This window comes from Hibiscus syriacus, unplaced genomic scaffold (assembly GCF_006381635.1).
Source record: "Hibiscus syriacus cultivar Baekdansim isolate YM2019G1 unplaced genomic scaffold, ASM638163v2 tig00110462_pilon, whole genome shotgun sequence".
Lineage (NCBI taxonomy): Eukaryota > Viridiplantae > Streptophyta > Magnoliopsida > Malvales > Malvaceae > Hibiscus > Hibiscus syriacus.
Window position 1 is genome coordinate 3181764 of NW_024062747.1, and position 72089 is coordinate 3253852.

At 33.9% G+C, this 72089-nt stretch overlaps 3 protein-coding genes and 1 long non-coding RNA gene across 8 annotated transcripts; 1 reads left to right on the forward strand and 3 right to left on the reverse strand.

Moving 5' to 3' along the window:
* The first annotated feature begins 4419 nt into the window (after positions 1–4419).
* Positions 4420–7082, forward strand: LOC120127176. 2 transcript variants are annotated; one of them, XM_039145162.1, is made up of 3 exons: positions 4420–4712; positions 5234–5671; positions 6037–7082. In XM_039145162.1, exons 2-3 carry the CDS (start codon positions 5264–5266, stop codon positions 6835–6837), a joined length of 1209 nt encoding a protein of 402 aa, XP_039001093.1. In that variant the 5' UTR covers positions 4420–4712; positions 5234–5263; the 3' UTR covers positions 6838–7082. The 2 variants fall into 2 exon arrangements, with proteins under 2 accessions (XP_039001093.1, XP_039001092.1); XM_039145161.1 differs by having other exon boundaries at positions 4422–4666.
* A 159-nt stretch (positions 7083–7241) lies between these two features.
* LOC120127143 (peptidyl-prolyl cis-trans isomerase CYP63-like) lies at positions 7242–13687 on the reverse strand. Of its 4 annotated transcripts, XM_039145136.1 has the most exons (16): positions 13535–13687; positions 12897–12985; positions 12724–12778; positions 12193–12281; positions 11475–11499; positions 11345–11383; positions 11143–11260; positions 10476–10636; positions 10064–10394; positions 9815–9939; positions 9213–9360; positions 8739–9089; positions 8556–8636; positions 7624–7803; positions 7432–7590; positions 7246–7398 (listed from the first exon to the last, which is right to left on the reverse strand). In XM_039145136.1, exons 2-15 carry the CDS (start codon positions 12972–12974, stop codon positions 7443–7445), a joined length of 1929 nt encoding a protein of 642 aa, XP_039001067.1. In that variant the 5' UTR covers positions 12975–12985; positions 13535–13687; the 3' UTR covers positions 7246–7398; positions 7432–7442. The 4 variants fall into 4 exon arrangements, with proteins under 4 accessions (XP_039001065.1, XP_039001066.1, XP_039001067.1 ...); XM_039145134.1 differs by having other exon boundaries at positions 7242–7398; positions 7432–7803; positions 12897–12986; positions 13537–13685; XM_039145135.1 differs by having other exon boundaries at positions 7242–7398; positions 7432–7803; positions 13510–13684.
* Positions 13688–25379: 11692 nt separating this feature from the next.
* Positions 25380–27506, reverse strand: LOC120126918. The gene is made up of 3 exons (XR_005516487.1): positions 27442–27506; positions 27138–27366; positions 25380–25679 (listed from the first exon to the last, which is right to left on the reverse strand). It is a non-coding gene; the product is annotated as an uncharacterized LOC120126918 (long non-coding RNA).
* Positions 27507–27652: 146 nt separating this feature from the next.
* Positions 27653–40302, reverse strand: LOC120126892 (protein TIFY 4B-like). Its single transcript, XM_039144940.1, has 8 exons — positions 40070–40302; positions 39796–39941; positions 39468–39637; positions 38025–38118; positions 37775–37937; positions 37476–37541; positions 27891–27948; positions 27653–27815 (listed from the first exon to the last, which is right to left on the reverse strand). Exons 1-8 carry the CDS (start codon positions 40185–40187, stop codon positions 27653–27655), a joined length of 978 nt encoding a protein of 325 aa, XP_039000871.1. The 5' UTR covers positions 40188–40302.
* Between the last annotated feature and the right edge of the window lie 31787 nt (positions 40303–72089).

The window sequence follows — 72089 nt, forward strand, 5'->3', positions numbered from 1 at the left end:
AGCTCATAGAATTTAGGGATTGCAATTTTGAAAGGAAGTGAAAGATAATGAAGTCATAGAACACACATGAAACGCTGGAGAATTCTGTCACTTTAATCCAGGCTCCAGTCTCCATCATGCATAATTGAAGCTAATGTAAACATGATTCACGACACTTGTTTGAATATCCAGTCATCAGTCAAGAAAAATCCATCATTTTTGCACGTTTTCTCATACTCTTTTACCTGCGCACATGACCCGTCTTTGTCCCTGCAAAACTAAAAACAAATGAAATTGTGGGTTCTGAAATGGAAGCCATACCAAACTCCCGAAGCTCGCACATGGAACCACTACTTCTGTGTTCATATGTCAGTGCTTTCTCCTGCTACGTCCTTCACTCTCATTTTAATTATACAACATATTTCTCCAATACGATAGGCAGCATGCAATGTCATTTCTATGTGTTTTCCTTCCATCCTTGGCCTATTGGTATGAAAATTTCAAAAGATATTGGTTAAATTATCGGTCCGCCTCCTTTAATATGTTCAAATCTTATATATAATCCTTATACTTTAGTTTTGATATAGCTTATTCTTTCTATTTTAATTATTATAGCAGTTGATCCAAATAGTTAAACTGATGCGTTGTCGAAAATTATTCGTTAAACCAAATAACTTTATTTTTAATAATTGAGATAGCGACTACGATTTGTACCCTGGATAAGAACGTCAATATAATTCAACCATTGAAACTGTAGATAAGAATGTTAATATAACTTGATAATAGTTAATTTTATTGAATAAAAAGGAAATGTGAGAAGAATTTAGAACTATATTATTTAATCATTTTCATAAAATTATTAGAGTGCACAAACTATTTATTATAAAATAAAATAAGACTACACAAATAAATGATACAAAATTAATCAAACAGCTCATAAAATAATAAATATAAATAAACACTACCATCAATAGTGAAATATAAACACTATCGATATTCATGTAATAAGTGATGATACGTTGATAAACTGACTTTATCATAATTTATTCGTGAAATAGATATATATAAATAATATGACGTAAAAGCTAAGTTAAAAAAAATTATACAAGAGTAATAATAGAAACATCAAACATTTTTATTATAAAAGTGGAAAATTTATCAAAACAAAAATAACACAAATTCAAACATACAGCATAAAAAATTAATTTAAAAGAAAACAAGAAGAACTATAATAAATTATATATTAACGTATTTAATTACTATTTTTAGGTAAAATTAGGGTCAATAATGTGGCCTCCACTTTGCTTGGGAAGTGCATTAACTTATCGAAAAATGTCCGATTTCACATGGACTTGCCTCTTTCAAAAGTGCATGCAAGCGGGGTGAATTTGCATCGTTGAAGTAAGTAAACAATCACAAAATTAACAATACTAATAATAGTTATAACCCCTACCCTCTAATACGATTTTTATTTTATCAACGACCGTTTAGACTTCCCATGAAATTGAAGACCATATATTATAAAAGTTCTTCACATGTCTATGCAAAATGCAACTCACCCACTTCTAATGAATAATTGAATATTAGAGATGACGCAATAGGTTTAGTTTTGGGATCACAAACATTTAATTATTAATTAAAGAGGGGATTAGTGATAATACTAATTAAATTATTGAATAAAAATGGGTAGGGTTTAGATCTCATAATGCTCTTTGTCTCCAGTGGAATAAGTAGGGGAATTTATGATCATACGCATTGCATAGGCCAGCCTGTGCTATGTTTACCATTCTGTATCCTAGTTTAGTCTGATTGACTTATTCGGTTGGATTTGAAATAATAGTATTATAAATTATATTTTTGTATTTGTTTAAATTTAATAATTTTTTTATATAAATATCAGGATAAAGAACATAAATGACCAACTGATTATAAGATATTGTTTTGTTAAGTATATTGATTATTAAATGTTACAAAATGATGTTTTAACTAAAGAATGTTGTTTTATTGAGTCAGTCAACTATTAAAAATTACAAAACTGATCATACGACTATTCATATGTTTTAAAATTGTCATTTTTCGTTAAAAAATATCGATCGTGTGCGCTTGACGTTAATCTATTAATTGAGATATGATAAAATTTGATCCCAAAACCGTTTGAGTTGTATTTTGTGGATCGACTATTTATTTACATTATATCATCAAATCAATGCTTGAAACATTACGTCGTCGAGCCAATGTTTGAAAGTAACGGCAATGCTAGTAGACATTATTAAAAAAATGATTTTATCATATCACAATCAATATGTTAACGTTCAACTCAGACGATTATCAATGACGAGTTTTAAACATATGATCATCGAATGACCATTTTATAACTTTTAAAAGTCGAGAGACTTAATAAAACAGAATCCCATAATTGAAAAATTATTCTATAACTTTTAATAATCGAGAGACTCAATAAAATAGCAGTTTATAATCGAGAGACTATTTATATACTTCACCCTAAATATTATTATTTCAATGGTTTGTGGGAGGAGCATGTGTAGAAAAGTAATTAACAATACTCTATTAATATTGGTCTTAGTCATTAGGGATAGATTTTGGACCAACCGCTCCTTCCCTCCACCAGCCAAGAACTTTTCTAAATTAATCATCCATGTGCTGGAAGCGGTCCAGAATTAATTTACTCTACTTTCGTTTCTCCCCTTCGTTTATTACTGATATTCCCGCTTTTCATTTTTCACTCCCGCCTTTTTCTTTCACTTATTTGTTTATTTTTAGATTAATCATCTAAGATTAGTAACACTCCAATATCAATATATACATGTTTGTATGGAATGAGTCAATGAGACCTAAAAAGGCACCAACTTGATCAAATATAATTATATTGCTGTCAATAAATTTTGAAAAATATCACTTTGATAATGTCGTTTCAGCTTAATCGTTTCACGATACAGCTTCAAACTTATCACTCTATAGATAACTACTTTTAGATCATGTCAAATGACTATTGTAATATTAATTTAGCTCGAAGAATTCTATCTTAAATTATTTTTATATCATATGATTTAATAGATAATAAGAAAAATTATTAATATTTATCCCTTCATCTGATAGAAAGTATAGATTAAAAATAAATCTAAATCCTTAAGCAAGAACTTAGAGTGATCTATTTTGTCTAATGTTATAGAGTTGGTAAAGGTTGAGACTCTACATTATTGGGTACTAAAGTTCAAGTCCTATCACATATATGTAATTTCAATTCAGATTTAATATAGTTTGAATTTTACAGTGTAATTATTTTGGTTATTAACCCATTCGTTTGTGTGTTACAATAACTAATTACAATTATAGTTGTACTGATGCAAGAATTGTATTTTTTTAATATATACAAGAATTTATTTGCAATTGTAATTTTAAATGTTAAAATAATCATTTTTTTGGGTTGTGTCGCGGCTTCTATCCTTGGATCAGGGCTTGCTTTTGTTGTCTGGTTAATAGAAACATAGGCCCAAATTCAGCCGGGCGGGGCTGTCCTCTTGTCAATGGGTTTCCCAATATATATAAAGCTAGCGCATTTGAGAATGAACATTTAATATGAATCTGACAAGTTTGACTTGATTTATAGAATTTTTAAATTTGGATTTAATTATATATGGGTTAAATGTTTTTATGTGTAATGTCGAAATGAATTCAAATTTATGACGAAAAACAATTGAACTAACCAAGAAATAATAGCATAATTAATATTTATATATTTTAGGGATAATTTTTATAATATTTCTCTTTATATATATTCTTCAATTAAGTCTTTATTTTACCTAATAAAACATAAATATTATGTATATATTTGTTCATGTTTGTGTTGGGCGGGGTGTGAATTTTTAATTAAAAATTAGATTGAATTTTGGATCAAATAAAATTTTCAAAATCTAGATCAAATGACAGGTAAAAAAATTGTTATACTTGGATCGAATTTTTTGACCCGACCCATAATGATCCCCATTGTGCAAATCGATAACCTTTCAATAAAAATCATCTATTCAAGCGAAAAGTACATGAAAACTCCTGCCATGAAAACCAGATGAGCATGGGGGGAAGTAGATCTTTATATGCATTCTATGCTATGCATAAACATACAAGATTGAAGCTTTACAAACCCTTGTTGATTTCACAGTACAATTTAGCATTTGTTTTTCTTATTGATAGAATTTAATGAGGAAATGGAATGTATCGAAAGGCATTGAAAAAGGTGGAGACAGCGACAAATGACTTGCGGCATTGCCATTGCATTCATAATAATAATAATAAGCTGTGGATGAAGATGGGTTTAAAGATAAGGTTTGGAGGTCACAATCCCAATTCACACAAATACAAAAACAGCCGTCATTCTCCTTAATCCTTATGCTTCTCGCTTACAACACAATAAATAAATAAATAAATAAAGGTTAGTGTCTTAAGATTGATGGAGGTAAATGCAATAACATTTGTAAGTAGAGGTTTTGAATAAACGAATGGCCCCCATAATTACTGGATTAGTACCAAATATTTTTGAAAAACAGGTTTAGTTGAGTACTTACAAAGAAACCACGGAGAGCAAATCGAACCAATTTTGCGTAAATATGCGGTCATGATCTCAACTAAACTGCGTCCTGTTCGTTTTTCATTTACTCTCTTTTAATCTCAGGTCAGAAATCATCTAATTTGATCAACTGTTTTGATTGAAATAAGAGGTCTGCGTTGATTGTAATCTCTATGTGGGATCTGTCTAATTTTGTTTAATAGTTTGTGTAGTTCATAATTACACGAATTCAAACTCTGGGTAGTGTACTTTTTTGAATATATAATATAGTTTCCTCTTTCTCTTTTTTTTTTTTGGGGATGATACATGGGTTGGTTGTTGTTTTGAGTGGTTTTGAGCCTTCTTCTTCTTTGCTGTTTGACCAAACTGAGTAAAGAAATACTGGTTTTCATGGGTTAGTTCATCTCAGTTTGTGAAGAATGTCCTTCCTGAAGCATCAATCTTATTTTGTAAGTCCCAAAAATGACTTTATATATTCAAGGGTAGGAATTTTTTTAATGAATCTATGTATATTTGATTATATCTATGTTTCCAGTTTGATTTCTCTATTCATGAGTGACTCCTAGATCTTCTAGTATCCATTGATCCTTGTGTTAACACCTTCGAATATTGTTGAAGAATCAAGTAGTATTAATTTTGTTTTCCCTTCTTTTTAAAACTTTTGTTACCCAGGGTTAAAGCATTTTTTGGAGTTTGAATATCATGAATTTCAGAAAAGGGAACATGGTGGAGGTTTTAAGAAGAGAAGACGATGATGATCCATGTGGCTCTTGGTTTACTGGTAAAATCGTTTCAGCCAGTGGCGAAAACCATGTTGTTAGGTACAAACTTCTTATGGACCACAAAGAAAAACAAGTGGTGGAGAAGGTGCAAAGGAAGGATGTTAGACCCTTACCTCCAAGTGTAAATGGGAAGAGTTGGGCAGTCGGCGATGTGGCCGAAGTGTTTGATATCAGGTGTTGGAAGGCCGGAAAGGTCGCAAAGGTGTTGAAGAACAACCATCGATTCATTGTGAAGTTGTTCGGGTCAATCCAACTTAAGGAATTTCATGCATCGAGTTTAAGGATTAGGCAGTCTTGGGATGGCAAGAAGTGGATGGCGATTGGGAAGGTCTTTATTTCATCTTGCTTTTCCCCTAATTCCCCTAGATTTTTATCTTTGGAGTTTAGCATCAAAAAGGCATATTTTTCTTCAAGTTTAGTAGAGTCAATCTAAGATAAAAATGACCGGTTTTCTCCTAATATATTTCTTGCTCAGTGACCTGTGACATGAACATCTGCTATCATTAGCCTGTGAGAGGTCACTGGCATGGTTGGCTTATTCTGAGAACTGGCTCGGATAACTCGATCCTTACTGCTATTCTTATAATAACCATTGTAGTTTGTACGTCTGATATTGCGAGAGGACCTATAACAAGTCCTCAATGATATGTTGAACCTAGCAATTTATCTAAACCAGACTTCATGTGATTGCAGGTTGCTAAGTGTAAAGACTTGACCAGGAATCGTACACTGAAATTTCCATACCGTTCTGGTGGCTTTCTTTTCAGGACATCATTGCATTTAAGCGAAACCCCTCGATACAGAGAGGGGATGCATAAGGATGAGGCTGATAATTTGACCGTGTGTATGTCCATGAGAGCCACAAGTAAAGGCCACGACCGTCAATCTAAAGGAATCAAATTAAACCCGATCATCGGAGGAAGCCTCAGGAAAAGGAAATCCCCACATTGGTCTAGAGGCTGGATTGATAAAACTCTGAGGAGAACATGTCCTCTGTTTAACCAGGTAGATGATATTTCTTTCCCACATGTAGGGGTTGATGAAAAAGACATTAAGCGATCAATTAACAGGAATAACAGAATGGAAAACGCACCTAGTTTCTGTTCATATGATTCTTGGAGACCTGTTTTGTCTGCTGAAGATAGTGACCAATGCTCGGTTGCTAGCTGTAGTTCTAACCACGTTGCTGACTATGCCAGCCAAATTTCACGAAGAACATTAGAAAACACACCTGATAATTCTGAGGCTGAGTCATCATTCCCTTATTCGTGCGACAAAAGGGACCAACCCTCGTCCTCGGTTTCTGATAAAGTTTTCGATATCCATGGACTTGAGCTCCGTGCTTACAAGTCGACAGTCAAGGCTTTGTATGCTTCGGGTCCTTTAACTTGGGGACAAGAGTTCCTGTTAACAAATCTCCGCCTCTCCCTTAACATTTCCGACGAGGAACACCTACTCCAGCTGAGGAACCTTTTGTCTGATCAAGTTCTGTGATTTCGGTATGTCTGCTATCGTTTGAGGCCAACCGCTCGGAAAATGACAGTTTTGAGTTGAGATCTGTGGGGCAATTGCAGCAAAATCTCCTGCAGGCGCCACCTTATGACCTTAACCTTCCTAGACGTGTAAATTATTTCCAGGAATTGAGTTTTACTTCTTGATGCTTAGAACCCAATAACAGGAATTCATGTCTCATAAAATGATTTGACTGAATAAATTTCAGTAGATTTTTATTTTTGTGATATCCACGTCTTATGCTTTCTTAACATTCCTGTGAGTAGAAAAAAGGTTTCGGTACCAAACCATATCTCTTACGCAATCATGATGCAAAAGTTAATGTTTTAAAAGTTGTTAGCAGCATGCATTGCTAAGTATATGTCCCTTGCAGTCTGGCTGTTCCACATAAGTTCTCAATGTCTTTCTAAGGTTGCTGGCCAAAGAAAAACTACAACTATTTTGCAACTCTAAATCCACAATCTTAAAATTTGTAATAGCATATAAAATGTCATGCCCAACCAAAATCTCTTCCCTCTTGTGTTGCAAACCAAGCACAGTAGATATAATTACGAAAGCCTTTTCTCTCCCGCCCAAGGGGCATGGATTTAGTCTGCATAAGAGACCAATCCCCTCTGTCCGGATGGGGAGCTTGATTTGGACTTGTCAGGGGATGCAGACCTTCTGTTGCGATCTCTTGGTGGTGAGATATCAGGAGCTCTAGAACGCGAGGACCCACTACTCCTTGACCTAGAGGACCTTGACCCCGATTTGTCTTTGTATGGGGAGCGGTGATCATCGATTCGAGGACCAAGACGAGATTTCAACCCCTTGCTTATGGCAGGTCGTTTGTCTCTAGGACTAGGACTTCGAATAGTACTCTGGCTCTGACTTCGATCTCTGTATTGACCCCGATAACCAACTGGGCTGCGAGAAACACTCCTACTCCTACTTCTTCTGCGCCCATATCTACGAATGAACATAAATTATTTTCCAGTTTCCTACAACGTACTAGAATAAAGGGAAAAAAAGACTTATCAATTGCATATATGAAATATTCAAACTTAGATTAACGTAAATGAGCAAATGGACGGTCCATCATTTCAACTACTTAGCTCATAAATAAATAATAAAAACATTTTCTTCTTTGGCCTTGGTTATATATATATATATATTCATTCTTATAAATAAAATCAAAGATGCAGTTAACTAACAATGTAACATTTTTCTTGGATTTTTAATTTTTTTTTGAGATGGTGATCCTCATCTAACTTTTACATCGTGTAAAAAAAAGTTGGTTCTTAAATTAAGAATTCTTTTCCACATCGTATCGAAGGGCCAATTGGCACAGAAATTAACAGAATAGAGGTTGTTCACAATGATTTGTCCTTTAGAATTTTTATTTTTACTAAAAAAACACAAACATATATTAGAGAACTTTTGATGGAAAAACAATACATTGTAACATATTTTAGAAGAGCTGAAAACTAACTCGTCTAAATTAAATAGATATTATAGTTTTGAAAGTATCTGAGTAACTAAAGCCTATACGAAAAGTGCTAGAGCCTAGAAATACTATATATACTGAATCAGGTAAGCAAGAATAAAGCTGAAGTGATGAAAACAGATTTCATCAATGTATAGAATAATGACTACTTGCTAACAACGAATTCCATCTCAGAACGAATCAATATGTTCACCAGAGAAAGTTAAGAAAGAACCTGGGTGGACTATGGCCTCTTGCCGGGCTTGTACAGCGTCTGCGGGTTGATTGATCTGAATTATTTCTGTACCTAGAATATCTTCACCCAGAAAAAAAGAAAACAAAACAAAAAGTTATCGAGTTCATGAAAAGGGAAAACAACAGCATCCTTCGAGTCAGTCAAATTATAGTCCAGGATTACCTATCATTGTTTCTTTCTGGAATATTTCTTCCACCATAATGGTAGGCTCTTGGTGGGGAATGCTCGGGAGAAGGTGTACGGTATCGGCGTGCAAAGGAATAGCGGTCAGTGAAGCCACGACCTTTTCTTACACGCTTTGGTTTGCCACCTGGAGACGGACTTCTTGAGGAAATACGACCTTGGTTAGATGTAGGGGCTTTCCTTGAAGGACTACTCAATGTGCTATGGGTAGTCCTTCCCTGGTTCTGCTCGTGAGATATCTGAGGAGGGCTTTTATCATCATCCTTGGGAGGAGTCATGCTCTGGCTGCGACTTCTGTTTGGCCTCCGTTTTGTGGTTGGGCTCACACTTCTGTGAAGCACATGGTAGAAGAAACATTGGTAATAAAATCACAAAGTAGATTTCACCGAACATGGATCTAAATGCTAGAAGCAACCCAAAAAAATACAAAAGGAATTATGTAAGAATGAAAACCTTGATCTGTCTGAGCCATCTATATGGGTATGTTGTTTAGCAGCTTTGTTTCCGTTACCGTTGTTGGGAAGCTCATCACTTTTTGGGGACAATTCACCTTCTTCGTGCGAGTTTTCCTTGGTGACCTTCAACTTATTCCTTTCTAGCCCTGCATTAGAATCTTAGTTAGAAAATTGGCCTGGCACATTTTTTCTCTACATTTGTAGCATCATAATTTACCATTAGCTTGTACCAAAGGATCAACATTAAGATGCCTATAGGATCTTTTCACAATCTCCTCCCATAAAAGCATGGCTTTTGTTCCCTGTCACCTATACTAATAAATAATGCCAGGGGAAGACTTGCTAATTTAATGTTACATGATTTTCAGAAATGAGTAGAGGGATTTATATAAGAATCTAACATCTACATGATTGGTGGAAATGAGTAGAGGAATTTGTATGAAAGTGCAACATCTCTACTTAAAGAATTTTACGATTTACTGAAGTCAATTCCAGAATCAACTGCCAATAGCCTTGTACACGAGTATAAAGGGAGCTAGAGTGAAGAATGAGAAAATAACGGGCTAAAACAGTTGAGGATAGAAATACCAAAAGATTCACCTTCAGCAGGTTTGGGGATACAATTGGCATGAGCAGAAACACGGCGAGAACCAGCTTTCTCAACATCGCTGCCACTGCTGGAGCTTGTACTCTCACTTTCACTGTCAGTTGAACTATCTGAACTCCTGAAATAAAACAAGTACCAACAAGTATAACAAAACAAAACAAAACAAAAATGTTCACCACTATTAATAAGCAGAAGGAACAAAATTTCAAGGATTGTCCTTGAAACCAGGTTTTAACCAATACCATTTGCGTTTTGATCTTCTTTCTTGACGGCCTTTTTTCCTATCTCTTCGCCCACCCTTCCTCTTCTTCCCACGTTTACACTTGTCTCTTTTTGTCAACCTCCTCCTCCTATGTCTTCTTCCATCGCTAGAGGAACTTGATTCAGATGCAGAGTCATCCAATTCTGAATCTGAAGAATAGGAATCGGAGTCAGAGTCAGAGCTGTAGAAATCAGATGAAGAGTATCTTCTTTTTCTTTTATTCCTTCTATCCTTCAAAGACTTTCTGCTTCTCTTCACTTGCTTGTCAGAACTGTCAGAAGAAGCAACTTTTTTTGATTTCTTCCCTTTCCCTGAAAACGAAAAACCATGTAGCGAAAAGTTGGCAACTGGTCCAAAAATCATGAATTGCTGTTTAAAACTCACAGCATTACCTTCAGTTTTCCCAATAGCATCCTGAAGTATACTTTCAGAGTATTCACCGCAGTCTGATATTTTGACAGGTTGAGAAAGCTTTCCATCACCTGTTCCAACTTGCTCCATTTTCTTCAAAACATCCATTCCCTTAATTACCTTGCCAAAAACAACATGCTTCCTGCCAACCAATCAATAAATGAGAAATCCATTGCTAAGTAGTGAATACAAAAACCAGACTGCCCAAATGGTCCAACTGATTGAACCGGAAACTAGAGGTCAATGCAATCTAAAGCGGTATGTATAACCGGGTTTTGGCACTTGAAAAAAATCCTGGTAACCTGGTAAAAAAGATGGTTTTAGGGTTTATTTTACTATCTTATTATTAAAAACACTTTTAAACAGGCAGCACTTGAACCCTTAACCTCTTAGTTCTATGTTGAAATCAAACCCTAAGCTGCACACATTTTTTTGTTAAGGATTTACTATATCTAATATCATAATCATGGACTCAATATTGTAATCATTTCAGTTGGACAGGCTAGTTAAAGTAATGGGACCAGAAAACAGAGCTTCCACTATTCAACTTGGTGAGTAGATTTTTATTCATTGTTGCTTAAGCAGTATAAGAAAGTTTCATCTTTCAAGTTGTAATTCATAAATAAGTAATAAGCAAATATTAAATACCCATCAAGATGGGGTTGTCGCTTGAAGGTTATAAAGAATTGAGACCCATTTGTGCTTGGACCACTGTTTGCCATAGAGAGAACCCCAGGACCATCATGAGCTAGTTTAAAGTTCTCATCTGCAAGGAAACATAAAATTTGATGATTAAGTTCTAAATCAATCTATCAGAAGACAATTTAAGAGCCCACATGCAAAGTCCTACCTGCAAACTTCCCTCCATAAATACTTTCTCCACCAGTGCCTGCAACCAATTAAAGGTCTTTCCTTACAAGTCTGGGCATAATTTAGATGTCAAATAAAACGTTTCCATGGATTGGAATGTGCAAGCATACCATTTCCCATTGAAAAGTCACCACCCTATAAAACCAACATAAAACAGAAAATGAATTAATAACCTGTCAGGTACATACTTTTGCAGGTGAAACCATATTTATAAGAATATCCATCTTTTTTTTTAATATTTTCATGTTAACTTACAATATGTATATTGTATAATGGTAAAACAATATGATTTTTCATTTTCCTTTCTCTCATTTCTCAATCATATAAAGCAATGGATGTAAGCAAAATTATTCGTTCTTTTTTTGTTATAAGAATTAACTTTTCAATCTTTCCTACCAAGCACATTATAGAAAGAAAATAAATACATGTTTTCCCCCTTTTTTTTCTTTTCCCTTCCAATTTTCTTTCTTTTCTCTACAGCATTTTCTAATGATTAGCGGGAAGCTAACTTTAAGTCCTAACTTTATTGCCTCAGGAAAAAGGTCATTTAAAATGCTTATATAAGATTAGAGCAAACGAACATTTTAGCAAACAGCAGGGATGAGAAAGCAGCATACTATCAGCAGAAATAGATATTAAGACAGAATAGTAAATATAAGCCAACTAAAAGTACAATTCTCTATTAAAACAAAAATTGCATCACTAGTAAGAGAACACTGCAAAAAAAAAGGAACTTTGACAATATACTACAAAAAGTTATGAGACAATCCTCATGGTAAACATTCTTCCATTTATTAATATGACTAAGGGAAGGAACAAATAACATACCTGAGCCATGAATCCTTTGATTATTCGATGGAAAAAAGTTCCTTTATAGTGCAAGGGTTTCCCGGTAGATTTGCCAATGCCCTTTTCACCTACAGTTTGACACAGTTCAGAATAATCAAACCGAACATACTTGTTTGCGAGGAAAATTCAAGAAGTATGTGAAGTTAATTCATCTGGCAGATAATACAGGCAAATAGTTTATCAGATGTAAATTGTGAAGCAAGGCTTCATGCGATTTGTCCTACTCAAAGAGAATATTAATGAGATTACCAAATCTTGTATCCATAGACTACAAAGTCTACAGTACTAGAAACATTATAAGGAACCTATAAAGACCTTAAAAATAATTGACAAAAACTGTAAAAAGATGACAACTATTGTAAGAACAACCAATTGAACTACACCATGAGTTAGTAAATATTGTATCCATAGACTACAAAGTCTACAGTACTAGAAACATTAATGACAACTATTGTAAGAACAACCGTAAATACAACATGAGTTAGTAAATATTGAAACTTTTAGAGATACCTGTACAGAGTGCCAGGAAATTCTCAGCTGTCTTGGGAACGACATCTGCAAATAGCTGTCAAAGTGGGGGAAAAGAACTTTATCCTTCCTTCGAAGTGTTAGTCTCAGGTGAGTTCTAAATTTCATCCCATATAAAAACACAGTTAAAGTCGAGCAGCTGGCTTTTAGCTTACCTCAATAACAACTTTTTCCACTGGATCTCCACCAATTGAAACATCTAAGAATACCAAAGGATTCTTTTTCTTACTCATCTCTCCTCCAACTAAAAAATGGGAAAATAATACCTCAAAGTTGGTACATAAATAATCCAACGCATAACAAATAATATATATATATATATAATATATATATATATATATAATATATAATAATATATATATCCACTTTATGATGTAAGTATCAAATAAAATTTGACTCAATTCTAATGTATCAATGTTCACAAGCTTCAAGAACAATTCTTTATAAAATTTGTCCTCTAACAATGCCCATAAGTTTCAAAGGAGCCTTCATCAAATTTTCAGTGCCAACAACAAAATAATTTCTCAATTAGTCAATTCTGCTTCCAACTTCTTTGTTTTTCTTTTATAAAAGCAACATAAATTAAAAATAAACGATGTAACGTTTAAGAATTTATTGACAACAAAAGTATGGAAAACACGAACCCTAATTTTACATTCAGGAGGGGGAAAAAGCTTGATGTTTAGCTAAAACGCTTAAACTTGCAACAACAACAGAAAAAATAACTATTTTTACCAATCACGAAGCAAATACTGGAAGAAAAATTACAGATAAATGAAGAAAGGCAACAGACCGGGGCGAATCGCAATGCAAGCTGAAAGAACTCGAGCTACAACTCGAAGACGGCGGCGATCATTACCAGTTAACGTGAGAGAGCGTTAGCAACCCTAGCTGCTTGCTTATGCTTAGCTCCTTTGTATTGAAAATCCATTGCCCAGAGTAATTTCTATTTTCCCAAACCAAAAAATATAGGTAAACTACTCATTTAATACCTAGATTATAAATATTGGTACATTTTAATACTTAAACTTTTATTTTTTTTAAAATCATACATAACGTTTAATTTTTGTTTATTTTAGTACCTTCAGTTAAAAATTTAACGAACAAGCTCGTTGATCGTCGCGCCAACTCATCAATCGTCGTATATGTTGGCCGATGAAGTCCAAACTTTTCATTTCATACATTTTTGACTCCCTGAATTCGATTCTGACCTCCGTTTCATCTAAAAACTCCTCAATCTCCCCTAATAACATAACACAATGGAGGCTAGTGCCACGAACCTCCAAAATTTGAAAAATTATAATTTTAACTTTAAAAATTTTCAAAATGTTTAATTTGACCCTCACAAAATTTTTAGAAATCCGTATTAATCTATACATTTTTTGAATATTCTTAATTAAACTCCTCTCATAATTTTTAAAAACTCTCATTAAGCCTCTTAAATTTTCAAAAATTTTAGTTAATCCATATTATCACCAAGTTCTGCCACTGATCTCCCCAAATCGATGAATGAACTCTTCAATTTCTTCATCCTCCGATCTCTTTGGTCCACCGTCCAATGGGCTTGAAAACTTGACTATGTTGGTTGACTTGTCATTCGCTCATGATCCACCGTTCGGATTAGTAACAACGGGGTACTAAAATAAAATAAAAATTAAACGCTAGACATGATTTAAAAAAATGAACGTTTATAAACTAAAATAGATCAAAACTGATAGTTTATATATTAAATGTATAGTTTACCCATATATATATATATATATTCCTTTTTCGGTTATACAGTTTCGTTATAATTTAATTATTTTTCTTACAATTATAGAAGTACATAAACTAGTTAAGTAAAATAGTATAAAAATATTTCTCAAATCAAAGAACATATATGTATGAAGCTGACAAGAAATAAAAAGATTTCTAATCTTAATTCTTTATTAGCTACTGAATGGGAGCTCTTTTTAATGTTGTGTTTGTTTTATGTTTTTATTTTATAGTTGTTTATTGGTTTTATTATTTATTTGTCTTTGAGGTTCTTCTGAATCAATAAACAATATTTATATAAAAAATATAATAAAAGGAGTATTGAAATTTCAACCCTTATGAAAGCTCGGATACATCACAAAAATAAATAGCTTATGAAACCCTAAGCCGATATTTGTTATATTATCTATTTCTATACACTTTTCTTATATTTCTTTATATTTTGTATTATTATTTTAATTTATAATAAGATATCAATACAATTTGTTTAGAAATAATAATTTGTTTATATCCAAAAATAAAATTATTACTCATGATTCTTCACCCGATGTTTAGATGATATAATACGGAACGAATTTTTTATTTATTTAATATTTCACAACTAATTAATTTTTAATTAATTAAAATAATTTTAATTAATTGGATAATTTTAATGGTTAATAAAGATATTATTTTCTTTTAAAATTTATAAGGTACGTCCGTTGTCCAAATTCAAAGGAGTACAATCACAAACGATATGGTATATTTCCCATAAATGACATGCATGTAGTGTGTATGCACAAAGCCTAAAATATGGCATGCGATTCTCGACCGAATGAAGCACAAGCCCAGGTGTCGACTGTCAGTTTCTCTTGCATCTCATCAGCCCATAGAAGAACCGAAGAATCAAAAGATTTTTAATTTTTTTTAATCATTGGTATCTAAGTCATTAACATATTAATTTAAATTAAATATTATAAAAATAATCTTTTCAACATATTTTTTTATTCACAACATCATAATTTGAACTCTAAATTATATTTAAAATACTCGTATTGCTACATCAAATGATAATCAATAATTTTTATACTTAAAAACAGAGATGGAGCTCTGTTGGGCCTAAAGGAGCCCCGACTCCTGTAAAAAAATTATATATTCGATAGATCTTGGGTTAATAATATTTTGGTTCATATAAAAATAAGTATTCAAATTTTTAAAAAAAATACAATAATTTATTTAATATTTAATTAAGTGGGGGACCAAACTAAAGAATAATAATCATATGTTCTCAAATTTTTTGGTCTAATAACAATTTAGGTCATTGTAAGTTTAAATATTAGACAAATTAGACATTGTCTTCTGAATTTTAAGTTTAAATACCTAACAAGTCATTATATTTTTCTTAAAAAATTTAACATTTCGACATCTTCCAATATTTAATCATCGTTGCTTAAAAGAAATCCACCTTACAAAAAAAAACCTGCTTTTTTATACATATCAATGCCATTCATGTGAATAAACAAAAATATCCTTGAACCATGTTAATGAGAAAGAATGTATAAAGAAATTTAATTAATAACACAATGGTTCATATTAGATTTAAGTTTTTTCCCTTTTTCATTAGTTTTATATTCCCATCAATGATGTGTTGTGAAGCCAGAAATTATAATTTATCAAATCCTATATACCGACGACTCATAAAATAATGGTAAAGAAACCAATGAAAATACTAGAGAAAACCACAGTAAAAAATAAAATGAAGAGGCTCTATTCTGTGCGTGAAGGGATAAGATGGGATCTCAAAAGCAGTAAAAAGACGGAATTTATCATTGAAAACTTTTTGAGAATCGGGAGATTCCTTCGTAAAAATTCATATATATTTAAATAAAGTCTCGAATTTAAATTCGATAGATAAAATATATTCGACCTTGAGAATATATGTTGTGCCGGGTTATAAATAATTTGGTCCCGTCACATGGATCGAAACAATGATGGCCATCTCATTTCTCATTTTCCCCCTGTTTTTTGCTTGCTGTACGAGTACTTAATCCCTGTAGAATATGTGTCACTTATAATGAGCGTAAAAAGAGGTAGTCAAAAGGAAAACCATGGGAAAAGTAATAACAAGGAGAATGGATTACATCAGGGATTGAAGAAGATCATCATTTCACCTATATATGGGAGAAAAATGAACCGAAAATCTGAGTATCTTAAAAAAAACGCAGCTGAGGGGCTTGTTTCGGTTCGTGACCCCAACATCAGGTGAAGCTACCACATGATCTGAACCATCCTTAGACGGCGAAGGAAGTTTAGATCATGCTGGCAGCTTCAACTAGTAGCGGGTGCACGTGAATCAAGCTGATGAATATTATGATGAGAGATTTGAATTCTGAATGATGGAATTATGAGGATAGGTTGAGAAGAGGAGATTAAGGATATATATAAAGAGGGCATTTGAGTGGTTTAGGTGATTTGCTTTGGCTTTGATGATTAAGACTTGAGAGTTGTTGGATTCTGATAAAAGAAATAGCAATGGATTGGGTGGGCAATGGGGAGTGGTCCAAAGTGAGACAAAATGAATATGGCAACTCCAATACCATTCAGCTTACGACAAGTTCTAAAATTACTCGCTATGAGGGCGAGGGGAGGCCTTTATCAATTTTACATGGGTATCTCCTTTGAAAGTTTCAACCTAAAAATATATATGATTATACCATATTATGATAATACATTGATTATTGTTATATCTCTTGTATAAATTCGTTGGAGAATACCGATATTCTTTAATAAAGTCATCTAGAATATCAAGTGAACTATTAACCGTTTCAGGTTATTAAAAAAACAATAATATTCACGGAAAAAAAACTTTTAAATTTTTTTCAAAAATATCATGTCACTTTCGGAGTTACCCTAATAAAATGATCACTCGGAACTATTATCCATTAATGAGACTTTGACAATAAAATCTGATGGTTGACAGTCACATCTATACAAATAATTGATAGCATAATGACAGACATAATGACATTAGATCTGACACCAATCACCTTATGATCGGGATATTTATACCACAAAAAAAACTAAAAGGAGGTTTTCTCCTCCTACTTTGAATGCTTATCGACACCTGTCATTCTCTTTTCTTCTTTCATTATTTTCTAATAAAAAAGTATCGATCAACAAATGTTTACTTATCAATCGTAGTTCTATATCAAAATCGAAAAAGGTGAATCAACTACTTCCGACAAATTATATTTATTCTCATCAACAATTATGATAATATAGGCAGAAACCCTAAACAATATCAATATCACGAGACTCTCTTTCTCTTTCTCACTCGATGGAATCTTCAGTGACTACTTTAGCGAGTACCTTCCTTCATTTCAAGCATCTAATCCTTTATATACATATATAAAAAAAATGAGATGCCATTTGTCAGAAAACTCGATCCTGTTTCGCATCTAATTGGTGTCGATTAGTTATAAGAAGGAATTCACAAAAGGGGAGGTTTGACAGACGTAAAACTTTGATTAAGCATAAATCATTGATTTAAAAGAACCCTAATCATAATGATTACAAATGTACATGATTTTGATACTCAGTTTTGATCCTTTCGGTAGGTTTATGCAGAACGGACCAACAAAGGCGTGCCAGAATTGATTCCCTATCCGAATTCCGGTACAGATTATAATATTCCATTGGAAAAATTCCTTAGAACTTGGCTGCAATGGGGTCTGAACAAATAATCAATCACAGTGAACAACTTTCATATTTTTTAATAGTACGTGGTGAGGAACAACAACACTTCACAATTTTTGTTTCTTTATTTCCATCTCTGTGAAAGAAAATCATAAAGAAAGGGGTACCTTATTGCTTATACGTGTCTTTAATTGTACTATGCACCTTGAAATTATTGGATTGAAAAATTAGATACATGACATGGTGATGTTATTGGTGCAATTGATAAAAATAAGCTAATTTTGAGGAATTTTTGTTTATTATATTTTCACTCTTTATTTATAATTTTATTTCGTTCTTAAGTCCACAATTAGAAAATTATTTATTAATTATTAAATAATTTTTTATAAACATTTTACTGGTCCACTTTTCACATGGTCCAATAAGCAAGAGCATCTTATTTAGCCAAGAAATTAGACAGAATTCTCATTAATCCTCAATGGTTGCTTGATTTTCCAGACTCCTATGCAGAATTCAAAGCTCCTGGAGTTTCAGATCACTGCCCTGGGTTTCTTTGGTCACAGAAAGCAGCTCAGATTCATAGGCCAAAACCATTTAAGTTCTTCAACTGCTGGACTGCGCATGATAAATTTTTGAGATGTGTGAAAGACTCTTGGCTTGTACATTGTGATGGTAATGCTATGCAGGTGCATTTTAATAAGATGAAAAGATTGAAGCCACTCTTGAAAGAGTTAAACGAAATTACTATTCTGATATTACTGCTAGGGTTATTGCTAAGAGAGCTGAATTAGAAGCTATACAACTCTCTAACCTAGCTGGCATTAGTCAAATTGGGATTGAGGAGGAAAAGAAAGCCCAGGCAGATTTAGTGGATCTTGAAATGGCTGAACTAGAATTTTACAGCCAGAAAGCAAAGATCCACTGGTTGCAAGAAGGGGATTTAAGTACAAAATTCTTTCATCAAAAGGTTGAGTCAAAAAAGAAGAAAAATACTATAAGAGTTATTAAGAATGAAAGTGGGCAGTCCTTTGAGACATTTGATGGCATGGCTGATGAATTGCTAGATTTCTACAACAAGCTTATTGGTACTGCTGACCCTAAAGTTGTGAGCTGCTCTTCTGAATGGCTTAAGGATCTCTTGGGTTATTCCCTGCCTGCTGATGCAGAGAGGATTCTTGAGGGAGAGGTTTCAGACAGAGAAATTAAGGAAGCCTTGTTCAGGCAAGGAAAGACAAAAGTCCTGGGCCAGATGGCTACACCTCCTGGTTCTTTAGGGTTGCTTGGGGATGTTGTGCACAAAGACTTCCTCAGTGCAGTGAGGTATTTTTTCCAGACCTCCTACCTTTTTCCTGCATTCAATGCTACCACTTTAGTCTTAGTGCCCAAGTCTTTAAATGCTAGTATGGCCAAAGAATTTAGACCTATTTCCTGTTGTTATGTTGTTTACAAGACTATAACTAGGATTTTGGTCACTAGGCTAGCCCATTTCTTTCCCAAGATGATTTCTGCTAGCCAATTCGCTTTTGTTAAGGGCAGAAGCATCACTGATAACACTTTACTAGCACAGGAAATTGTTAGGGGTTACTCTAGAAAGAACCTCTCTCCTAGATGTGCAATTAAAGTGGATCTGCAGAAAGCTTTTGATTTAGTTAACTGGGATTTTTTGTTAAGTGTTTTGGATGCTATGGGGCTGCCTGCTAGGTTCTGTAATTGGATCAAAATTTGTGTTACCACCCCCAGATATTCAATTGCTCTTAATGGAAGCCTTGTTGGGTTTTTTAGAGGTACTAGGGGGGTTAGAAAAGGGGACCCTCTGTCCCCTTATCTGTTTGTGATAGTCATGAATGTACTATCTAAATTGCTTGATGCTGCAACCAAAAATGGAATATTCAGATTTCATCCTAGATGTAAAAGAATCTCTCTTACACATCTCTGTTTTGCTGATGATTTGCTGTTGTTTTGCCATGGATCCATGGATTCGGTGCTGGGAGTGACAAGTATCTTAGATGTGTTTTATGAATTATCTGGGCTCAAACTCAATGTTATGAAGACTGAGCTTTTTTACTTGTGGAATTAATGGGGATGACCTGGTTCATATTCAAAGGACAACTGGATTTAAGGTTGGTTAGCTCCCTGTTAGGTACTTGGGAGTGCCCCCAGTGACCCGGAAACTCTCTAAGAAAGATTGTGCAGCTTTGCTCGGAATGATCAAGGACAAGCTTAGGCAGTGGTCTAATAGAAAGCTAAGCTTCGGTGGTAGGCTGCAGCTCATAAAAGCAGTTTTGTTCAGCATTTTTAATTACTGGAGCAGGCAACTCATTTTGCCTAAGGGAATCATTCAGGATATAGAAAAGACTTGTATGAGATTCTTTTGGAAGGGTTGTGACTCCTCTGCTCGAGGTGCAAGGGTTTGTTGGAGCCAGATTTGCACTACTAAGTCTGAGGGTGGCTTGGGAGTGAAGAGCCTAGTTGGGTGGAATAAAACTTGATGCCTGATGCTAATTAAAAACATTCTAGCAGATGCTGGATCTCTTTGGATTCCTGGATTAAGGCATATTGTCTTAAGGGTGAGGATTACTAGAACATTGACATCAGACCTCACTTCAGTTGGACTCTCAGAACTAATCAAGTTGCGTGAGGAGGCGAGAGGGTTATTTACTGCTTCAGTTTGTTGGTCACAAGTAAATGAGAGCTGGATTTGGGACAAGATCAGGGAAAAGAGAAGCAAAGTGGCCTGGCACCGTATCATCTGGCTCCCTGCCCATATTCCAAGTTCTCGTTGATTACGCGGATGTCAATTCTTGATAGGTTGCCTACTAAGGAGAGGCTGAGCAGATTTGGCATGGTGACTGATGTTAACTGTGTATTTTGTGGTGCTGAGCAGGAATCCAACACATATTTTCTTGGACTGCTCCTACTCGAAGGAGGTCTGGAACACTATTATGCAGCTTTGTGGACTGCAAAAATGATGGCTGAACTGGGATGATTTGCTTTGCTGGTTGGTACGAAATTTAAAAGGTAGATCCCTACTTGTTCAGATTCTCAAACTAGCTTGGACTGTTTCATTTACTACATATGGGAGGAGCGTAATCGCAGAATTTTTAGAAGTGTGATGCGTTCGGCTGATTCTATTGTCAATATTATTAAAGAGGCTGTCATAATTAAAGCGTATAGATATAGTATGAATAGACAAGACAATGTAAATAGGCAGTTGTACATTGATTGGGGCATGCTATAACTGTTTCATGATTTTTCTGTAGCAGCTTGCTGCTTCTTTGGATGAATATAAATTGATTATCCAAAAAAAAAATTATAACATATATTTTATGTAACTTATTTTTTGTACATACACTCTATTGACACAATTGTTTAAATTTAGGACATATAAAAAGAACAATACTCTTTTAATCTTTAAAGTCCTTAATAAATTCTTAATTAAAATATAATTCACAAAATTCTTATTTATAATCTAAAATGTCTTTTAGTGTAATTTTTTTTTTATAATCATTTAAATGAAATTTTTTTATAAACAAACCATACTATAAAAAGAGCTTACACATTCAAAATAAATTTATAAATTATAAGTGAAAGACAAAATAGTAAAAGGGTCCCCAACATTCTTTTTCAATTGTGTTATCTTTAAGATTTAACATGTCACGTAAATAAAAATTGATCATTAATTAATCATCAATTAACTATTCAAAAAAATTTATTCAAAAAAAAATATTTATATTTTTTATTAGTTTAAAGTAAATATAAAATAGTATATACTCTAAAAACTCTTGTCCATCTATTATAATCGTCATGCTCAAATTAAAAGTTCAAGGGATAACAATAATGCCACAATTTAAAAATATAAACGTTGAATAAAAATCAATAAATTTTAGAATAATAATAAATGTACAGTAGATAATAATAAATTATTAGTAATAGATAACTTGTTAGGTTAGAAAGCAAATTCCAAGGGATTAATTGGAGAGACTATTAGACTAGATTGCAGTCGAGAATAGTTTAAGATTCCATGGTTGATTTAGAGAGAGGAACCATCTGACATAGGCCACCTGGCTTGTATGTTTCATTTTGCTTAGTTTCCTGTAATAACACGTATAAAATTTATCATAACCTTATTTATTCCTGTAATCAAAGGATCTCAGTTAAAAACAAGCTTTATCTACAATTGACGTGCTTATTATCTTCTTCGACAAACCGACCCATGCACATAGATAACAACACACCACAAAAACTTCATTAGGTTATGAGTAAAAGATGTAAAGAACTCATACAACATTATATCTAAGTTCAATAATTCCCACATGGTAGTGTAAACCTCCCTCGCAGATACGTGAATACAAAAGCTGCTAGTAAAACACGGTCATCAGCTGGTTATGTGTAAAAAAATATTAAGGAAAGTTGTTAGGTAACGCATGCTTGAACCTTGACATAATAAAAAACAAAGACAGAAACATAAGGAATATACTTGCATACGTTTGTATTTTAAACTTACCATTTGCTTGTTTATTTTTTGGGGGAGGGGGTGACCCTGTGGGGTTGATATTTGAATGAGGTTCTTTTATGGAATCTTAGGGTCACAAATAGGAAGGAGTAAGGCTGTCGGAGCATGACCTAACTAGGGTTAGTAATAATAGCATTGGCATCCAACTAACCGAAGATAGATCATGCTGGAAGCTTCACTTTTTCCCTTGTAGACTTCTCCTTCCAGACTTGCATTATCACCGATGATCAACTGAGTATTTTAAAATATTTTAAATGCATGAACTAAGAATATATAGAAAATTTTGCAGGATATTCTTCAATCTTTATGATTACTAAAAGGGTTGAAATTTAGAATAGAGTTGGAAAACAACATGAACCAAGATCATATGTACATAGCAGACTGCTAGCAGAGATGGAAGACGTATTTCAAAAATCTTCAAAGCTTATTGATATGACAATGTAGGATTCATGAAATGATCCATAACAGCGTATTGAAAAACAAAGCTTATTTGGATGAGATGCCGAAGAATACCCAGCAGGCAGAAATGGGAGATAACTAAGTTAAGGGGGAAAAGGGAGCAACCCATTCTTTCTTATGGAGAAAGTAAGCAAAAAAGCCTAAAGAAAGATGATGATGCAGCTGCAGATTATGCAATTATTTATAAGAGTTGAAGACTGGGGGGGATTTTGACGCTAACAAAAAAAATAGATAGATCTCGAACCACTTAGAGGTTCATGAAGACAGCTAATAGATAGAGGGAGTAAAGAGAGAAAAGCTAACCAGAAGGGCTATGGACATAGATGTATCATAAGAGGCTAACGGGTGGTAATATAGGGGCAGAAGTGGACTGCAAAATGCAATTACTGAGATCATTTCAAAAACTAAATACTATTATTAACTCATCTCTCCTTTTAGAATTTCAATGTGTTAACAACGTAATGGTTGGGCTGTTGGTTTTTGCTTCTCTTGCTCTGACTTCTTCAGTGCATGCTCAATCTTTGGAGTATTCATTCAAGGCTTCCCTAAGTTCTACCAAGACCTACACCCTATTCAGTGTACCATTGAGTTGCTAGATTTTTATTTCCTTCTTGCAGTGACCAAAATTGTTACTATTATATAAATTAGTAGAATATGTTATATACTCTAACTAAAATTAAAATCAAATTAATATAAAATAACAAGGATCAAAAGTGTTATTATAAAAATTTGGTTAACTATCATGTCAACAATTCAATTAACTTAATTAAATTAAAAATTGAATGACTTGATTAATAAAATTTCTAGTTTAATGATCAAAATAGAATATAAAATTTGTTTAATGACCTATTTTAATGATGATTTAAATGTTTATCTTTAGAACTCCACATTGGTACTTTCTGTATTTTCCTTTGTCCCTATTATAAAACACCCAAACCCTAAAAGGAGGGTTGTTTTGGATGGAATGATAATGTTAAAAGTTTGTATATATTGCTTTGCTTACCACAACAAAGATGATCGCTTAGAAGAATGATAAGCTTATTTTTTTTTAAAATGCTTTGGGGAGTGGTAAAGGCAAGGGGCTAGTTTGTTATATATAGCCTTTATGCTCTTAAGTCTCTCAACCTTTTTTCTAATACCCCACAACTAATATGATTGATCAATTGACTATTTGATTAACCAACTCTCACAAGCTTGTGAAAAACCAGGCATTTTAGAAAGTTTGTTTGAATGATCGTCTAAAAGCAAACTCATGTACTAATGCACTATATGTACATGTGCGTTTCTCTTTTTTAAAAATACATAAATAAATAAACCTTCAAAACCCTTAGTTTTAAGTAATCGTCTAGTTCTAATTATATGTAAAATCGAATTATGTACAAAGTTCTTCCAACGTTATTATTTTTGTCTCCAAGAGTCGAATATGAGGTCTTATTTAAGGGCATCAAACTCCTTATCATCCACTCTAACAAGAATCTGTTGTTCGTATGTATTGTTTTTTACTTGTTTAACAATCTTCATACGTTCGGCTTAGATTAAGCATCATGTGAAGTTCTGAATATGATTAATTAAAGGTATTTTTTGTTGCACAATGGCCATTGATATGCCGATTGAAAATCTTGGATTGGGTGTTCGGAGGCAAACCCCCCAGGGGGAATTTGGAAGGTCACTCTTATTTGCATTTTGCACACGCATCATGATGAGAATCGTATAATTCCACTCAATTAAATTTTAGTTATTTTGATAATATTATTTGAATTTAGAATACCCTGTAAACACTGACGATTCTATATTGAAGGATACATACTATAATAATTTTGCACATGTTAATCACTCTATTTCATAATGTTAATAATAGATTGAGATTGATAAGAATGCTAATTTAAGTTCTTAGTTATATATATATATATATATATAGGGCTAGGATCCAATTTCTTAGTGTAAAACTTTTTAGTTTTATACTTTTTTTTAAGATCGTTGGATTTGAAAAATTAAAAGCTAAAATTAATAGTAAAAAATGAAAAAAATACACCGGGAAAAACAAGAATTGATCTTAACCTTTAATTTTCTCTCTTCCAACGATCTTAATATATATATATATATATATATATGGAAACATGATATAAATCTATAATTAGTCAAACATGATTACTTAAAAGTAATCATGTGTGCCAAGATGCATAATAAAAGTAGTGAAATAATTAGACCTGATATTAGTGCAGGTGACACATAATAATGAACATAAAACGGCTCGTTTGTTTCCAATTTCGTAAGGAGGATTGTTAAACGACTTGAAAACCCCGGATATGCTTTAAAATGACCGTGGGACACCTACTTGTTTCTCTTTCAGCTACCACATGATCATAAAAGCAGACAGCAACACTGACTAAACTAGATTCCTCATTTAGCTAAGTAATAATAATGGCCGCAACCGATCAAACAAGTTAACTATAATGTTACAAACTCTTACGTCTCCATGCCTAGCCCTTTACCCGCCAATTCATGGCTCTGATCAAACCTCATATTTTGAATGCATCTGCACCGAGGCAATCACACTTCAGTTATATCATAGTAATATGAAAATTTGAAATTATCATTAGATGAAATGCAATGAGATACTAGCTAGCCTAGAAACAGCAGTGTATTATTGTGCCAGCTATCACGACCTGGCCTTGTCGGACGCCCTTGTTCTTCTGCATAATCTAGAATTATTCTCTTTAAATATATCCCAAAGTCCGTCTATGTTTTGCCACTCTTAGATATGCCTCCACATATTCAAACCCACGTCCTCGCACACAAAAGAGTACACTCTATAGATCAGGATTTTAAATAGCGTTCGCGGTCACGTTTTCGGTCGCATCGCTTTTATCACGGTTGCAGATACTAGGATTGTAAATGAGACAAGACATATCGCAAGCTACTCGAGATCGACTCGGTCAAGGCTCGATAAATACTCAGATCGAATGGACTCGACTCGAATTCTTAACGAGCTGAAACGAGCTACTTAATACTCGACTCGAAAATCTCGTAAGCAACTCGAAAATATAATATATTAAAAATTTATTTTTTAAAAAATAAATTATTAATAATATTAATATTTATGTGTTGATTTTTTTTTTAAATACAATAAGATTTTCATGTATTTAAGATTCAGGTTCGAGTTTGATGATTCAATCTTGTTAAGCTTAAAAATTTTAAGCTCGCGAGTTTTCGAGTCGAGTCGAGCTTCATTTTAGAGTTTTCGAGTCTAGTCGAGCTCAGCAATACTCGAGCTCGACTCGGCTCGTTTACACCCCTAGCAGATACAACTGATGTTATTGTGATCATTGCGATATCGCGATCGTGAATTTTTTCGAAGGAGCTGAATTTTTTAATAAAAAAACTTTTTAAAAAAAATTAAAATAGAGGAATAATAGCGGAATAGCGGTCCGTTATTGCTGCGATTGGCCGTGATCCGCCGCGATCGGTGTGATCCCGCCACACCGTTATTTTCTGCGATAGCGGTTTCGGACACCGCGACCGCGATATAACGACCACGACACCGCTATTCAGCTGCTATTTGAAACCCTACTATAGATCAGTCGGTATCATTCTACAAAGTGCACTCCTTTGTGTATGGAGCCGTGACCTCAAATATGAGAAAGTGCACCAAAGGTTGCAAAACCTTGAGGGATCTTTGGGTACCTACATGCTAAGTTTGATTCGTACCCTGACAAGGGCACCAGCTGACAGATCTATATTTGAAACCTTTGGTGCATAATGCAAAACAGTTCAGGCCAGTTTAAATCTTTGGTGCACTGAGGGATCTTCGACTGTTTAAATCGATACATTTCAGCATATCATCAGTTCAGGCCATTTGAAATATGTTTAATCAGCGGGGAAGTTCACATATCACTGAACTAGTGTAACTGGTTTAAGACATGAGTATCAAATTTGTCCTGGTTTTCCTAGGTTCAAACCCTATTATTATTGCATAAAGGCAAGAAAAACGTACATGAGATAATTCACCGTCACCTTTTCCATCAGGAGTAAGAAGTCCAGCAACCTTTGCAACATTTTCAATGGAGCCGCACTCAAGAGGAGTGTGAGGTGCTTCCGCATGGGGAGAAAAGCATGGTTCACTTTGTTTCAACTGCTCACTTGAAAACTGATCTCCCAATTGATTTAAGTAGATGTCAAAGGTAGGAGATGAAGAAGTTGCCAACTTTCTCTTGTTCTTAAACCTTCAACTAACAGGGTAATGAGAAACATACACGAAAGCAAACTAGATTGTATGACATATTTGGCATGGAAGCTACCTGTCTTTCTTCTTCTCAAGATATCTTTGCACCAATGCTTTTTCTGCTAGTAGGTCCTCTGAAGCAAGTTAAAATAATATTTAGAACAAATAAAGGGAGAAAGAAGTCGATATCATCATAGCATAACACCATCTTGCATATTGCGCAAAACCATAATCTATTACTGGTTTCTTTCACTCATTGATAATTACATCATCAATTACCTTAATAATTAGTAACAAAATATCCCTTTTATTCCTACCATTTCCGCATGGGGAGAAAAGCATGGTTCACTTTGTTTCAACTGCTCACTTGAAAACTGATCTCCCAATTGATTTAAGTAGATGTCAAAGGTAGGAGATGAAGAAGTTGCCAACTTTCTCTTGTTCTTAAACCTTCAACTAACAGGGTAATGAGAAACGTACACGAAAGCAAACTAAATTGTATGACATATTTGGCATGGAAGCTACCTGTCTTTCTTCTTCTCAAGATATCTTTGCACCAATGCTTTTCTGCTAGTAGGTCCTTCTGGAAGCAAGTTAAAATAATATTTAGAACAAATAAAGGGAGAAAGAAAGTCGATATCATCATAGCATAAAAGACACCATCTTGCATATTGCGCAAAAACCATAATCTATTACTGGTTTCTTTTCACTCATTGATAATTACATCAATCAATTACCTTAATAATTAGTAACAAAATATCCTTTTATTCCTACCATGAAAGTATATCAGTTTTATCACACTATTGTTTACACACAACAATTTAATCAACATCCAAAAACTTGAAAAATCCAATAACTTCTTGAATGAAAAATGGTCCTGACATGAGCCGGAAAAACTATTCCCAGATTAGAAAAACAGCACAAGAAAGTAAAACTCTGCTTCTGCTGTTTGCCTAACTTAAATTACAATGTGATATCAGCAGCTGAATATGTGATAAGGAATATGGAGAGGAGGGGGTTGAAGCACCTAAAGGCTGGCTCTACTGTATTAAAATCAATCGAAGATGATAAGTAAAGGCAAAACAGTGCTGATAAGCATAAAAATACAAAAACAAGGGCAAGTAAGTTCTTCAAGAATGCATTGCACTCTTCTCGAGGAAACTGACAGTTTTTCTGCTAAATTTACTGGAAAGAAAATGAACGTGGCATGCTAATAATCAGTATAGAACTATCATGCTATATAAGCACTGTATCATACCAGTTTTTTAAACAAGCTAGTACATTTACCCTTTATAGATTCTACTGACATATACCAAGGTACATTTGCCCTTTACAGCTCTGGTCACAAACTACATATGACTTAGAAGAAATGAGCAAAGTTAAAGGCACCTAAACCAACCCAAAAGCCTACCTGTTTGCTGAAGGCAATATAACCATCGGCGAGCATGGGCTTGTTTTGACACTTGCAGCCTGCGAATGGCAAGGAATGGACCATGGTGTGGTCCGCTGATCAGCTAGAATTTCATGCGGAAGTGACACTGGGCTAGCTGCAAGTTGCAAGATTGCTTCAGCCTGCAAAACAATTGTATGATAGACTTATAGCGAGATACCATAAATATCTGAACGTGAAGAGAGTGGAAGATATGACCTTACAACTACTATCATCATAGACATTCACTTTCCCACAGTAAAGATGGTCATCTGTCCTGCTGACTCTTTTGCTGCTGCACCTGCAGTTCTGGACAGTTGGAAAATTCACCCTTAGAACTTCAATTGGCACCATCAACCAAGGCAAACCAGTAATATGATATTCCTTAAAAGAATGCTCAAGATAAGTCTATGTCAAGGCCCAGAAATTCAATCAAAACAAGTCGCTCTAAAATCTTTCAGGACTGTCCTGCTTACTGCACTATGACCTCAGTATTTTAAAATAAAAAATAATCTGCACCAAACCATAAGATATATATTTTAATTAAAAATCTACATGCATTAGGCTGGTTATAGAAGTAAGAAGTCATGGAGTTACCCGTAAAGCAATAAGTGCAATCCACTCAAATATTTCACTACAGAAGTCAGAAGTGACAGAACATTGACAGACACCACCTTCTGTGAGATCCGTAATCTAAACCCATTCGATCAAGTGGTATCTTGATACTTGGGAAGAGGTAATGATTCTTAGAAAAACTTTATGAAGTCAGATATGTGACCACAAAATCAGCAATACCGGCAAATCTATTAACTGCATATCTAGGAGATAGAGCTTTGATCAAGTATATAGTCCTACAAGCCAAATTCATGAAAGCAAAGACGGGTAAGCACATTTCAGCTGCCTTTTGCCCCTTTCATATAACAAATCTGAAACCAGAAGCCATGCTAATTATAAAAGGACTAAAAAAGGGCAGAAATGTGACTACAGCTGTACAAGACTTAACTATTGGATATTCCTGAAGAAGTATTTAGTACCTCTACATTGGTATCCATCAAGAAAACCATCAACAAGTAACACCACATTACTCCAACTAACCAAATGTTCAACTAACGTTTAGATAGTTTTAACTAGCATAAGTAGGAGTTGACTCTAAAGGACCCTCCAGATCACAAGTCTAATAGTGGAAGGAAAAAAGGAAAATAAAAACTTATAATTAGCATGCCGTCATCGTTGACTAGAAGATCTGGTCTTAATTGCAAGCACAAATTCGACCTTGGAAATTATGGAGTGCCACACAGACACCCGGGAACATGTGCGAAATTCACATTCCGTTCACACTGAAACGCTAATTTAACCATTGGGCATCGACTCTAGCAACCGTCAATCACGAACAAGCTTGACCAACATTATGTTGGATCAAACTTCCTAAAGAATAGGCGAATTAAATGACCTCAACCTCATTGAAGTACGGTAATTCAGAAATAAAGCAATCAAGAAGAGAACCTTGGAGAAACGGAATCATTTCTGGCGGCGACAGTTCGACCGGAGTTATCACCGGAAAATTCAGATTTCGAGGGATTTGGACGGGAACAAGAAATGGATTGGTTGGCTGGAGCCAAGATCACGTTGTGCGGTGTCATTTCGTTCGGTAGAACGGTTGAATCAGAAACGACCTGCGAAAATTTTATTTAATTAGATTAGTTTGACCAAGAGAGAAAAGTTTCTAAACTATGTCTACTAACCAAGTAAAATTACCCGTGCCTTGGAATTTGAAATAAATAACATAAAACAAGACTAATTTATTAGGGGGGGAAAAGAAATGCACGCACGCGAGGCGGGTACTCGGGGCAGGTAGTGTAAAGTTTCTTCCGAGCATCATCGGTGGCGTCGGAATCTGACGTCGTTTCGAGAAGATTTTTCAGCGAGATCACCTGCTGAATCGCCTGCGATTTGTTCCACGACGGTCTCCGCATTCCTACAAGCACAACAAGCCAAAATAACAAAATTTAAATCAAAACATGCAAACACTTTTACACTAAAAACACAAAACATACACAAATAAAAGGGAGAAAAAAAGATGCAGAGAGAGAGAGTTAAACCTTTCTCTTTGAGGTAACGGCGGCAATCTTCGCGAGTGACCTGAGAAATGTCATCCTCGGTAAGCTGGTTGAGAGGCTTATCTAGAGGTGACCGGGAAACCGTTTCTCCCGGTGACATGGCGTCCAATTTCCGGTTATCAGGAACCAGCAGCCGTCGGAGCTCTAATTTCTTCGCAGCAAGATCATCAACGAAAGAAAAGGGGCTGAGGGAAGGGATTTTTTTGTACTCTCTCCACTGATTTCAGTTACTAATATCGTAAATTGGGAAGTGCTCCAGGGTCTTTTTGACTTTTCATTATGAAGCCTAAGAGAAAGTATGAATTTGAGACAAGCTTAGGTCTCCGCTCTGATGTCCTCTCAGCTCCACCTTTTTCTCTATAAATTATTATATGCTTTCTTTTCTATTTTCATTTATTTATATCATGATTTATAAAATTGTTATTGCCACCCCGGGACGCCACGTAACCTCTCAGTTTTATCCAGATTATCATAACAACTTCAATTTGTTTAAATATATATTGAATTTAAGATTTAATGTATACAAACTTTTTTTATTGAAATATTCATTTAATAAAAATATTCGTGAGATACAAATTGATCTAAATTAATTAAGATAAAATTTAAGAAACTGAGAAGGTAACATAAATATATATATATACACATGACTGTTGGTAAACAAAAGTCAACACTATTTCTCCTAAAATTTCAATCAATAATCACAAAATTTCCAATTAGTGAATTTGGATTATTAACAAAGAATTTGACGTTTATTAATGAAATTGCGAGTTTAATTTTTTTATGAAAATTAATAATGAAATAATTTTATTTCTTATTTAAGAGTTTAATTTAAAGATAATAATTGAGCTATATGAAAACAGCTATGGTGAAATTTAATAAAAATTGTCCGGAGTCAAGTTGGATTAGTTTAATAAGATTTTTAATTGATCTAACTTTAATTTGAGTATAACATTTTTTTTATTTTGTAATTCGATCTGATTCAAATTTAAGAAAATTTTATTCAACTTGAAATTTGATTTGACTTTCAAGGTTAAAATTGTATATCATCCTATATAATATACATGCATATATAAAATTTTCTTTTTTTATTAGATAAAATAGGGATCTAATTGAAAATATATAAATAGAAGGATGTTATAATATTTTTAAAAATATTTAATGATCAATTATACTAATATTTTTGCATCGATTTGGGTTGGATGTTTTCACTCTAAACCCGAGTCAATCTTATCTTTAAAAAAACTTGATCTGACTCAATCCAAACTCAATTTAAAAAAAACAATTGACTCTATAAAATTAAGCTAAAACGTTTTAAATTCACATCAAATACTCATCTCATACCCATCCCTATAATTGTTGTTGTTCATTGAGATATGGATTCAAGCACCATAAATATACGAGTTGTGAGTGTTTAATGTTAAATAATTAGAAGTTATATTTGAACAGATAATGCCTTATACTTAACCTAATTTAATAAAAAAACATATAAATGTGTTGTCTTAAAAATCATCGCTATCTTTATAAATGTTAAATCCCTGGTTCTAATTAGTTTTATGTTAATTATTTTTAATATTATAATTGCAACCCACAAGTATAGTTATTTATAAATTATTTAAATATAACAAAAAAATTATAATTAACTAATCATAAAAGAATTTAGGATTTTTATGGTCTATTTTTACTTTTTTACTTTTTTCATAATTATGTTTATATAATAAGAGTTAATTGCATTGGAGGTATTCAAATTATGACTAACATTTTAAGTTGGTCATTAAGCTTTAAAATATTTTATATTGGTCCCTATATTATAAAATTTTATTCTAAATTGTTTCCTTAGCTTTAAACATTTCATATCAGTTTTCAAACTATCAATATCATTTTCCTTTAATCATCTAATTAACGTGTTGTTAATTATACTAATTTTAGAAGATCATGAAAATTGAAATCATGACCTAAAAAATTAATATGTTTAGAATGTTTTGAAAAATAAAATATCAATGGTTCGATTTATATGACCATAAAAAATAGATCAAAATTTGTAATTAATAGAGTCAATGGTGCGTTAATAAAAAATTAAAAAATATTATTAATATAAAAATATTTTGAAATTTAAAGATTATATTTTAATAATATATATATAATTATCTCGTACAATAATGAAATTGTAATTGTTGCATAATGAACAAGTAAGATTAAGATAAGCAATTAGCACAATCAATTTATATTTATTATTAAAAAAATACCTTAATCTAAATTCACTTTTAACAGAATAGAATGCAAAATAAGAATAAAAAAAAGTTGAGGGGCGGGGAGTGGAATCACGTGATGGGGATGCCAAAAAAATGTGGTACGGATAATAAAGTGTGAGGAGCCAAAGGAGGGCACGATATAAGCGAGGATGATGTGCCAACCCTGTACCACCACCTGTCAAACGACCCACGTGTCCAGTTACCCAAAGCAGAGGACCACGTCCTTTGTGTGCAAACCCCACTTTCACTATTTAATCCCCCCCGCCAACTACCACTGCCCGCTACAGCCCTATCCCTGCAAGGGCCACTGGCCCACTTATCCGCTGTGTGAGACGACCACGTTTCATCTTCTTTTTCAATCATTTATATTTGGATCGTTTGTCTATTTTGAAAGTTGTTTATGTTTAATTTGCTTTTATATTTGTTTTTTCTAAAAATGTTTATTTAACGTTTTAGAACATATCTAATACATATTCGTTTATATCTGTATAAACTAGTGAAAATTAACAATGATAAAATTGTGTTACTAGTCCTTAAGCTCCTAAAGCTTCACAGATTTAACTCTAAAATTTACTTTGTATTCAATTTAGTGCGTAACTTCGTCACTATTTAGAATAATAGGTAAAAGATAAGAAAAAAAAAGAAGAACCGAGTAAATAAATTTATAAACGAGTCAATAAATAAATTTATTAGTGAAAATAAATAAACGGAACACATATATATGTTTATTCGTTTATTAAATGAATATAAAAATATTCATTCTCGTTGATTTAATTTAATAAACAAACATAAATTAATATTATATAAATGATTTGCAAATAATTTATTAAAAAAAATATTTATTTACACACTTACTCCACCCCGTCCCTGAATCCTGGTCCCGCTTTTGCCCACAGCGTCCTAGACAACCTCATCTTATTCCTGCCTTTGATCAAATGCGCGCCTGCAGTGCTTCATTTCAATATCTACTGTCTGCATTTTCCCCCACCATTATCGTGTTTTGGTCCATTTTAATGAACCTTTTAAATGTACTAGACGTGATAATAAGATTAGTAATTTTGAAAAATTGGGATCAAAACGAACCTTTTAAAAGAAAAGCAAAAACAGGACAAACCGTTAAACCAACAGCATCATTATCAACAAGAAAACAAGTTATATAAATATATCAGTCCAGTCCCTATCTCAAAACTAGTGGGTCACTAGGAACATGTTCAACCGATAATGGAAAAGAAAAGAGAAAAAAAGGAAAAAGTAGGAAACTACTCTATGGCATATTGCTCAAGGTAAAGCAGAAACTGTACTAATAAGGAAAAAGGGCTGGGCAAAGTCGCCAAGCGCACAACATATTACATCTTATTTTTCGAAACAAAGAAAAGACATGCGTAGAGGGAGACGGCGGAACACAATTTTGGACTGGAAACCGCCTTGCACGGTGGTTGTTTAACAAAGGCAACGGTTGCGATCAATGCAGCTACATCGGAGCATGAATTAAGATCAATGCAGATGATTTTTAAGTACGCTCAGTGCTGTTCCCTGTGTTGATAATGCTCAGTTTGTAACTATCTTTTAAAGATTTTTAATTTTATGTTTAATAGAATTGGAAGTGACTATTTTGCCCTCACTATTTAGCCTATAAATAGTGTGCAATTTCATTCACTTAAACATCCCAAGCAAATATTTGCTCTAAAACACTCTTCCTCTTTTGAGTGTTTGTTTGAGTTGAGAGAAGAGCAGTATCATCCAAGGTCACTCCAGTTTTTGGGTGTACGAATTTTTAGAGAGCCGTGCTAACCTCAGGGGTTGTTCGTCCATTGTAGCGATTACACACATCGGGGTGAATTTACTTCTAAGGCAGTGAATTACCACGACATGGTTATTATTGTGATTATTTATTTTATTTAATATTTTTCAGGAAATGTTAACGTCTCGTTTTGCAGTAGTATATTTTTCTAACAATTTAGAAATAAATTCGAATTGTTGCATGATATTTGTAAAAGGAACGATGATGTTGGATTCGAGTTTGTGTGTAATTGTGAATTCAAATGTCGGTTCAACCTTGCATCAAAGTGATACGTAATATTTTGATACAAATTATTATTATCGTGGTGCGATGTAGCTTGATGCAATTGACGATGTCATGAATATTTTTGGTTTCAATGTTTTAATGATTGAATTATTAATATTTATGTACTTTTAATGTTTTAAAGATTAGTTGTTATTTGATGTAACATCATTCTTCATGATTTTAAGATGGAAATGCGTTAGGCACATTTGAAGTTTAAAGGATAACAATTTTATTATTAAATGACAGCTTTTAGATTGTGTTATAAGCATTTATGCATGATAATATGCTATCATGATTAATTTGGAACGCTGGTGTTTAGTGTGCATCGGATTATTTATGCATTTATGCATGATAATATGTTATCATGATTAATTGCCTTAGTTAATTCTTTATTATTTGTTTAAGAATTTTAAATGGTTGGTTCACGTACAATGAGTTGAGCTATGAGACCGTCAAACTATTGTTTCGACTTTTTAAAGTCTTGAAATATTTTTAAGGCATACTATAAAGTAAATCTATTAGATATATTTTGGTTTATTTATTATAAGATTTTTTTATATTAAATGATTTCTAATTATATGTGGAGAAGAGTAACTATTTACTTTCATGTTAGGGTAAGATTATTCAGTTTCTGAATATTAAGTTGAAAATAAATATCAACTATTTTATCATACTAATAATTTCTTTTGAGAAATTTATAAAGACAACAAAATGGTTGCAATTTTGGAGAATCAAGATGATGATGTTGAACAAGAAGATTCTTCAAACTGAATATTTGATAAATTTGAGTTTGATTTCTATAATCTCTTGAAGATAAGGAACCAAAATCCTAAAGATATGATCTTGTCACTATCAATAAATTATTTTCATTATTGTCAGTACATTAATTTCATGACTAACCATGTATATTCTTAATTTGACTTCAGATGATACAAAAGAGATGTTGGTTCAGATTAAGTGATTGTCACGATGGATTTTGGGGTCATGCTGATTAAAAAATGATGATGCAAAGAATGAAATTGTATGCATGGTGAGAATGAACAAGTCTATTTGGAATTTTGATTATACCTGCGAGGTCATATTATTTAGAATTGTTGTCTGTTAATTCATGCTTTTTAAATACATGAAATACATTGCATGAGCCTTTAAACTAGTCTTTAAAACTTAGTGGATACTATGAAATGAGATCAAACCACTAGGAAAGACTAAGGTAATACAACTAAGGATAAGATAATAGTGTTAGCCCAAAATATGTATGCTTAATAAAATACTATTGTGAGTAAAAGTATCAAGCATAATTCTTTAAAGAGACCTTAATTAAAAAAAGAGAAAATATATAAATATTTATTGAAAAGTGGTGTGATGAGTATGAAATTGCATATCTAGGATTGGTTCTATAAAAGTCCTGGTACTTAAGCGTGTCTAGTAAATCACCTCTTTCATTGAAACCTACCTAGTGCACAATTCATTACTATGATCACTATTTCAATTTTAAAAACTATACTATGACGAGATAAAAACTCTTAAAACTTAGTGCAGAAGTTAAAAGAGTAGAGAATAATTTGGTTGAGTGGAATACCAAAATTAATCATAGTAAATAAAATATGTGATGGTCTCTTTAAGGCTAATATGTTGAATATCATGTGTAATACCCCCAACCCGTATCCGACCCAGATAGAGTCTGAAGTGTCACATTGACTTTTCAACTTTGACACTTAAAGAAAACAGAGAAATTTTAAACTTTCATTAAAACAACATACGTTAATTTACATAAAAGAGACCACAAAATACAAAATTGATCAGAGCATTCGTAATTAACAACTTATTACATGCCAACACTCTATACACAACCAAAATACCTATTTTGTCAATTACTTCTGATATGATCTTTTAATAGTGATGATGTCCTTGCCACTTCTATTACTGCTCTTCTTGTTTCTTGGTACCTACGTGTAAATCACTTACACGCTAAGTCATAGACTTAGTGAGGCATAACATAAATATATGTATACACATGTATAACAATGAATTTATGAACATGCATTCTTATCATGGAGAGGAGGGGGTTGAAGCACCTAAGGGATGGCTCTACTGTATTAAAATCAATCGTGCTGATAAGCATAAAAATACAAAAACAAGGGCAAGTAAGTTCCAATCATAATTCATTAAATCAAAGACCATCAACACTGCTGCATCTGTGACAATACGGAAATGATGAGATTTTATGAGTAATTAGAAGGAAGAGTTTACCAAGGTTATCTTCAAGAGATGCATTGCACTCTTCTCGAGGAAACTGACAGTTTTCTGCTAAATTTACTGGAAAAAAATGAACGTGGCATGCTAATAATCAGTATAGAACTATCACGCTATATAAGCACTGTATCATACCAGTTTTTTAAACAAGCTAGTACATTTACCCTTTATAGATTCTACTGACATATACCAAGGTACATTTACCCTTTACAGCTCTGGGTCATACAAACTACATATGGACTTAGAAGAGAAATGAAGCGAAAGTTAAAGGCACCTCAACCAACCCAAAAGCCTACCTGTTTGCTGTGGTGGCAATATAACCATCGGCGAGCATGGGCTTGTTTTGACACTTGCAGCCTGCGAATGGCAAGGAATGGACCATGGTGTGGTCCGCTGATCAGCTAGAATTTCATGCGGAAGTGACACTGGGCTAGCTGCAAGTTGCAAGATTGCTTCAGCCTGCAAAACAATTGTATGATAAGACTTATATAGCGAGATAAGCCATAAAAATATCTGAACTGTGAAGAGAAGTGGAAGATATATGACCTTACAACTAGGCATATCATCATAGACATTCACTTTCCCACAGTAAAAGACGGTCATCTGTCCTGCTGACTCTTTTGCTGCTGCACCTGCAGTTCTGGACAGTTGGAAAATTCACCCTTAGAACTTCAATTGGCACCATCAACCAAGGAAAACCAGTAATATGATATATTCCTTAAAAGAAATGCTCAAGATAAGTCTATGTCAAGGCCCAGAAATTCACTCAAAAACAAGTAGCTCTAAATCTTTCAGGACTTGGTCATGCTTAGCTGAACTATGACCTCAAGTATATTTTAAAATAAAAAATAATCTGCACCAAACCAATAAGATACAATATTTTAATTAGAAAATCTAACATGAAATTAGGCTGGTTATTGAAGTAAAGAAGTCATGGAGTTAACCAGTAAAGCAATAAGTGCAATCTACTCAAAATATTTCACTACAGAAGTCAGAAAGTGACAGAAAACATTGACAGACACCACCTTCTGTGAGATGCCGTAATCTAAACTCATTCGATCAAGTGGTATCTTGATACTTGGGAAGAGGTAAATGATTCTTAAGAAAACTTTATGAAAGCATATATGTGACCACAAAATCAGCAATACCGGCAAATCTATTCACTGCATATCTAGGAGATAAAGCTTTGATCAAGTATATAGTCCTACAAGCCAAAATCACGAAAGCAAAGACAGGGAAAGCATACATTTCAGCTGCCTTTTGCCCTTTTCATATATACAAGAATCTGAAACCAGAAGCCATGCTAATTATAAAAGGACTAAGAAAGGGCAGAAATGTGACTACAGCACTACAAGACTTCAACTAATTGGATATTCCTGAAAGAAGTATTTAGTACCTCTATAGTTGGTATCCATCAAAGAAAACCATCAACAAGTAAAGAACCACACAACTTACTCCATATTTCTCCTAACTTAAATTTCATTCATTTTGATGGCAAGATTAATGGATTACTCCGAAAAACTAAATACATCAACAGTTGGTGCCACATCATCTGTGTCTATATGTTGACCCTACCACCCATTCAACTAATTTAAATGTTCATAGTTTTAGAGCATAACTAGGAGTTAACTCTAAAGGACCCTCCAGATCACAAGTCTAATAGTGGAAGGAAAAAAGGAAAAGAAAAACTTATAATTAGCATGCCGTCATCGTTGACTAGAAGATCTGGTCTTAATTGCAAGCACAAATTCGACCTTGGAAATTATGGAATGCCACAGAGACACCCGGGAACATGTGCAAAATTCACATTCCGTTACACTGAAACGCTAATTTAACCATTGGGCATCGACTCTAGCAACCGTCAATAACACGCTTGACTAACATTATGTTGGATCAAACTTCCTAAAGAATAGGAGAATTAAATGGCCTCAACCTCATTGAAGTCGGGTAATTCAGAAATAAAGCAATAGACTGCCACAAGAAGAGAACCTTGGAGAAACGGAATCATTTCTGGCGGCGACAGTTCGACCGGAAATATCACCGGAAAATTCAGATTTCAAGGGATTTGGACGGGAACAAGAAATGGATTCGTTGGCTTGAGCCAAGATCACGTCGTGCAGTGTCATTTCGTTCGGTAGAACGGTTGAATCAGAAACGGCCTGCGAAAATTTTATTTAATTAGATTAGTTTGACCAATAGAGAAAAGTTTCTAAACTATGTCTACTAACCAAGTAAAATTACCCGTGCCTTGGAATTTGAAATAAAATAACGTTAAACAAGACTAATTTATTGGGGGGGGGGGAAGAAATGCACGCACGCGAGGCGGGTACTGGGGGCAGGTAGTGTAAAGTTTCTTCCGAGCATCATCGGTGGCGTCGGAATCTGACGTCGTTTCGAGAAGATTTTTCAGCGAGATCACCTGCTGAATCGCCTGCGATTTGTTCCACGACGGTTTCCGCATTCCTACAAGCACAGAACAAGCCAAAAATAACAAAATTTAAATCAAAACATGCAAACACTTTTACACTAAAAACACAAAACATACACAAATAAAAGGAAGAAAAAAAAGATGCAGAGAGAGAGAGTGAAACCTTTCTCTTTGAGGTAACGGCGGCAATCTTCGCGAGTGACCTGAGAAATGTCATCCTCGGTAAGCTGGTTGAGAGGCTTATCTAGAGGTGACCGGGAAACCGTTTCTCCCAGTGACATGGCGTCCGATTTCCGGTTATCAGGAACCAGCTGCCGTCGGAGCTCCAATTTCTTCGCAGCGAGATCGATCAACGAAAGAAAAGGGGCTGAGGATAGGGATTTTTTTTTTGTACACTCTCCACTGATTTCAGTTACTAATATCGTAAATTGGGAAGTGCTCAAGGGTCTTTTTGACTTTTCAATATGAAGCCTAAGAGAAAGCGTGAATTTGAGACAAGCTTAGGTCTCCGCTCTGACGTCCTCTCAGCTCCACCTTTTTTTCTCTAAATTATTATATGCTTTCTTTTCTAGTTTATATTTTCATTTATTTATATCATGATTTATAAAATTGTTATTGCCACCCGGGACGCCACGTAACCCATCAGTTTTATCCAGATTACCATTATAACTTCAATTTTATTAGAAAATTTATATCTAAATATTGGAACAATGATAAAGCAACTTAGGACTGTTGGTACCTCAATTTAAATAGTAAATAATTTGATATTATTTAAATAAATATTGAATTTAAGGTTTATTGTATACAGAAATATTTTATTTAAATATTCATTTAATAAAAATTTCCAATTAGTGAATTTGGATTATTAGCAAAGAATTTGACGTTTATTAATGAAATTGCGAGTTTAATTTTTTTTATGAAAATTAATAATGAAATAATTGTATTTCTTATTTAAGAGTTGAATTTAAAGATAATAGTTTAGCTATATGAAAACAGCTATGGTGAAATTTAATAAAAATTGTCCGGAGTCAAGTTGGATTAGTTTAATAAGATTTTTAATTGATCTAACTTTAATTTGAGTATAGCATTTTTTTATTTTGTAATTCGATCTGATTCAAATTTAAGAAATTTTTATTCAACTTGAAATTTGATTTGACTTTTAAGGTTAAAATTGTATATCATCCTATATAAATATACATGCATATATTCAATTCTTTTTTTATTAGATAAAATGGGATCTAATTGAAAATAGATAGATAAATAGATAGATAGAAGGATATTATAATATTTTTTAAATATTTAATGATCAATTATACTAATATTTTTTGCATCGAATTGGGTTGGATGTTTTCACTCTAAATTCGAGTCAATCTTATCTTTCGAAAAACTTGATCCGACTCAATCCAAACCCAATTAAAAAAATTGACTATAAAATTAGGCTAAAACGTTTTAAATTCACGTCAAATACTCATCTCATACTCATCCTATAATTGTTATTATTCATTGAGGTCTGGATTCAAACACCATAAATGTTAGAGTTGTGAGTATTCAATGCCAAATAATTGGAAGTTATATTTAAACAGATATTGTCTTATAATTAACCTAATTTAATAAAAAAACATATAAATGTGTTGTCTTAAAAATCATCACTATCATTATAAATGTTAAATCCCTGGTTCTAATTAGTTTTATGTTAATTATTTTTAATATTATTATTGCAACCCACAAGTATAGTTATTTATAAATTATTTAAATATAACAAAAAAATTAATTAACTAATCATAAAAGAATTTAGGATTTTTATGGTCTATTTTTAAATTTTTACCTTTTTCATAATTATGTTTATATAATAAGAGTTAATTGCATTGGAGGTATTCAAATTATGACTAACATTTTAAGTTGATCATTAAGTTTTGAAATATTTTATATCGGTCCCTATATTATACATTTTATTCTAAATTGTTTCCTTATCTTTAAACATTTCATATCAGTTTTCAAACTATCAATATAATTTTCCTTTAATCATCTAATGAACGTGTTGTTAATTATACTAATTATAGAAGATCGTGAAAATTGAAATCATGACCTAAAAAATTAATATATTTTGAATGTTTTGAAAAATAAAATAAAATATCAATGGTTCAATTTCTATGACAATAAAAAATAGATCAAAATTTGTAATTAATAGAGTCAATGATACGTTAATAAAAAAAATAAAAAAAATATTAATTTAAAAATGATAAAAAATATTTTGAAATTTAAAGATTATATTTTTAAAAATATATATAATTATCTCGTACAATAATGAAATTGTAATTGTTGCATAATGAACAAGACAGATTAAGATATTAATTAGCACAATCGATTTATATATATTATTAAAAAAAGTACCTTAATTCACTTTTAACAGAACAGAATGCAAAATAAGAATAAAAATAAAAAAGTTGAGGGGCGGGGAGTGGAATCACGTGATGGGGCTGCAAAAAAAATGTGGTACGGATAATAAAGTGTGAGCCAAAGGAGGGCACGATATAAGCGAGGATGATGTGCCAGCCCTGTACCGCCACCTGTCAAACAACCCACGTGTCCAGTTACCCAAAGCAGAGGACCACGTCCTTTGTGTGCAAACCCCACTTTCACTATTTAATCCCCCCCGCCAAAGACCACTGCCCGCTACAGCCCTATCCCTGCAAGGGCCCACTTATCCGCTGTGTGAGACGACCACGTTTCATCTTCTTTTTCAATCCCTAAACGGCGGCTTCTATGTCCCTCGTGCCTGTGTGTAAATGAACCGAGTTTTAAATCATTTATATTTGGATCGTTTGTCTATTTTGAAAGTTGTTTATGTTTAATTTGCTTTTATATTGTTTTTTTTTCTAAAAATGTTTATTTAACGTTTTAGAACATATATAATACATATTCGTTTATATCTGTATAAACTAGTGAAAATTAACAATGATAAAATTGTGTTACTAGTCCTAAAGCTCCTAAAGCTTCACAGATTTAACTCTAAAATTTACTTTGTATTCAATTTAGTGCGTAACTTCGACAGGAAAGGTCAAGGAACATAAAGAATCGTGGTGGTGGAACAACGAAGTCCAAACTAAGGTGAAGACAAAGCAAACTTGCTTCAAGGAGTTTATACAATGCAATGAAGACGAAAAAAGATCGAGAGCTAAACAAATATATAAGGAGGCAAAGCGGGAAGCCAAGAAAACAGTGGCTAAATCGAATGATAAGGCATACGAGGAAATGTACAAGAGATTAGACACCAATGAAGGACAAAACAGAATCTTCAGGCTTGCAAAATCCAGAGAAAATAGGAAAAAGGATCTATGTATCATTAGGTTTATTAAGGACAACAATGGTGTTCTTTTAGTGAAAGATCATGATATTAAGAGGGTTTGGGATAGTTACTTCTTTGGCTTGTTTAATGAAAGCGCCTCTCCCGATATAGATAGTATCGTTGATGGGTCAACCGACCATCATACTACGGCCAATAACTGCACTACAAGTAGGATTGGGTTTGAGGAAGTCAAAATGGCTCTTCGAAAGATGGGGAGGGACAAAGCTATCGGTCCAGATCAAATTCCCATCATTGTGTGGTTAATCCTAGGAGAAGAGGGAGTTAAGTGGTTGACTGACATCTTTAATATTATTTTAGAGACTGCCAAGATGCCATAGGAGTGGAGAAAGTCTACGGTGATACCAATATATAAAAATAAAGGAGATCCCCAACGTTGTGGCAACTACAGAGGTATTAAACTACTCAACCATACCATGAAGCTATGGAAATGGTGATAAAGGCTAGGTTGAGACATGTTACTAGGGTTTCGGAAAACCAATTTAGCTTTATGCCAGGAAGGTCTAATACGGAGGCGATTTGTAACATCCTCAATACCGGGTTAATGATCAAATTGTAAAGTTTTAGAATTTGGTGACTAGGTTAGAACCATGGATTAGTTCAATGATTTATTTGGAAGTAAATCATAAAAGTTGTTAGTAATTATAAGATGAATTGAAGGGAGAAAGGGTCATTTGACAAGGAAGATTTTTATTGTCCTTATAAGATAAGGAAAATCATGTGGGAAGAGAGAAAAGGTTCCAGAGTTCTCTTCTCTTCTCTTCTTCATTCTTCATACGTGAAGGCTTGACTCAAAGGTGATTTCTTTGTTGTTGATTAATTATTGATTTTAAGGTTGGGTTATGATCATTAGATGATAATTAAGCTTAAGGAAAACTTAATTTGTTCTAAAACAACAAGATGAAAGATATATAAGAGATTAAAGAAAATGAGTTTTTAGATGAATTTCTGGAAAAGAGTTAATAAGTGAAATTTGAGAAGGAATTTGACTTGTCATCACTAAGAATAAGAAATATATGAAGTTAGAAAGAATTAATAACAAAGTTGATAGTTTAGTAAGATTCTTAAATTTTAAGAATCATGATGAGATATGGGAAGATAAAGATGGTTTACATGGATATAAGTTGGTTTAAGTAATGGTAGATGAATTTAATGACATAATAGGGGCTTAAAATATAAGAATTGAATGAAGAATTTATGATTTTTGGGCTTAAAATGCAAATTCTGGGCAAGGTGTATCGATGCATATTCAATGTGCATCGATGCATTCTTTAAAGAAGAAACATCGAATGTAATTGGTGCATCGATGCATAAGGAGTGCATTGATGCATCCCCTTAAAATGAAAACATCGAAGGTGATTTGTGTATCGATGCATGGGTAGTGCATCGATGCACATGTTAAAGAATGCATCGATGCACTTCAAGGGTAAATTGAAATAGACATTTCTTTTGGTCTAAGAAATGATAGATTAGAGTATATCAATGAGATACTGATATGTATTAATGTCTGATTATGTAGATATTGAACATGAACAAGTTCCAGAACGAGTATCAAGTTAAGATTCGATCGAAAGAGAGGAAATCATAAAAGTGGATTGGAACTTAGTGAGGCCAAGGTCAGTGCATATTCGATAGTATATGATAGATGATGGAAATAAGACTTGCGACAAGTCTATTTCCTATAGTGTTGCGTATGAATTTATGAATAGTAACTTGTGTTTAATATGAGTGTGTGTATGCTCGTTTATATGAATTAATTTGTTCTTGTATGTGCTATGTGAATATGAAAATGATCTATATACATATGTGATATATATGATATATCGGAACATATGTGAACAAGAGATGAAAATGATATACATGTTATATGAACACATGGAAAGTGTTATAAGATAAGTAACACATGAATATGAAATCATATGAACATTGATATGTACAAGTGAATATGTGACATGAATATACAGGAAAAGTTATATGAACTATGTGATAAAGGTATGGAAATGATGTGTCTATGAGATATAATAGGTGATTCTTATGTGTGTGAATATGTTTGATATGATTACATGATCATAATATGTAAACCATGTGATAAGTGATATGTGACTATATGAAATTATGAGACAAGTGATTAAGTGCTTAAGAGATATAAGCAATGATATATGTGATATGTGAAACAAATGAGAAATTATATAAGATATATGAAATGATCTAGGTGATTACTTATAATATGGAATATATGCTTACACATACATGTGGTATGTGACAGAAGAGAAAGAACAAGTGATATGAAATGTTATAAATGATAATGCCCATGTTATGTGATATGAGAGCTAGAGGTATAGTTGGCATACCAAGAGTCGAGGGTTTACCTATGTCTTTCGAGACATATAGACAACTTACCTAGGTTCTTCGGGACCTATGGACAGTTGTCGAGGTTCTTTATGACCTCTGGATAGTTGTCGGGGTCTTTGTGACCTCTGGATAGATCATTCGGGACATTTATACGAGCTGTGGTGACAGCGTAGTGATTCACAACCTCAATGTACTCACATACCTTAAGTTGTCAAAAGTATACATGGGCTAATAAAGCAATAATATAAATATATTGTACGTGATATGTGTAGGAGTGATATGTTGTGAAAAATGGATTATAAAGATTATGGGAAATTATATTGTTGTGTATGATAGCATGAGATGATATGTGACTAGTTACTGTTTATATGATAAGTGACAGTAGATGAATATATAAGGGAAAAAGGTAGTTGAAGAATTAAAGGAATGAAAGATTAAGTAAAGGAGGTAACATGAGAATATTAGAAGATATATTCTTATTGATATGTTCAGTGAAAATTTGAGGACGAATTTTCTTTAAAGGGGGAGATTTGTAACATCCTCAATACCGGGTTAGTGATCAAATTGTAAAGTTTTAGAATTTGGTGACTAGAGTAGAACCATGGATTAGTTCAATGATTTATTTGGAAGTAAATCATAAAAGTTGTTAGTAATTATAAGATGAATTGAAGGGCAAAAGGGTCATTTGACAAGGAAGATTTTATTTTCCTTATAAGATAAGGAAAATCACGTGGGAAGAGAGAAAATGTTCCAGAATTCTCTTCTCTTCTTCATTCTTCATACGTGAAGGCTTGACTCAAAGGTGAGTTTCTTTTTTGTTGATTAATTATTGATTTTAAGTTTGAGTTATGATCATTAGATGATAATTAAGCTTAAGGAAAGCTTAATTTGTTCTAAAACAACAAGATGAAAGATATAGAAGAGATTAAAGAAAATGAGTTTTTATATTAATTTTTGGAAAAGAGTTAATAAGTGAAATTTGAGAAGAAATTTGACTTGTCATCGCTAAGAATAAGAAATATATGAAGTTAGAAAGGATTAATAACAAAGTTGAAAGTTTAGTAAGATTATTAAATTTTAAGAATCATTATGAGATATGGAAGATAAAGATGGTTTACATGGATATAAGTTGGTTTAAGCAATGGTAGATGAATTTAATGACATAACAGGGGCTTAAAATAGAATAATTGAATGAAGAATTGATGATTTTCGGGCTTAAAATGCAAATTATGGGCAAGTTGTATCGATGCATATTCAATGTGCATCGATGCACTCTTTAAAGAAGAAACATCGAATACAATTGGTGCATCGATGCATAAGGAGTACATCGATGCATCCCCTTAAAATGAAAACATCGAAGGTGAGATGTGTATCGATGCATGGGTAGTGCATCAATGCACATGTTAAATAATGCATCGATGCATTTCAAGGGGAAATTGAAATAAACATTTCTTTTTGGTCTAAGAAATTATAGATTAGAGTATATCAATGGGATACTGATATGTATTAATGTCTGATTATGTAGATATCGAACAAGAACAAGTTCCAGAATGAGTATCAAACTAAGATTCGATCGAAAGAGAGGAAATCATAAAAGTGGATTGAAACTTAGTGAGGCCAAGGTGAGTGCATATTCTATAGTATATGATAGATGATGGAAATAAGACTTGTGACAAGTCTATTTCCTATAGTGTTGCATATGAATTTATGAATAGTAACTTGTGTTTAATATGCGTATGTGTATGCTTGTTTATATGAATTGATTTGTTCTTGTATGTGCTATGTGAATATGAAAATGATCTATATACATATGTGATATATATGATATACCGGAACATATGTGAACAAGAGATGAAAATGATATGCATGTTATATGAACACATGAGAAGTTTTATAAGATAAGTAACATATGAATATGAAATCATATGAACAATGATATGTACATGTGAATATGTGACATGAATATGTAGGAAAAGTTATATGAACTATGTGATAAATGTATGGAAATGATGTGTCTATGAGATATAATAGGTGATTCTTATGTGTGTGAATATGTTTGATATGATTACATGATCATAATATGTAAACCATGTAATAAGTGATATGTGACTATATGAAATTATGAGACAAGTGATTAAGTGCTTAAGAGATATAAACAATGAGATAGGTGATATGTGAAACAAATGAGAAATGATATAAGATATATGAAATGATCTAGGTGATTACTTATAATATGGAATACATGTGGTATGTGACAGAAGAGAATGAACAAGTGATATGAAATGTTATAAATGATAATGGCCATGTTATGTGATATGAGAACTAGGGGTATAGTTGGCATGCCAAGAGTCGAGGGTTTACCTATGTCTTTCGAGACATATGGACAGTTTACCTAGGTTCTTCGGGACCTATGGACAGTTGCTGAGGTTCTTTATGACCTATGGATAGTTTCCGGGTCTTTGTGACCTTTGGATAGGTCCTTCGGGATATGTATACGAGCTGTGGTGACAGCGTAGTGATGCACAACCTCAATGTACTCACATACCTTAAATTCTCAAAAGTATACATGGGCTAATAAAGCAATAATATAAATATATTGTATGTGATATGTGTAGGAGTGATATGTTATGAAAAATGGATTATAAAGATTATGGGAAATTATATTGTTGTGTATGATAGCATGAGATGATATGTACATGTATGTTTGAGTAGTTAGAGTTACTTTTATACGTTAATGCCTCACTAAGTCATAGACTTAGTGTGTGATTGTTTCACACGTAGGTTACAGAAGTGAGAACGATAAAGAGCAATGTGGAGCAAGACATGTTAGTTTCCTTACCAAAGGTCAGATCAGAAGAAAGGTGAATAATATGTATTTTAATATATGAAGTTCTAGTTGGAATATATTCAAAAGAATATATTGTATAAGCTCTGAATGGTTCTGTAAATAGTTGAATAAGTTATATGTTAAAAAAAATTAAATTACTCACTATTTTATACAAGTAAATGTTTTGAAAAGTCAATGTGATACCTCAGACTCGGATACGGGTCGATACGGGTTAGGGGTGTTATATTTAATGGTATCAGAGCTAAGGTTTAGCCGATTCTAGGCTTAAACCGAAGTCAAATGAGGTTTAAAAATGTATACATGACAACTAAAAGTGAAAATTTCTAATCTGATTGTGTAAGGAGTATGATGTCTTGCTAATAGAATAAGATTTGTATGATATAGTAAGAATTGATTATATAAATTGTCAAAGTAAAGTAAATCGATAGCTGACACATCTGATGGTGATAGCAATTCACCTACCCTGGCCAGGCAGGATGAAGAGCAAAAACCTCAGAAGGTGTCTTATAAGATTAAAGGTTGATTTCAGAAAGTTGAAATCATATTATAATAATGATAGAAGATTTTCCTAGTTTTGAATCAGAAAAGTGATGTGAAATATTTTTATTATTCCATGGATAAGATAGAATATGGTGAACCAGTGTCACCATAAGAGCGTTAAAAGATCATTTAGTGAGATTTGGTAGAAGAGTTCAAGAATAAGTGTATCAGTGACAAGCGTATAAGATGTATAAGTCAGAGCTTATGAGTTCGAAACGAAGGGATAACATTATGTATAAGCAAGAGTGTTTATATGATAAGAATTTGCAGTTAAGATGAAAAAAGTTAGCGTTGGCTAACAAGAATATGTGATGGGAATGTACTGGAAGTATAAGAAATGATAAAGAAGGAAGTTCTATATAAATAAATGGGGTTATCAAAGTTATGAGGATCAAATCTAAAGTTATAAGGATGCAATGAAGATTGGTACACAGAGATAAGTATCGGTGATAGGACAAGAGTATGTGAACATGAAAGGAAATATATGATTTGTGTATAAGGAATAAATAAAGGAATAAGGGAATAAAGAAATAAAAGGGATTGAGTTAAAGTATCAAATACGATAAAAGTTATATGGAAGTGTAGATGACAATTTTGATATAGAAGTAAGAAAAGTGTGCAAGGTGATGTGAAAAGATTTTTTAAAGTGTATGTTAAATCGTATTTAAAGAAGATTTAAGGTCATGTTCTTGGTTAAATGATGATGGAAAACGAATTTGGTTATTATAAGGTAGTTAGAGATGGATTTATGATGTTGAGTGATGAAAATGGATGTTACTGTCTACGTGATTAGTGACATTATATGAAATTTCAGAAATGGTCAAAGGAAAATGCATAATGGAATGAGAGAAAAGACAGAAGTGGATTAAAGTTACTAGTTATTGTTTATATGATAAGTGATAGTAGATGAATATATAAGGGAAAAAGGTAGTTGAAGAATTAAAGGAATGAAAGATTAAGTAAATGAGGTAACATGAGAATATTAGAAGATATATTCTTATTGATATGTTCAGTGAAAATTTGAGGACGAATTTTCTTTAAAGGAAGGGAGATTTGTAACATCCTCAATACCGGGTTAGTGATCAAATTATAAAGTTTAAAAATTTGGTGACTAGAGTAGAACTATGGATTAGTTCAATGATTTATTTGGAAGTAAATCATAAAAGTTGTTAGTAATTATAAGATGAATTGAAGGGCAAAAGGGTCATTTGACAATGAAGATTTTATTTTCCTTATAAGATAAGGAAAATCACGTGGGAAGAGATAAAAGGTTCTAGAATTCTCTTCTCTTCTCTTCTTCATTCTTCATACGTGAAGGCATGACTCAAAGTGAGTTTCTTTGTTGTTGATTAATTATTGATTTTAAGTTTGGGTTATGATCATTAGATGATAATTAAGCTTAAGGAAAGCTTAATTTGTTCTAAAACAACAAGATGAAATATATAGAAGAGATTAAAGAAAATGAGTTTTTAGATGAATTTTTGGAAAAGAGTTAATAAGTGAAATTTGAGAAGAAATTTGACTTGTCATCACTATGAATAAGAAATATATGAAGTTAGAAAGGGTTAATAACAAAGTTTAAAGTTTAGTAAGATTCTTAAATTTTAAGAATCATGATGAGATATAGAAGATAAAAATGGTTTACATGGATATAAGTTGGTTTAAGTAATGGTAGATGAAATTAATGACATATCAGGGGCTTAAAATAAAAGACTTGAATGAAGAATTGATGATTTTTGGGCTTAAAATGCAAATTATGGGCAAGGTGTATCGATGCATATTCAATGTGCATCGATGCACTCTTTAAAGAAGAAACATCGAATGCAATTGGTGCATCGATGCATAAGGAGTACATTGATGCATCCACTTAAAATGAAAACATCGAAGGTGATTTGTGTATCGATGCATGGGTAGTGCATCGATGCACATGTTAAAGAATGCATCGATTCACTGTAGAATACATCGATTCACTGTAGAATGCATAGATGCTCTTCAAGGGGAAATTGAAATAAACATTTCTTTTGGTCTAAGAAATGATATATTAGAGTATATTAATGGGATACTGATATGTATTAATGTATGATTATGTAGATATCGAACATGAACAAGTTCCGGAACGAGTATCAAGTTAAGATTCGATCGAAAGAGAGGAAATCATAAAAGTGGATTGGAACTTAGAGAGGTCAACGCGAGTGCATATTCGATAGTATATGATAGATGATGGAAATAAGATTTGCGACAAGTCTATTTCCTATAGTGTTGCATATGAATTTATGAATAGTAACTTGTGTTTAATATGAGTATGTGTATGCTTGTCTATATGAATTGATTTGTTCTTGTATGTGCTATGTGAATATGAAAATGATCTATATGCATATGTGATATATATGATATACCGGAACATATGTGAACAAGAGATGAAAATGATATACATGTTATATGAACACATGGGAAGTGTTATAAGATAAGTAACATATGAATATGAAATCATATGAACAATGATATGTACATGTGAATATGTGACATGAAATGTAGGAAAAGTTATATGAACTATGTGATAAATGTATGGAAATGATGTGTCTATGAGATATAATAGGTGATTCTTATGTGTGTGAATATGTTTGATATGATTACATGATCATAATATGTAAACCATGTGATAAGTGATATGTGACTATATGAAATTATGAGCCAAGTGATTAAGTGCTTAAGAGATATAAGCAATAAGATATGTGATATGTGAAACAAATGAGAAATGATATAAGATATATGAAATGATCTAGGTGATTACTTATAATATGAAATATATGCTTACACATACATGTGGTATGTGACAGAAGAGAAAGAACAAGTGATATGAAATGTTATAATTGATAATACTCATGTTATGTGATATGAGAGCTAGGGGTATAGTTGGCATGCCAAGAGTCGAGGGTTTACCTATGTCTTTCGAGACATATGGACAATTTACCTAGGTTCTTCGGGACCTATGGACAGTTGCGAGGTTCTTTATGACCTATGGATAGTTGCCGGGGTCTTTGTGACCTCTGGATAGGTCCTTCGGGACATTTATACGAGCTGTGGTGGCAGCGTAGTGATGCACAACCTCAATGTACTCACTTACCTTGAGTTCTCAAAGTATACATAGGCTAATAAAGCAATAATATAAATATATTGTACGTGATATGTGTAGGAATGATATGTTATGAAAAATGTATTATAAATATTATGGGAAATTATATTGTTGTGTATGATAGCATGAGATGATATGTACATGTATGTTTGAGTAGTTAGAGTTACTTTTATACGTTAATGCCTCACTAAGTCATAGACTTAGCGTGTGATTGTTTCACACGTAGGTTACAGAAGTAAGAAGATTAAAGAGCAATGTGGAGCAAGACATGTCAGTTTCCTTACCAAATGTCAGATCAGAAGATAGGTGAATCGTATGTATTTTAATATATGAAGTTCTAGTTGGAATGTATTCAAAAGAATATATTATATAAGCTCTGAATGGTTCTGTAAATGTTTGAATAAGTTATATGTATAAAAATTTTAAATTACTCACTATTTTATACAAGTAAATGTTTTGAAAAGTCAATGTGACACCTCGGATCCGGGTCGGATACGGGTTGGGGGTGTTACACGATTCATCTACTTCGACGGCTTATGGAGAAATATAGGGGGAAAATAGAGATCTTCAAATGACGTTCATTGACCTTGAGAAGGCGTATGATAGCGTTCCCCGTGATACGATCTGGAATACGTTGGAAACGAGACGAATCCCAAGTGCGTATATCTGGGCGATTCGTGATATGTACTGTAGATCTACTACATACGTCAGGACTATAATCGGCGACACCAAGGCATTCCCGTGGAAATCGGACTCCACCAGGGGTCGGCTCTCAGCCCTTACATCTTCGCCTTGATTATGGATGACATCTATTGTGCGATACTAGACAGTGTCCCATGGTGTATGCTTTTCGCTAACGACATTGTTCTAGTTGCTAAAACAAAAACTGAGCTGAATAGCAAACTGGCTACCTGGAAGACTGCTTTAGAAGAAAAAGGTCTAATGATCAATATTGAAAAGACAAAGTATTTATGTTCAAACTTCAGTGGGAACCTAAACGATAAAGATGTTGAAATATGCATAGAAGGACATGTTCTCCCCTCAAAGGATTGTTTCAAGTACCTAGGGTCTATGATACATAAAGATGGGGGGTGTAGATGATGACGTTACACACCGTATAAAGACGGGATGGCTGAAGTGGAGTGTGTGACAAGAAGGTGCCTCTAAAACTTAAGGGAAAATTTTATAGAATGGCAATAAGACCAGCGCTGCTGTATGGATCAGAATGTTGGGCAATCAATAAGGATCACGTAAGGAGGATGAAGGCTGCAGAAATGAGAATGCTTCGATGGTCATATGGTAGGACTCTGTGGGACATGACACCAAACTCTGCTATTAGGATGTCCTTGGGGGTGGCGTCTGTATTCGAAAAATTGAGGGAGGGAAGACTACGGTGGTTTGGACATGTCCTTAGGCTTCAACTGTTGGATGTGGTCAGGAGGGTAGAGTCGATTACAGTCGACGGTGCCAGAAGGAGAGGACGACCAAGGCGGAAGTGGGAAGACTGCTTGAGATCTGATTTGAAGAATTTAGCCCTTACCGATGACATGACCTTTGATAGGAAAGTATGGAGACTTAAGACCAGGGTAGCAGAATAGTGCGGGTCACATCCATAGGGTGTAACATCTATGTCTTCTTTTTAATGCCTTCATAGTAATTTCCATGACTTCTACTTTTTATACGTTTATGTCATTGGAATTTATGAAGGCTAAGAAACTAGGGTCACGGAGTACTGTTGCCTTAGCTTAGCTTTTAACCATTTGACTTTATTTATTCTCTTAACTTGCTATCGTTGATTTCTGTGTATCATTCTCTTCATGTTTCCTCTCTTTAAATTTAGTCGGGTTTTACGTTTCTGTCTATATGCAGAGATTTTTACGCAGGGATTTATTTTCGAGATTTATTTGCGGAGATTTATTTATATACTTATTTATTTATACATGCATTGCATTTTATCTTTACTTTTAATTTTCTGACTGTCGGAGGTCTTCCACGGAAGCTATTCTCAACCTGGCGTTGGGGGTAGCCTACTACCCTACCCCCTTACCCCATTGCATATAGGAATAAGGTTTTGTTATTGTTGTAAAAGATAGGGAAAAAAAAGAAGAACCGAGTAAATAAGCTTATAAACGAGTCAATAAATAAATTTATTAGTGAATATAAATAAACGGAACACATATATATGTTTATTCGTTTATTAAATGAATATAAAAATATTCATTCTTGTTGATTTAATTTAATAAACAAACATAAATTAATATTATATAAATGATTCGCAAACAATTTATTAAAAAATATATTTATTTACACCCTTACTCCACCCCGCCCTGAATCCTGGTCCGCTTTTGCCCACAGCGTCCTAGACAACCTCATCTTATTCCTGCCTTTGATCAAATGCGCGCCTGCAGTGCTTCATTTCAATATCTACTGTTTGCAGTTTCCCCAACCATTATCGTGTTTTGGTCCATTTTAATGAACCATTTAAATGTACTAGACGTGATAATAAGATTAATAATTTTGAAAAATTGGGATCAAAACGAACCTTTTAAAAGAAAAGCAAAAACAGGACAAACCGTTAAACCAACAGCATCATTATCAACAAGAAAACAAGTTATATAAATATATCAGTCCAGTCCCTATCTCAAAACTAGTGGGTCACTAGGAACATGTTCAACCGATAATGGAAAAGAAAAGAGAAAAAAAGGAAAAAGTAGGAAACTACTCTGTGGCATATTGCTCAAGGTAAAGCAGAAACTATACTGATAAGGAAAAAGGGCTGGGCAAAGTCGCCAAGCGCACAACATATTACATATTATTTTTCGAAACAAAGAAAAGACATGCGTAGAGGGAGACGGCGGAACACAATTTTGGACTGGAAACCGCCTTGCACGGTGGTTGTTTAACAAAGGCAACGGCTGCTATCAATGCAGCTACATCGGAGCATGAATTAAGATCAATGCAGATGATTTTTAAGTACGCTCAGTGCTGTTCCCTGTGTTGGTAATGCTCAATTTGTAACTATCTTTTAAATATTTTTAATTTTATGTTTAATAGAATTAAATTGTGTTTGGAAGTGACTATTTTGCCCTCACTATTTAGCCTATAAATAGTGGGCAATTTCATTCACTTAAACATCCCAAGCAAATATTTGCTCTAAAACACTCTTCCTCTTTTGAGTGTTTGTTTGAGTTGAGAGAAGAGCAGTATCATCCAAGGTCACTCCAGTTTTTGGGTGTACGAATTTTTAGAGAGCCATGCTAACCTCAGAGGTTGTTCGTCCATTGTAGCGATTACACATATCTGGGTTAATTTACTTCTAAGGCAGTGAATTTGTTGAAACATTTTGATATTTCGATATAACAAATTAAGTTAAATGGATTTTAAGATTTTCCAAATGATTTTCTAAGTATATTCGATATAACTATTCGAATATCAAAACATTACTCCAAATATTTCAAAAATCATTTTTAATCCTTACTTAAGTGTAAAATTAAGTTTTAATCATAAAACAATTTCAAAATAATTTTACAAAGTATTTCGAACCAATTCAAAGCCAAAAATTACAGATTGCTCAGAGGGAACCGATTCCCCCCATAGGAGGAACCGATTCCCCCCTAAATGGTTTTGGCCCTGAGATTTCCAGAATGCTCGGAGGGAACCGATTCCCCCCATAGGAGGAACTGATTCCCCCCTAAACAGTTTTGCTCCGAGAATTCCAGTATGCTCGGAGGGAACCGATCCCTCCCAAGGGGGTACAGATTCTCCCCTTGTACAACGGTCGAAATATTTGAATTTTACACTTAGGAACCGATTCCCTTCAAGGGGGAACCGATCCCCCCCACGCTCCAAGCTATTTTATTAAATGTTTTCACACTAAAACGGCTATAATATCTTCTCTAATCATCCCCAACGTTCAGAAGTGATCCAAGGTGTATTTAAGCAAGCTTAGAAGTCATTGATCAATAACAAGAAACATCAATCAACTAGAATCAAGAGAGAATCAAAGAGAAAGCATCAAACCTCAAGTTTGAGTATTTCAAGCCTATTTTTCATCCAATATTCATTTGCTTTCAAGAACACTTTTGTACTCAATTGTATTTATCCTTGAGTGTTCTTTTCTTTGTTCTAGAATTGTTAAAACATCTTACCTTGTGAGGTTTTCTTGTAAGTTTGCAAATTTGTAATCTTCTCTTTGGGAAAAAGAGTGTTCTCAAGAGTTGGGGTATACTCTTGAGGGATTTTGTAAGGTTATCTCTTTGGCCTCAAAAGAAAGAACAAATTAGTGAATTTGTTGGAAAATCCTTAGTGTGGATAGCTAAGGTAGTGGACGTAGACTTTGTTTGAGAAAGTCGAACCACTGTAAATCGCTGTGCAATTACTTTAAATTTTCTGCAAAAGCTTCCACGAAATTTTTAATTGCCAATTCACCCCCCTCTTGGCCGATTCCGTAGATCGATTAACTCAACAATTGGTATCAGAGCCTCACTCATTTGAAGGTTTAATCGCCTCTTGAGTCGATTCGGGAAGAGTTACATCGATTACCAAGTCATCAATGGCCTCCACTTCAAATTACGACTCCGGTCTTGATTCGATGCCTGTCAACAAGCCTCCTTTCTTCAATGGAGCTAATTACGCCTATTGGAAGAATAGAATGATGTACTTCATTCAAGCAAGTGACATGGGAGCATGGAATGTCGTAGAAGAATGATACATCAAGCCTATCACTCATCCAAGGTTGTGGAGTGAAGGAGAGACAAGAATGTTCCAGCTCAACTCCAAAGCCATCCATATTATTTTTTGTGCTCTTGGACCATATGAATACGAAGAGTTTCATCGTGTACAACCGCCAAAGAAATATGGGACAAGCTTCAAGTCACACATGAAGGTACATATGAGGTAAAGAAATCAAAAATTAGTATTCTAACGCATAGCTATGAAAATTTCAGGATGAAACCAAATGAAGACATCAAAGCTATGACGGATAGATTTTCAACGATTGTCAATGGTCTCAAATCATATGGAGAGATCATCTCAAATGAAAAGCTTGTGAGGAAGTTAGTCTACTCCCTCCCAAAATCATGGCAATCAAAGAAGACGGCAATCATCGAGTCTAAGGACCTATCGTCCTTAACTCTTGAAGAACTTATCGGTTCACTCCTCACTCATGAGATGATGCTCGAAGATGAGGTGGACATTGATAAAGTTGAAGAGACACCAAAGGAAAAGGAGAAGAAGAAAAATATTGGAGTTTCTCTCAAATCCACAAAAGATGAGAGTGATTCTAATAATGATGATGATGACGAGGAAATGGCATTGTTTGCTAAACAGTTCAGAAAAATGATGAGACCTTACCAAGGAAGAAAATTCAAACGAAACGAAGGCCTCAAAAATGAACCAAAAGAGAAGGACCCGATCATTTGCTATGAATGCAAAAAACCAGGGCATGTCAAATAGATTGCCCACAATTGAAAAGAAAGGGCCAATCAAAGAATAAGCACAAGGCTCATGTGGCTACATGGAGCGATGAAGAAGGTTCCGATGAAGAGGAACAAGAAGTAGCAAACTTGTGCTTGATGGCATTCGGGGAAGATTCTAAGGTAACCTCTAACTCATCCGATTTTGATGATTTATCTTATGATGAGTTATTTGAGGAGTACAATGGGTTGGCTTCGGATTATGAGAAATTGTTTTTAAAATATAAAAATGATGTTTCAAAATTAAAAAATGAAAACAAACTCATATCCAAAGCCAACAACGATCTTGAAAGTAAAATCAAAGATTTGCAAATCAAACTAGAAGAGTTTGAAAAGAAAAATTTAGATTTGCAAAATTTACTTTCAAAGATCAATGATGATCATCAAAAGAAAATTTATGATCTTAAAACTTCTTTTGATAAAGTTGGAACAAAACAATTTGAAAAAGGTGGAAATTCAAAATCCAACTTTGTTAGAAAAAGTTTTAGAAACTACAATCATAGAGGTCCCCAAAGAACCTCTAATGGAAAAATCATTAGAAGTATGTGGGTTCCTAAAGAACTCATTACTACTAAAGATAAAAATATCCTACACAAATGGATACCTAAGGGGACTAGGATTTTGGAAACTAATGAATATGGACCCAAAAGAATTTGGGTACCAAAAATCAAAAATTAATCTATGTTTGTAGGGAAAGGAGCATTGCTACAAGGCACGGGAAACAAATTCAAATTCATGGTACCTTGATAGTGGATGCTCAAGACATATGACCGGAGACAAAAGCCGGTTCATTGAGCTTAACGCCAAAAATGGAGGAGAAGTGACTTTTGGAGAAAATTCAAAAGGTCACATTGAAGGTATTGGTACAATAGGTAATACCTCTTCCATACAAATTAAGAATGTTTTATATGTGAATGGATTAAAGCATAATCTATTGAGTATTAGTCAATTATGCGATAAAAGATTCAATGTCTTATTTGAAATTAATGGTTGTAAAGTCATTGACATTGCATCTAATAGGATTATGCTTGTTGGTCATAGAATAGGAAACATTTACATGGTGCATTTAGATTCTATTGATATGACTAATTTATGCCTAGTTGCTAAGGATGAGCATGATAGTTGGTTATGGCATAGGAGACTAGGTCATGCTAGTATGAGTGTTTTGCAACGGTTAATTTAAGGAGACTTAGTAAGAGGGTTGCCTAAGCTTAAATTTGATAATGATAAAATCTGTGATGCTTGTGCTAAAGGAAAACAAAAACGAGTTTCTTTTAAATCTATTAATGATGTATCAACTAGTATAGTATTACAATTGATCCATTTAGATCTTTTTGGGCCAACTAGAACTACTAGCTTGGGAGGAAAACAATATGCATTTGTCTTGGTAGATGACTATTCTAGATACACTTGGGTTCTATTCTTAAGTACTAAAGATGAAGCATTAGAAAATTTCATCACATTTTCAAAAATAATCCAAAATGAAAAAGGTTACTCTATCACCAGTGTTAGAAGTGATCATGGAACTGAATTTGAAAATCTTGGATTTATTGAGTTTTGTAATTCTAATGGTATTAGCCATAATTTTTCAGCACCTAGAACCCCTCAACAAAATGGAGTTGTTGAGAGGAAAAATCGAACTTGAGAAGAAATGGCTAGAACCATGCTTTGTGAAAATAAATTGCCAAAATATTTTTGGGCGGAAGCCACAAATACTGCTTGTTATGTTGTAAATCGAGTAATGATTAGGCCAATTTTAAAGAAAACTCCATATGAAATTCTCAAAAATAAAAAGCCTAACATTAGCTATTTTCATCCTTTTGGATGTAAATGTTTTGTTTTAAACAACGGTAAAGAAAATCTTGGCAAATTTGATGCTAAAAGTGATGAAGGAATTTTTCTGGGTTATTCCTTAAATTCTAAAGCTTATCGTGTATTTAATAAAAGAACTTTAGTTGTAGAAGAGTCTATACATGTTGTTTTCGATGATAATCCCCTTCCAAGGAAGGATTCTTCTGTTAGTGATGATGTAGGCATTGTACAAGTAAATGACGTTAGACATGACGTTGGAGAATCATCATCAAAGGAAGAAACAAAAGATGAGGAAACTCATGATCCCCTCGAGAATCCAACCATTTAAGAAAGGGAATTATCTTTTCCAAGAGAGTACAACTATGTCAAGGATGGTGAAATTATAGGTGATCCATCAAAAGGGGTAACTACTCGATCTTCTCTTAGAAATATCTGTAATTATGTTGCATTTATTTCATGCATAGAGCCTAAGAACATCAAAGAAGCTTTAAAAGATGAACATTGGATTATGGCTATGCAAGAAGAATTAAATCAATTTGAGAGAAGTAAAGTATGGACATTAGTTGAAAGGCCTAGTAATAAATCTACTGTAGGTACTAGATGGGTTTTTAGAAATAAACTTGATGAAAGTGGTAATATAGTGAGGAACAAGGCTAGACTTGTTGCTCAAGGCTATACTCAAGAAGAAGGCATAGACTATGATGAAACATACGCTCCCGTAGCTAGGATGGAAGCAATTAGAATGTTATTGGCATTTGCATGTTTCAATGAATTTAAATTATATCAAATGGATGTTAAAAGTGCATTTTTAAATGGTTTTATAAAAGAAGAAGTGTACGTGGAACAACCTCCAGGTTTTGAAGATTCAAATTTTCCGGATCATGTTTTAAAATTGACAAAAGCTCTTTATGGTTTAAAACAAGCTCCTAGAGCTTGGTATGAAAGATTGTCAAATTTTTTAATTGAAAAAGGTTTTTTAAAAGGAAAGGTTGACACTACATTGTTTTTAAAGAGAAAAGGTAAAGATTTATTAGTAGTTCAAATTTATGTTGATGATATAATATTTGGTTCTACTAATGATGTTCTTTGCCAAGAATTTTCTAAGCTAATGCAAAGTGAGTTTGAGATGAGCATGATGGGGGAGCTCTCATTTTTCTTGGGACTCCAAATCAAGCAAAGAAAAGATGGCATCTTCATTAATCAAGCTAAGTACATCAAAGATATGCTCAAGAAGTTTGGACTGGAAAATGGGAAACCTCATGACACTCCAATGAGCTCTTCAACAAAGCTTGACTTAGATGAAGGAGGTAAATGTGTAGATGTTAAATTATATAGGTCAATGATTGACTCTTTGCTTTATCTAACTGCAAGTAGACCGGATATTATGTTTAGTGTTTGCTTATGTGCTAGATTTCAATCATGTCCTAAGGAATCACATTTACTAGCTGTTAAGAGAATCTTTAGATACCTTAAGGACACTCCTAGTTTAGGACTTTGGTATCCTAGAGACTCTAGCTTTAGCTTGCATGCTTTTTCTGATGCGGATTATGGAGGATGCAAATTAGATAGGAAAAGCACCTCCGGTACTTGCCAATTCCTTGGAAATATGCTGATTTCTTGGTTTTCAAAGAAACAAAATTGTGTTGCATTATCTACCACTGAATCCGAATACATTTCAGCTGGTAGTTGCTGTACACAAGTTTTATGGATGAAACAACAACTTTTTGATTATGGAATTGAAGTAGGTACCATTCCTATCAAGTGTGACAATACTAGTGCTATTTGTCTCACTAAAAATCCCATCCAACACTCTAGAACTAAGCACATTGAAATAAGACATCACTTCATTAGAGACCATGTCACTAAGGAAGATGTAGTTCTAGAATTTGTTGATACTTTGCACCAATTAGCGGATATCTTTACAAAACCCTTAGACAAGGAAAGATTTTGGACACTTAGGAGAGAATTAGGTTTGACCAACCTATCTTCACTTAGTGTTTAAAATAATTTTAGCACTTTTAATAAATCTTGAAAAATGCTTATAATAATAATTTTTGATTGCATTATTGCTATTAGTTAGAGGGAGTTTGTGATTCTTAGTGAAAATTAATTTTATGTTCAAAAATCGATTAAAGATTAATTTAATTGTTTGAACATAATTAATTTTTGATATATGAGTTGTCAATACCACTAGAAAAGATTAATTTAGCATTTTGTGCTTAAAAATCGGATTTTAGCATTTTGGTGCAGAGGGAATCGATCCCCCCTGAGGGAACCGATTCCCCCTTTGAAGGGGAACCGATTCCCCCCACAGGGGAATCGATACCCCCCTGGGGTTCTGTTAAAATTGGGCAGAACACCCAAAACCCCAAAATTTTCAAAACCCTCTCTTCGCCGTTCCCTCTCAACTCCTCTCAAATCTCCTTTCTTGCCTCAAATCAACGATATTAATCGGAATTCGAATATCATCTTCTAAACCTGTTGGAATCATTAAAATCGTGCAAACAACATCTAAATCCCCTCAATCTTCATCTTTCAAGGTAATTTTTCTAAACTCTCTATTTCATTGTTTTTGAACATAGGATTAGTTTTAATTAGTTCTAGGTTGAAATAGTGATCGGGCATTGATTGTTTAGTGAATAGAAACTAGATGTTACAACTAATTTCATCAAAAACACAAGAATTTTCAAAAACATTTAAATTTTCGAAATTAATAAAAAAAATGTTTTTCAAATTATTGTGTTTTGATTAAATTATGTTGTTATTATGAAAACTATCATATATTGTTTCTCAAAACCATATTTTTCAAAAGTTTCTCAAAAACTTTGCCCATTAGGATTGATTTAGAGAACCTTGAAATATTGAGGACTCAATTAAGTTTTGGGATTAATTGAATTGCATACATTTGTTTTAAAATTGCAGGTTATTCTATCTATTCTGATTTCCTTCACCATGTCAAATCCTAAACGTCCTAGGTCTTCATCTAGTCGTTCTAGTCGTCAACAAAATCCACCTCCAAATCCTCCTCCTATCCCTCAAAATCCTATTCCAAACCGTGATCCCAACTTGACTATCCAAAATTCTTGTTTCAATCAACCGGGTCCTAAAGATTATCGTTTTTGGTTTTACCAATATTTTGACTCGTATAAGATTAGGGAAGAACGTATCCCATCTCTTCAAGCTATGCTTGATATTAACTTCAAATATCTCCCTATCTTGCATGATTGGAAATTTGATAAACTTTTCGAACTTGAACCAATTGTCTATCATCAACTTGTTCGTATCTTCTATTGTAATGCCGTTTGTATCAAAAATCGTGACAAAACCAAAACCATAGGAGTACATTCTTACCTCCTAGGTCAATATTTCCATATTGATCCGGCTTACATAGCCAATGCCTTAGGCTTGGATAATGAAGGTTTATCAAATGAAAAACAAGTTTTAGGTTCTCGCTATAAACGAAATGATAGTGCAAGTGTTCTAGATCTCCATGAGCGTTTTCTTCATCTCATAATCACTTGGTGGTTTCGACCATCCGGGGGTCGATATTCAACTCTTAGAGCTTTAGATCTTTGGTGGTTGCACTGTTTTGAACACAATATAAAAATAAACCTCTCCGAGATTATCTTTGCTGAGATTGTTGAAACCGTTAACCTAGTGCCAAATAAGAAACTCTGTTCTTCACTAGTTTACGGTTGTATCCTTAGTAATCTCTTTTCTAAAGCCGAACTCCAAGTTGGTCTAGATGCCTCATTTCCTCTTAAGAAACAAATCAATCTTCTTTCTTTAACAAGAGCGGGATGGGTCAAAAATAAGGAAACCGGTGCATGGGTTCGATCTTCTGCAAATACTCCGGGAGCTAGTTCTTCACAAGCTCCACCCGAAGCTGACGAAGATCCCGAGTTTGAACAATTAATGAGGGATATCGATGAAGCTGAAGATGAGCCTGAACAACCCGAGGAGCACGCACAACAGTCGACTCAAATGCCTCCATATTTTCAATCCTTTATGGAGACATTTGATTTTCGATATGCGACCATGGACTCGCATTTTACCTCTATAGAGTCTCATTTATCCACAATGGGAGATCAACAATTAGAGATTCTTCGGGAGATGCGTGCAAACAATGAATCAACCAACGCTCGTATCAATGAACTCACACACGAGATGGCCGCTATGCGAGCCCGTTTTCCTCCTACCTATCCGGATGTTTGATTATGTGTTCAGTTTTAAGACTTTGAACAAAAAAAAATTATTGTTTCAACATTTTGGATATTTTGGATTGTTTGATTTTGTGGATTGTTGGATTTTGGATTTATGAATAGTGTGAACTTATATGTTTTATTCATTTTTGCATCATCATTAGCAATATGACCAATTTTGCCATATCACATTATTTATGAATATTGATTTATGAAACTAATGGCTAACCTCTCTTTTGATTGTGATCTTAGCAGCTTAAGCTTATAATTAATAAATCAATTGGCTAAATGATTTCAAAACCTTGTTTTACAATGTCTTTTTGATTTAACAAAAAGGGGGAGAAGAATAGGTGTTAAATGTTTTACATAATAAATTGAAGAAGTGTTAAAGTAAGGGGGAGTAATTTCAAAACTTGATTTCAAAAATCTTAAAATTACTAAAATGTTTTGTTATATCAAAAAGGGGGAGATTGTTGAAACATTTTGATATTTCGATATAACAAATTAAGTTAAATGGATTTTAAGATTTTCTGTAACACCCTTAACTCATATCACCCAATACAAGTCCGAGGTGTCACATTGACTTTTCAAATCTTTGACTCTTACAGAAAATCCCGGGAATTTTTAAAACTTTCATTAAAACGAAATACATTAATTTACATAAGACCATAAAATACAAAATCGATCAGAGTATTCGTAATTAACACTTATTACATACCAATACTCTATACATAATCAAGTACATACTTTGTCAATTTACTTCTGATCTGATCTCTTAGTAGTATTGATGCCTGTGCTACTTCTATTTCCACTCTTCCTGATTCTTGGTACCTACATGTAAATCACTTACACGCTAAGTCATAGACTTAGTGAGGCAATAAATGAATATGCAACGATAAACTTATGAATGTTCATACTTACCATTGGATCATGACATTTCAATGTGCATTTATTTATCACATGATAACATATATAACCATATAATGCACATACGAAACTTACCTTCTTGTATCACTTTCCCTGTAAATCGGTATTTCAATTGCATAGCCCATGTATCTTATTGAGATTAGAGGTATGTGAGTGCATTGAGGTTGTGCACTTATGTTGTCACCATAGCTCGTATCTATTCCCTCATGGGGCACCGAACCTTAGTTCAGTATTCGTCCCGTAGGACTCCTACATCCCGAAGGACTACGTCCCGAAGGACTACGTCCCGAAGGACTACGTCCCGAAGGACTACATCCCGAAGGACTATTTTACCCTCGACTCTTGGCATGCCAATTACACCTATAATTCTCATATCGTATACTATGGGCATTATTCTTATATTTCATATGTTCATGTACTTATGTCATTTCTCTTGTGATCATGTAGCCCATGTCATTTCTCTTATGATCATGTAGCTCATGTCACTTCATATCATGTTCTCATATCACATGTCATATCACATATTATATCACATAGCATATCACATGAACATATATATATATCTTATGCATGTATCACAATAATTATCATGTATGCATGTTCACAACTACTGTATTATAAAAATCAACATAGGGATTAGACTTATCACAAGTCTTATTCCATTATAATATACATCTAGTATGCGCTCACCTTAGCTTTGCTTTGGTTTCGATTCTAATCCTTTGATCGTTCCGGAATAAGCTTACTTTTAGTATCTACATAATCACACATGAATGTATATCAGTATTATAACTAATATACTCTAATGCTTCACTCTTTAGACTAAGAGAAAAGTCAATTTCATCTTAAACCTTCAAATCCTATCATTCATATGTAATTCAAGAATTACATTAATAAATCAACATGTTTGAATTCCGTTTTTAACACTTCGTATATCTTAACTAGATTGATGACAAGTCAAATATAACTTTCAATTCTAGTTATGAACTCTATTCCAAGATTTCATTTAAGAACTTCAAATCTTAAATCTCTCCTAACTCAATCATCCTTTGATGTTAAGATAACTTAAGCTTTCCTTAAGCTTAGTTATCATCTAATAATCAAAACCCAATATTAAATTTAACAAGAAACTCAATAATCAGAAATCTTACCTTTGCTTTGGTTCACGCGTACAAGGAAGAAAGAAGAAGATATGTCTGGAAGCCTTTGGTTCTCTCCTTTTCAACCCACTTGTATTCATATATATCCTTATCCCTTGTTTAATTAATTGATCCTTGTAATGACTCTTTTTCCCTTCCATTCCTACTTCCTTTCAATTCAATCCTACACAATCATTTACATATATATCTTTATACTATTCATTCATTCTATTTTAATCACCAAGATTTGAAACTTTTCAATTTAGTCACTAACCCGGTATTGAGGATGTTACAATTCTCTCCCCCTTAAGAAAATTCGTCCTCGAATTTTCATTATGTAAAGAGATAGGGATACTTAATCCTCATGTTTCCCATGTTGCTTCCTCTATTTTGTGATTTCTCCACAAGACTTTAACCAATGGAATAGTCTTGTTCCTTAATTGCTTGACTTCATGAGCTAATATTTGAACAGGTTCTTCCTCATAAGTTAAATCTGGTCGAATCTCAATTTCTTCAGTAGTCACAACGTGAGATGGATCAGATCTATATTTCCTAAGCATTGAGACATGAAAAACATTGTGTATCTTTTCCATTTCAGGTGGCAAAACTAGCTGATATGCTACTGATCATACCCTCTTAGTAATCTCATAAGGTCCAATGAATCGAGGACTCAACTTTCTTTTACGTCCAAACCTCAATATTTTCTTCCACGGAGACACTTTCAAGAACACTTTATCTCCGACTTGAAATTCAATTTCTTTCATTTTTAAATCAGCATACGATTTCTGTCTATCAGCTGCAGCTTTCAGATTATTCTGAATTACTTGAACTTTCTCTTCCATATTCTGAATCAACTCAGGACCAATAACTTCTCGATCCTTAAGTTCATACCAGTTCAAGGGCGTACGACATTTTCTTTCGTAAAGAGCTTCATAGGGAGCCATTTTGATGCTTGACTGATAACTATTGTTGTATGCAAATTCCGCAAGTGGTAAATATTTTTCCCATGATCCTTTGAATTCAATGACACTCGCTCTAAGCATATCCTCCAGAATTTGGATAGTTCGCTCTGATTGACCATCAGTTTGAGGATGAAACGCTGTACTGAAGTTTAACCGAGTTCCCAATGCTCCATGTAATGACTTCCAAAACCGTGATGTGAATCTAGGATCCCGATCAGAAACTATGGAAATAGGTATACCATGTAAACGTATAATCTCTCTTATATACAATTCAGCATACCTATCCATGGAGAAATCAGTTCGTACTGGAATAAAATGGGCTGACTTAGTCAATCTATCCACGATTACCCAGATTGAATCCTTTTTGTTCAGAGTTAAAGGCAAACCCGTCACAAAATCCATCGTTATGTTTTCCCATTTCCATTGAGGAATTGAAATTGGTTGTAACAATCCTGACGGAACTTGATGCTCAGCTTTGACTTGTTGACAAGTCAAACACTTTGATACAAATTCCGTAATGTCTTTCTTCAATCTCGGCCACCAATATCGACTCTTGAGATCCATATACATTTTGTTCCCTCCTGGATGCATTGTCAATGGGCTACAATGAGCTTCCGTCAACAAATCATTCTTTAATTCATCATCATCTTTATCTCATAATCCGTACCCCCTCCATTCTTTATATGTTGTATCCTCTTTAAACACTTTTCATCTTTAACTTGCAATTCTTTAAATCGATTTAGCCATCCTGGCTTGACAGTCAGTTCTGCACAAATTGCACCATCTCCTCTTAACGATAATCTAGCATCAAGAGCTCACAAAGCTGCAAACGTCTTTCGACTCAAGGCATCAGCTACCACATTTGCCTTTCCAGGATGGAAATCAATCACCACATCATAATCTTTGAGAAATTCCACCCACCTTCTTTGTCTCAGATTCAACTCTTTCTGAGTCATCAAGTACTTTAAACTCTTGTGATCCGTATACAAGTAGCACTTTTCACCATACAAGTAGTAAACGCCATATTTTTAGAGCGAACACTACTGCAGCCATCTCCAAATCGTGTGTCGGATAATTCTTCTCATGAGGTTTTAATTGCCTCGAAGCGTAAGCCACCACCTTGCCTTCTTGCATTAACACGCATCCCAAGCCATTATGATACGCATCACTATACACTACAAAATCCTTGCCAGACTCAGGTTGAACTAACACTGGAGCTTCTGTAAGAATCTTCTTTAACTTTTCAAAACTCTCTTGACATTCTCGAGTCCAAACAAATTTTATTTCCTTTTTCAATAGTTTAGTCAGGGGTAATGCTATAATCGAAAAGTTTTTAACAAACCTTCTATAATAACCAGCTAACCAGAAAACTTCTAACTTCCGATATATTCTTTGGAACTTCCCACTCCAGAATAGCTTTAATCTTTTGGGGATCCACTCGAACTCCTTCTGCCGAAATTACATGTCCAAGGAATGCCACTTCATTCAACCAGAATTCACATTTAGAAAATTTAGCATAAAGCTTTTTATCTCGTAATATCTGTAAGACAATCCTCAAATGTGAACTATGCTCTTCCTCTGACTTTGAATATATTAAAATATCATCAATGAACACCACAGCAAACTGATCCAAATACGGTTGGAAAATTCTGTTCATTAAATCCATAAAAGCAGCTGGTGCATTCGTAACTCCAAACGGCATCACGATAAATTCATAGTGACCATATCTTGTTCTAAAAGCCGTTTTTGAAATGTCTTTTTCTTGAATCTTTAATTGATGATAACCCGAACGTAAATCAATTTTTGAGAACACTGAAGCCTCCTTTAATTGATCAAATAAATCGTCGATTCGGGGAAGTGGATACTTGTTCTTGATGGTTACTTTATTGAGTTGTCTGTAATCGATACAAAGACGCATGGATCCATCTTTCTTCTTAACAAATAAAACTGGAGCTCCCCAAGGTGATACACTTGGTCTAATAAACCCTTTGTCCAATAGCCCCTTTAATTGAATCTTTAATTCTTGCAATTCTTTTGGAGCCATTCTGTATGGTGCCATTGCAATGGACGCTGTTCCCGGTATTATCTCAATCTGAAATTCTACTTCTCGGTCAGGAGGTAAACCTGGAAACTCTGCAGGAAATACATCGAGAAACTCCCTGACTATAGGAATCCCTTGAATCCCTTTCTCCTTGGTTCTAACTTCCAGTACATTAGCAATAAACCCTTGACATCCCTGTAGCAGTAACTTCTTTGCAATCATCACTGAAATCACATTTGCTAACGGATTCCATCTTTCACTAAATACAATAATTTCTACTCCTTTGGAACTTCTCAACGTCACTCTTTTCAATCTACAATCGACATCAGCATAATAACGATATAACCAATCCATACCCAATATCACTTCGAATTCATCAAAAGGTAATTCCATCAGATTAGCAGGGAATTCAATTCCCTGAATCCGTATGGGACACCCTCGGCTCACCATATTTACTCGGGCATTGTGCCCTAATGGATTCGTCACTATCACCTCCTTGCTAGTAATTTCTAACGGAATGTTCAATTCTTTCACTAACTTACTAGTAATGTATGAATATGTAGACCCGGGATCAATCAATACAATAACACCTTTGTCAAACAATAGAAAGGTACCTGTTATAATATCTGGGTCATCACAATCATCATTGGTCTTGAGGTTGTACACCCGAGCAGTGGAGTGTATCTCTTGTTGAGCAGAGGACTCTGACTGACTTCTTCCTCTGCCTCTACCTCTTCCCCTCTGGGTTACAGAAACAGACCTCTCAGGCTGTACAGGTTCACTAGTTGACATTGGACAGTCTCGAACGAAGTGTCCGGCTTCTCCACATCTAAAGCAGACTCCAGAAATCCTCCGGCATACCCCTGAATGATTCTTTCCACAATGCGGACATTGTCTGGCTTGACTCTGATTAGTTCTCCCAGCTCCCGATCCTGCTGATTGAGTTTGTTTGCCTCTCATCGGATTTGATCCCCTAGCTGAGGATACCACTGACTCCGATTTAACTTGAGGTCGAGAACCAGCATCTCTACCTCTTTTTGATGGTGCGGAACTCAAAGAAGCACCTGCTCTCTTGACTGTTTGAGTCCTTGAATTTTCAAATCTCTCATTCTGAGCTCTTTCCAAAGCTTTGGCACGATTGACTACCTCTTGAAATGAGGATAGATTCAATACAATCAACATCTCCTTCAACCGAGGACGTAATCCCTCTACGAACCACTCACAAGCATCCTTCTCAGTAGGAACAAGCTCGGCAGCAAAACGACTCAACTTATTGAATTCACACTCGTACTCATATACAGTGTGATTCCATTGTTTCAGATCCATGAACTCTTGCTTCATTTGACGAACAAATTGATCTCCGATGTACTTATTTTGAATTCTTCTAAAACAATGACCAAGTTACTTGGGCGTTAGTCATCCTCAATGTAACATTAGTCCACCAGATCCTTGCTTGTCCTCTCAACAAGGAAATTACTCCATCTAGCTTATCAGCATCAGAACAATGAAGTCCCGTAAGCATGACCTTCACGTCATTAAGCCAAAGGTCCGCAGTAACAGGACCTTCATTAGCTTCCCCTTTAAACTCTGAAGCTCCCAATCCCTTCAACTCTTTCGCAACATTTATTTTTGGAGTTGAAATAACAGGAGGTTGGAAACGCGTCAATATCCCGTCTAACGTTCTAAAGAATATATCTTGATCATTGACAGGCATTCCAGAGGATGTCTGTTCTTCACTCTGCCTGGCCGGGGCAGGTGAATTACTGCTTTCAGCGGGTCTATCGTCTCCCGCTTCATTTCTAGATCTACCCTGTCCGGACATCTATAAAAATACAACCATATAGTTCTATTAGCAAAACAACATACCTACTATTCTATCAGATCAGAAGTTTCCACTATTTGTTGGCATGTATACCTTATAAGACACTCTAGACTTCAGTTTATGCCGAGAATCGACTAAACCGTAGCTCTGATACCATTAAATGTAACACCCTTAACTCATATCCGACCCGAATACAAGTCCGAGGTGTCACATTGACTTTTCAAATCTTTGACTCTTACAGAAAATCCCGGGAATTTTTAAAACTTTCATTAAAACGAAATACATTAATTTACATAAGACCATAAAATACAAAATCGATCAGAGTATTCGTAATTAACACTTATTACATACCAACACTCTATACATAATCAAGTACATACTTTGTCAATTTACTTCTGATCTGATCTTTTAGTAGTATTGCTGCCTGTTTTCAAACATTTGTTTTAAAACACTCTTCCTCTATAGAGTGTTTGTTTGAGTTGAGAGAAGAGCAATATCATCCAAGTTCACTCCAGTTTTCAAGTGTACGAATTCTTGGATAGTCGTGCTAACCTCAGGGGGTGTTCGTCCATTGTAGCGATTACACATCATGACAAATTTGCTTCTAAGACAGTGGATTACCACGACACGGTTATCATTCTGATTGATTATTTTATTTAATATTTTCTAGTCAATGCTAACGCCTCGTTTTGCAGCAGTATATTTTTCCAACACCCTGTTGGGTGTCTTAATTCGACTTAAAAGTGAGTAACAACGGATTAAGCAAAATATACATAGAAAGCAAACAAATATCCTAATCTTACACACGTTTGAGGTCTGATAGAAGAATTAAAGTACTAGTTCACCCTTTCACCATACAAAAATGAATCAGAGACAGCATTTTAATCGCACCGACACGAAATGTTCGGTATGCACAATGGGCTAAGATCTTTGTCTAGGCCTGAAAGTATCAAATTCATGCTTTACATCGAGCCACAAGAAGCACACAAGATTAAAGTAAGGCAGATGAGCTAATCTAAGTCCAAATTTTGATCACGAGGAGGTCATGTAGTTGAACATTGTCTTCGGTGCTTCCTTCCAGTTTCAGCAACGATCGAAAGAAGCATTAAGACACCTTGAGTCCAAATATTATATTCTCTCTCGCTTCTGCACTCGAACTCTATAATTCCTCTTGTTTCAGTCTTCAAACCGAAATACCGATGCTGCTTTCCGCTATAGAATAGGAGCCTCCCTGGCCATGCTGGCATGTTCTTGCATACCTCAAGAACCACATCTGAAATCCCAAAATATATATAACAAAGGCATTCTAAGATTTCTAATGCATTAGCAATCTAAAATCCCAATTATTTCCAAGATCCGATATTTTGATTCTCTGAAGATTGCAAGTTCAAGTGACCTTAAGCACATAATATATTCTCTCATGTGAAAAGTGTAATAAGGACTCTAAGGATTTTGGTGATTGAAGAGTAGCTCAAAAAATGTAAGATAAAGTATTTAAATAGTCATTAAACTATGCTGAAATAATTTTTTTCATATTAAAATTTAAAGGTTACGAAATGTTCGTTAA

Excerpts from the sequence above, each read along its gene's own strand:
- LOC120126892 (XM_039144940.1), bottom strand. The coding sequence starts at position 40,187 with ATGTCACTGGGAGAAACGGTTTCCCGGTCACCTCTAGATAAGCCTCTC. Across the intron at positions 37,938-38,024 it reads ATGATATGCCTAGTTGTAAG|GCTGAAGCAATCTTGCAACT; the intron begins GTCATATATCTT and ends ATTGTTTTGCAG. Across the intron at positions 27,949-37,475 it reads ATCTCTTGAAGATAACCTTG|AAGGACCTACTAGCAGAAAA; the intron begins GTAAACTCTTCC and ends ACTTGCTTCCAG.
- LOC120127143 (XM_039145134.1), bottom strand. The coding sequence starts at position 12,974 with ATGAGTAAGAAAAAGAATCCTTTGGTATTCTTAGATGTTTCAATTGGT. Across the intron at positions 8,637-8,738 it reads CCAGAAAGAAACAATGATAG|ATATTCTAGGTACAGAAATA; the intron begins GTAATCCTGGAC and ends TTCTGGGTGAAG. Across the intron at positions 7,804-8,555 it reads AGAGGCCATAGTCCACCCAG|ATATGGGCGCAGAAGAAGTA; the intron begins GTTCTTTCTTAA and ends GTTCATTCGTAG.
- LOC120127176 (XM_039145162.1), top strand. The coding sequence starts at position 5,264 with ATGAATTTCAGAAAAGGGAACATGGTGGAGGTTTTAAGAAGAGAAGAC. Across the intron at positions 5,672-6,036 it reads AGTGGATGGCGATTGGGAAG|GTTGCTAAGTGTAAAGACTT; the intron begins GTCTTTATTTCA and ends ATGTGATTGCAG.